Here is a 72089-nt window from a genome sequence, read left to right as displayed (position 1 = left end):
ACCATCACCCCCCCCCCATACTGACACCATCACCCTCCCCCCCATACTGACACCATCACCCCCCCCCATACTGACACCTTCACCCCCCCCCATACTGACACCATAACCCCCCCTATACTGGTTTTATGGCATTTTTATTATAATTGTTTTATTTATTTTTTTACGAGTAATGGCGGCGATCTGCGATTTTACTTTATTTTTAATCGTGACTGCGACTTTATATCGGACACTTTTGACACATTTTTGGGACCATTGTCGTTTTTACAGCGATCAGTACTATAAAAATTTATTACTATGAAAATTACACTGGCAGGGAAGGGGTTAACCACTAGGTGGCACTGCAGGGGTTAAGTGTCCTAGGGAGTGATTCTAACTGTAGGGGAGGATGGGCTCTGTGTGACACGACACTGATCACCGCTTCCGATTACGGGAAGCGGTGATCAGTGTCCTGTCACTAGGAAGACTGAGGAAATGCTTGTTTACATCAGCATCTCCCCGTTCTTCCTCACCGTGATACGATCGCGGGTATCCCCGTGGACATCTAGTCCGCGGGACCTGCGGTCGGAGTCACGGATCTCGCGGCGGGAGCGGGCGTCCACAATGCCGCTTCTTAAAGGGAATGTATATATATGTCCATCTGCCTATCCTTGCCATTCTGACGATGTATATCGCCGTGCGATGGTCGGCAAGAGGGTAAAGGGACACTAAAGGTTCCTGTTAAAAAAAAAAAAATATAACAAACATGTTCTACTTCCCTCCACTGTGCGGTTCGTTTTGCACAGAGTGGCCCCGATCCTCCTCTCCTGAGGTCCCTCGGCATCAGCTAACCCCCTTCATGGGAAGCGCTCTCCCAAGGGGGTAAGCTTGCGGGTGCGGGCTCCTGTGATGCAGCCATAGCCACCGACTATATCACATGGCCCCGCCCCCAGGCGCGCAGCGTCATTGCATGCGATTGACAGAAGTGCGCACCAATGGTCGTGCTGCTATCAATCTAGCCAATCGAAGGCCAGACTCTGAGGAGAAGAGGACACCGGGGGACGTGCACAACAGATTCGGGGCTCAGGCAAGTAAAATGGGATGCATTTAAGGTATAAAAAAAAATTAACCTTTACAACCCCTTTAACCGCTTGCTGCCCGCCGCATGCAGATATACGTCTGCATCATGGCACGGGCAGGCAAAGGGACGTAGCTGTACGTCCCCTTTAAGAATCGGTTGTTGCAGGCGCGAGCTCGCCATGATCTCTGTGAGCGGGTCCCGCTGACCGTCAATCATCCTCCCTCTCCATAGGCACGCCCATTCCCCGCGGGAGCCGAAATCTACGATGTCCGATTACAAGGTGAGTCCGGGGTTAAAAAAATCGGGACAGGCATACTGTAGCTCGCGCTACAATGCCTGTCTCGATGGTAAAATCGTGTCGGGGGGGGTGAACTACCGCTTTAAGTCAACACGCTCCGGGAAGCCTGCATTGCTTTCGGTGGTGGTTTTATCACGTATTGGAGAAGTCACTCATCTCATCCATTCACTTTTTCACTAGATTGATTTTGTTTTGGTTTATGTGAATATTTTCATCGAACTATTGTTGATTTTATCACTTTTTGCGCTTTGGCACCAGCCAACAGGCGCAACAGTTCACACTGCACCACGTGCCCAGCGGCACCATATTTTTTTCCTGCAATATGGGACTTGTATGTTGTTGATGCACATTCTGTTTATAATTGTTATGTGTTTCACATTCTTTGGCAATTGATTTTCATTATTGACAGTCAGTTTGAGCGCTACACATTTATTTTCCTTTTCACTTTTTGCTTTTTATTCAAATGAGCCGTGTTAGCAGCTTCCCTTCACTTATTATTGGCAGCGCAGGGTATCCACCTTTTTTTACGACCGCACAATTGTCAGTTAAAGCGACGCTGTGCCGAATCGCAACAAGTGGCCTAGTCATTTAGCAACAAAATGGCTGAAGTGGTTAAGAAAGGTAAGGGGGGTGAACATCCCAGATTAGGGGACGCTCATTACTAGATACATGAAAAGGTGACGGCCGACCTTTACTGTTCTTTTTTTTATCAATAACAGTTTTTTATTTTTGAAAAAAAGGGCAGTACAAAATATGGCAACATATCTGGTGTAAGAGAAGAGAAGAGGTACACAATTCCAGCTTAATGTGCTTACACAGTGGTTTCATAGTTATTTGTACTATCAGTAGCTTATAAAATAACAGGATTCAAACAAAAGAGAGAAAGGAAAGAGGAGGTGGGGCGGGAAGGGGGGGATGGGTGAGTGGGAGAGGCAAGTGGAGAGGGAGAGAAAAGGAAGAGAGAAAAAGAAAAAGGAGAGGATAGAAAAAGGGAGAGAGGAGAGGGGGAAGCAGGCAAGAGGGGTGGGTGTTGTAGCATACCTCGGTGGTCTGTCGTCGGCTCACGGCGGGTCCTCCCTCACATGCCACCTCTCCCAGACAAGGTCATGATCCTCTAGTCTGTCCCGGATCCTAGCCGTCATTTTTTCCATGAGTTCTACATCCTTGACCCTAACGTAGAGGGCCTCTTGGGTTGGGGGCATCGGTTTCTTCCAGTTTAGTGCTATCAAGCACTTTGCCGCCGTGATAATGTGTCTTAACAGCTTTTTATAAGGTTTGGCTATGCGAGGTTGGGACAGGCCCAAAAGGAATAGCTTCGGGGAGAGGGGTATGGGCACCTCCAGGAGGCGGGTCAGGAGCTCTCGTGTCTGAGTCCAGAACGGGACAATCAAGGGGCAGGCCCAATATATGTGAAACAACGTGCCCCTCGCTTGGTTACATCGCCAGCACCGGTCAGAGGTGGAGGGGTAGATCTTGTGGAGAACGTCCGGGGTCAGGTTGACCTTTACTGTTCTTGATGGCCTCAGTAATGTAAAAATATTCACAATTTTTTTTTACTGTTTCTTGTAAAACGAATAAAAAAGATTGAAACAGAAAGACGGCGTAGTCCATCGTTTTTTATCATATTGTCTAAGTATAGATCGAGGTTTGTCCCTCCCAAGCATGTTTTGTAGCCATTTACTGTTGTCTCTCTCACTCCCTCTGCTGGTAGTTTATTCCAAGTATCAACTACCCTTTCAGTAAAATAATAGTTTCTAGGATTAGTTTTGAACTTTCCTCGGGTTAGTTTGAGGTCATGTCCCCGTGTTCATGATTTTGGTTTTATATTGGAAAAAACTGCCCTTCTGAACCTTGTTCACCCCCTTGATGTATTTAAGGCCGGGTTCACCTATGTGCTGGTTTCCCCACATCCAATTCGCACGACATGCGAGTGTGATTGGCTCTCAGGCTGCATCCACACCCGAGCATTTCGTTTTCCGGCAGAAAGTCGTGCGTTTTTACAGCGATTTTGCACAGGTCAAAAGGTCACCAATGTAAAAGGAGAAAAACGCCTGTAATCTGCCCAGAAAGAAGCTCATGTATTTTTTTTGAGCTTCAAAGCAATCAGCGGTGAGTGAGAGGCGGCAGGGGGTGGCATCTATGTCAGCAGGCAAGCTGCTTTTGGTCCAAACCAGAAAGGATCGCGGTCACTGTGCATGCTCTATGCGGCCCCCTGTATCCTAGCAACGGTAAACGCTGGCTGGCCGGGTCGCCCGCTACGTGGAAATTCGTGACATAAGGACGCCGTCAGCTCCGAGCCGGATACAAACACAGGAGCTGTCACATGGGAGGGGAGACATACAGCAGGCAAGTGGTGACCCTATAAAGATACCAGCCCAGGAGACTCTCATGGGGCCCCTTCTGTAAGATGACCAGATTTTTAAAATGAAATCCGGGGACATTTTTTTTTATTACTAGTAGGGTTGTCCCGATACCACTTTTTTGGGGCCGAGTACAAGTACCGATACTTTTTTTCAAGTACTCGCCGATACCGATTACCAATACTTTTTTTTTAATGTGACAGTGGCAGTATATATATATTTTTTTTTTTTTACAATTTTCATTTTTAAAATTTTTTTAACAGTGATTTCTTCTCTTTTTTTTTATGGGGGGGGGGAGTGGATTGTCAGTGTGTTTTTTTTTTTATTTACATTTTTATTATTTTTAAAAAAAACATTTTTTATTAATTGCAATTTTTTTTTCTTTTTTTAATCAGCCCTGTTGGGGGTCTTTGGTGAGAGATCAGGGGTCTTAACAGACCTCTGACATCTCCCCTTTGAGACAGGGAAAGGGATTAAGGACACAGATTCCCCAGTCCCTTTCTCTGCAGCTTCAGCAAAAATGAATGGAGAGAAGCTCCTCTCCATTCATAAACTGAAGCATCGTAAACACAGGTGATCACCGACTCTATTCATTTGGAAAAGGTAGGAGCCGGGTTTAGCGGTATCGGTACTGATACTAGTATCGGTATCGGGAGATTCCTAATTACTAGTAATGTTGGCAATCGGCGACTCATAGCTGAACTGCGGTATCGCGGCGGACAAATGCAGTGAGCTTTTTATATTCTATGAACATGAGATGCCATGCAGGACTCACGGTGAGTTTGAGATTATTATAGAAATCATTACGGCTTTTTATCATCCCCCGGAGACCCAGCAAAAGAGACCATTAATCCCGCTTAATGCTCATGTCCTTCTCATTATGAAAGCCGTTTGGTAAGTGATATCACAATATTATAAATTAGCGGTAGCTACTGCCTGCATATCGCGAGAGTTGTGTGCGCCTTACAGGGGATCCGCAAATGGCAAGATTAAAGACTTTTCTGCAACTTTACAAATCTGCACCAATTCATTTCTGGCATATGACGGTATTCATCAACTGTAATATTTTTCATGTGTAGGGTCAGGTTTTTTTTTTTTTTTTCTAATTTGTCAGTATTTTTTTTGTTCATTGCACAAAAAATACAAACGCAGTACCACCCAAAGAAAGCTCTATCTGTAGGGAAAAACAAATACAGACATTTTATTTGTGTACACCTTTGCATGACTGCACACTTGTCAGTTAAAGTAGGGCAGTGCTATATCGCAAAAAAAATGGCCTGGTCTTGAAGGGGGGGGAGTAAATCTTCCGAAGTTCAAGTGGTTAAAGCTCTACTACAAGAAGTTTCAGATTTGTCCATTGGGTGGCAGCAGAGCACACAGCAGAGAGGAAGAAATCATTCCCTACTATTACTACAACACTCAATCAGCGCAATCCTCCAAAAAATCCTTATGTGCAAAAAATATATAAAACTATAGCAAAAAATAACCCAGTCACTGCTGGCACTAAACAAGTGTGTTCACTCCACTTGGAATATCAGTCACTCTATACAAATGATACCTTTTTTTTATGTTATATGATTATTATCACTGTAATATTAGGATGATATTCACTAGTAGGGCAGCACTGGTTTTTGCTTTACATTCCCTACTATTGGCTACAGGAATAGGTGCAAATAATTTTCCCATTAGTTCCTGTCCCAGGAACTGTTCCATATATATTCCTCCATGGGGGTCCTGGGTGGCAATGCAGATATCAGCAAGGGGCCTAACTAGGGTTGTCCTGATACCGATACCAGTATCGGTATCGGGACCGATACCAGTATCGGTATCGGGACCGATACCGAGTATTTGCGTGAGTACTCGTAGTCGCGCAAATACTCCCGATACCAAATAGAATACTTTTTTTTTGGTGACATCGAGCGGTTTGGTGAGCGGTGCATAGAGGGGGCGGTGAACGGGAGCTAAGAAGGGGTGAAACGAGCGGCAGCAGTCATACTATGTGACTGTAATGATGTGTTGTGTTTTTTCCTCCCCTCGAGCGGGCTGGTGAGCGGGTGCTTGCTTATTTAGGAGGCATATAGCGGCAGCTGAGAAGGGGTGGAGAGAGCCAGCAGCAACGATCATTGCTGGTATGTGACTGGGTATAATGGCTTTGTTTCCTCCCCTCGGGTGGGCTGGTGGGCGGATGTATATCGACAGCTGAAAAGGGGAGAGAGCGCCAAAGATCATCCAATTGGCATGCCTTTTCCTCACCTCGTGCGTGCTGCTAATTGATGAGGGCACTGGAGAGTGGGCAGTGGGAGGAGAGCAGGCGGAGAGCAGTACGAGCAGGACGGACACTAGCAGCAGGCAGCCCTCGCCGAGCAAGTAAGATTGTAGTGAGTGACTGTGAGACAAAGTCAAGTGATTCAAGCTGAATGAATAAATAGTAATACTGAGTGTCTAGTCTACAGTAGTGCACTTGCAACTAAGCTATGTGTAATTGTCACTTTCCTGACTGACTCCATGGCAGCCTACGTGTGGGTTAATCCCGCCTCCTCTCCAATGCTATAGGACCCCATACCCATAAAAGTCAGCTCACCTATCAGTACTGTGTTCCTTTTTTGTCCTCCTCATGGACCTACATCACGTTTGTTCCTGCTGGCGTCCGTTTGGAATATTTCCCGAATTTTTGGCATATCATCCATGCGGTACAGCTCAGGGCTGAGCTACGAGTTGGCCTGTGCATTAGTTTGGCAGTATACACTCCATAGAGAAGAAGGGATCTGCCGCTCCAGCTGAGTGCACTAAGCAATCAGTGTCCTCTCAGAAGCCTGGGTGCAGGCAATGCATGGAAACAAAGCTTGAAAGGAAAAAGGTGAACAACCGCACTTCCAAAAATATATACCCCAGTGATGGAATGGAGGTTGCCACGGTATGCCTGAAGGTGGACGCATCAACGGCTGGCAAGGTCTGAACCTTTTTCACTTCCTCCATGGCAGTCGCCTCTGTGTCTATTTGTTTGTTTGTTTCCCTTTATTTTCTGGTACTCTCCGGTACCTCTGTGTCCCCTCACGACGCATGGAATGCATTTGCGTTCCAGGGTGCCACGGTACTTCCGGGTCACGGGCGCTGCCGCCGCTCTGCGCATGTGCGGGGCCTCTGTGATAGTGAGGCCTGGCTCTCGTGTTCACGCAGTGGCAGGTGGTCCGGCGACTGCGCAGGCGCCGTTAGGCTGTCTTCACGGCGCAGGCGCGAGGTGGAGGGGGCGGTGACGTCACCAGGCCGGGGATTCGAAGGTCTGCCTCCTGTCAGTGCGGGAATTTTCCTCAGAAAGTGAGCGGTGGGTTCCCCCAAGCTGAGTCTGCACCAGGATGCACTATATGTTAAAAAATAAATAAAGTATATGTATATTTTTGATAATATAAAAACAAAAAATAATAATAAATGGATGTTTTTTCTTCTGGTTGGCTTCCCTGGTCTGGGTAGCATTTATGGGTCATCCGCAGACTGTATGTATTTTTTGCTGACGTCCTGTCCAGAGGTTATGGACAGGTCACTGCCTTTTTGCAGCCAGCCCTTGCGCACTGGGTAGGTGCAGGCAAGGGGAGGGGGCTGAGGTTGCATTCTCAAGGGTTTGAGATTGCGTTTGGTGTCCCCACCCCCCAATCTTTCTTTCGCAGCTCTTTCAAAAGATCGGACCAGCAATTTGTGGTCCAGGATGTCCGAGACTTTGCCAGACCACAACTTTCTCCATTTATTGTCTAGATCTAGACGAGATTCGCCGTCTAGAAGAGGAGAAGTCACATTCCTCCTGCAACTGGAGGTGAAGTCGCATTCCTCCTGCAGCTGGAGAAGTCGCATTCCTCCTGCAGCTGGAGAAGTCGCATTCCTCCTGCAGCTGGAGAAGTCGCATTCCTCCTCCGACGAGAGGAGAAGTCGCATTCCTCCTCCGACGAGAGGAGAAGTCGCATTCCTCCTGCCACTAGGAGAGGTTGCATTCCTCCTGCATCTAGGAGACGCAGCATTCCTCCTACATCTAGGAGACGCAGCATTCCTCCTGCAACTGGAAAGAGACGCAGCATTCCTCCTGCAACTGGAAAGAGACGTAGCATTCCTCCTGCAACTGGAAGGAGACGTAGCATTCCTCCTGCAACTGGAAGGAGACGTAGCATTCCTCCTGCAACTGGAAGGAAACGTGGCATTCCTCCTCCAACTAGAGGAGACGTGGCATTCCTCCTCCAACTAGAGGAGACGTGGCATTCCTCCTCCAACTAGAGGAGACGTTGCATTCCTCCTCCAACTAGAGGAGACGTTGCATTCCTCCTCCAACTAGAGGAGACGTTGCATTCCTCCTCCAACTAGAGGAGACGTTGCATTCCTCCTCCAACTAGAGGAGACGTTGCATTCCTCCTCCAACTAGAGGAGACGTTGCATTCCTCCTCCAACTAGAGGAGACGTTGCATTCCTCCTCCAACTAGAGGAGACGTTGCATTCCTCCTCCAACTAGAGGAGACGTTGCATTCCTCCTCCATTCACCTTACCCACTGCCGTGACAGCCGCTCTGAACGCAGAGCCTGCTGGGGATATGGGACACGAGTCCCGGAGGGCAAGTCCTTATGTGACCAATGTGATGCCCAGGCGGTTGAGGGAAATAGAGACTGGAAACTATGAAGTATGAAAAGTCTCTGGTGAAATATGTGGTAGATCAATCCCTAAAGAAATGGGATACATCCCACACACGGAGCCAGTCCACCATTCTACATGGCTTCTTGGCTGATGCGGCCCAAAGGATTTGGATCCTTACAGCCCTACGCTGCTTCTCCGGATTCTTCGGTCAGCGAGCTGGAAGGTGATGTAAAGTGTCAGCGGCCTTGATGGCTCTTAGGCTCCCCCACTAGTCAGGATGGTTAAGGAGACCCTTAGGTGGGTGGACCCTTCCTCCCCCGGGTAAGCGAAGAGGTTCTTTAAGATTCTTACGGAGTTAAAGGATATCATCGGAGTGGACTATGGTGGACATGAAAACTGCTTCATCAAAAAAAAAAAAAAAAAAAATTCCAGAGTATACCCCTTCATGACAGAAGAAGTGAAGTCTCTGGGAACACTCCCCCCATAGTTGCAGCATTAATACGGTTGGCTAAATGGGTTACCATTCTTTTAGAAGATCCTGCGTCCTTCAGGACGGGCTGGAGAGAAGAATAAGCCAAGACCCAAGAAAATCTATGGGATGGCTGTTGACCTGACCTGGCGCTAACAGCTATGGCTAAGGCTTTGGAAACCTGGACAGAGAACATATGTCTCCATACTCAAGCCTCGGTCACGGCTAGTGGGCCTTATACTTACGTCTTCCCCAAGGTTAGGCGTCTGTTTGATCGGAAGAGTTTCTAGTATGGAAGGTTCTGAACGCTCGGGAGAAGCTCACCCTTAAAGGCCTGGCTGGAACTTCTGGCACATCTGTGTGGACTTAAATCGTTGAAGTCGCAGGGAGCAGCGGTACATGTCCCAAGGGACGGAAATTCCCAGGGGGTATACCCCCCCCTCTCTCATAGCACAAGAGAAAAGGTTTATGGCGACCAGTGACAGTCTTAGCTTACCTAAACAAGTATATGTAGTATGAAGGGTCAAATGTAGACTCCGTCTGGCTATTCTTAATCGACTTAAAATACTTACCTCCATGTTCTGGTGGCGAAGGAGTTTCTCAAATACCTCCGGTTGCAAGTTGGACGATAACATCTACATTTCATCTTCCTTCCTTTTGGGCTGTCAACCCCACCCAAGTCTTCTCTAGAATTCATCTGGCCATAGTGGCTCTCATCAGAACGTACGTCCTTTCACTACTTCAACCTCCTGTTGCTGTCCCAAGACAAAGGGTAGCTGCTGGTTCACAGGGAGAAGGTAGTCTCCACCTTGGCCAGCTGTGGATGGCTCCTAGATCAGTGAAAGAGCCACCTAGAACTAGTCCAGCGCCCGCTGTACTTTGGAGCCCAGCTTTGTTTTTTCTATAGTGGAAGGCACCATCCCACGCCCAGTGGGGAAGATCTCGTTTTTTCCAGAGGAGAATTTAATTTCTCTTCATGGCTGAAGACCTCATGGTATCAAAGATTATCGGCCCAATGGGCTCCACGATCCCTATGGTCAAGTGGTCCCTGCAGACGTACGCCCTTCTTTCCAGCTAGGTTGTCGACAACCAAGGGGCAACAGTCAACCTATTTCACGTATCGAGGATGAGGGGCAACCTCTTCTGGTGGCTTCAGTTCTAAACCGGCGTAATTGCCCCATCTCATGGGTCATGGTCACGACTTATGCCAGCAGTTCCGGTTTGAGAGCCCTCTGCAGAATGGATCCTGCTCCAAGACAAATTCGCTATGCTTCCTCTCATCCCGGGCTAGTTTGTTCTGGAGCCTCTGGCAGCTTAGGGTGCCCTTCAGTCCTTCTCCCGTCTCCATAAGGGGGAGTCAGTTTCATTAAGAATGGTCGACACCACGGCGATCTCCTATATGAAGAGTTTGAGGGAGCACTCGGGGGGAGGTCAAGCCCATTCTGTCTTGGGACCAGAAGAACCTGTCCATCATTTCAGCGGCTTGCATCCCCGGAGCCCAGATTGTCCAAGCGGACTTCCTGACGCGTATTCGGTTAAACACCAACAAGTGGTCTATTCATGTGCAGACATTCAAGTGGATCCTGTTCCTGGGAAGTCAATTCCGAAGTGGATCTATTCTCTTCACTGGCAACTTCAAGCTTAAGAGGGATTTCACTCAGGGCCGTACAGTTAAGGCCTCCGGTATGGATGTCCTGACAAATCGATTGGGTTCCAAGAGGGCATACGCCTTCTGACCACTCGCATTCATCCTCACATTCCTAAAAAGACCTCATGCGGAAGCGATCTAAGTGATGGTAGTAGCTCCTTATTGGCCACACAAGCTTTGATTTTATTTTCCCTCCTGAGCTAGCTCAGCTTTTGGGATCAGGTGCCTCATCCTCTCAGGCTGGATTCTTTTTTCCTCGAGGGTCAGTTCTGCACCACTGTCCGGTTTGGGTGCGCTTTAAGTCTGTTTTTTCATTCTCATGAGCTCTAAGGAAATTTGCATGAATTAGGTATTTAGGGAGGCTGAGCCTCTGTCAAGAATGATTGCGGCCTGAATCGTTCAGTCCATCCAACAAGCTTGTAGAGTCGAGGGCTTGGCTCCTCCGGAGCCAGTGAAGGCACTTTCCACCAGGAGTATGGTGGTTTAATGGGCAGCAGTCCAGTACATTGCTCCAGATGTTATCTGTGAAACGGCCCTATGGCCTCCATTAAGACCTTATGTCACTTTTGTAGTGAGCCTGCTTCGCTATCTTCTGTGATTTTGTATTTGTAAATCCTGTTGGTTGACGGGTCAAATTGAATTTTTTTCTGTTCATCATACCCACCCGTGTGGTTTGGCTAGTTATTTCCCACACGTAGGCTGCCATGGAGTCAGTCAGGAAAAGGGAAAATTTATTATCAATACTTACCGTAATTTTCCTTTCCTGATGGACTCCATGGCAGACGGAGTTCCCACCCTAAAGGTTAATAAGGGGTCCAAGAGTCGGCTAGTTACGGAACACAGTACTGATAGGTGAGCTGACTTTTATGGGTATGGGGTCCTATAGCATTGGAGAGGAGGCGGGATTAACCCACACGTAGGCTGCCATGGAGTCCATCAGGAAAGGAAAATTACGGTAAGTATTGATAATAAATTTTCCCTTGTCACTGCATTGCATGTTCTTTCTGTGTCACTCAGTATGGAGTCACATAAAAAACAAACTAGCTTTATCAATTGTACTTTAGGAAGGAATGTAGTTGTTCTAAATATAAAAGAATTGATCAATTTATGTATTTTAATTTGTAATACTTTAGATCCGTTTTTTTTAAAGCAAAGTTCATTTTTGATCAGCTCAGCAAGCATGGCCCAGGGGGAGGGGGGGCTGCCTTTCTCTCATGACTAAGTAAGAACTGAAGATAATTATTGAGTTAACTCTTAAGGAGGACAGTGCCATGCACTGACAGTTCTTCTGTATTACACCTATAGTACCTAATTGAAGTTTTAAAATGCAATGTTAAAAAAGCAGCATTTTTTATTTTTTTTGCATTGACTCATTTCCAACTTCCAAAGTAACCCCAATGAATGTTTTTGCCATCTGTAAAGGGGCATTCTTCCCACCGACCACCAATGTAAGGGGCATTCTTCCCACCGACCACCAATGTAAGGGGCATTCTTCCCACCGACCACCAATGTAATGGGCATTCTTCCCACCGACCACCAATGTAATGGGCATTCTTCCCACCGAGTTCATAGAGTTCTTCATAATTCTAAAGAAAATATCCTTAGTCTGTATTGTGGTTTGAAAACGGTCACATGACATTTAAAAAAAGTATCAGTATTCGGTATCGGCGACTACTTGAAAAAAAGTATCGGTACTTGTACTCGGTCCTAAAAAAGTGGTATCGGGACAACCCTAGGCCTAACCCTCTCCACCCAACAGATTACTCTGATGCCACATACACACGCTCGGATTTTCCTTTGAAACAAGTCTGATGGACTTGTTTCATCGGAAATTCCGATCGTGTGTGGGCCCCATCAGACTTTTTTTCCATGGGAGTAAAAAAATAGAACATGTTTTAAATTATTCTGATGGGGAAACTCCGATCGTCTGTGTGGAATTCCATTGTAGAAAAATCCATGCATGCTCAGAATCAAGTGGACGCATGCTCGGAAGCATTTTTCTCAGCTCATCGTAGTGTTTTACGTCACCGCGTTTTGGACGTTCGGAATTTAGTCTGACAGTGTGTATGCAAGACAGCTTGAACGGAATTCCGATGAAAAAATCCATCGTATTTTAGACCAATGGATACTCCGATCGTGTGTACGCAGCATTATAGTCTCTCTTTTATTGCTAGATTTTGCAGATGGGTGATCTGTGTTGTTGATATAAAACAGACAACGGAGTAGAAACAGAGGTCACAGTGGTTGCAGCTGCCACTGGGCCCTTGTAACATGTTTCTGCCATAAGTGTTGGACTGGTAGATTATTGTTTCTTAGAAGGTCACAGAACAGTCAATACCCGGAGAGTGTGGACATCACACCAAGTTCTGGTCAAGAACAGGGCCGGACTGGCCTACCGGGATATCGGGAAAATTCCCGGTAGGCCGCCTGCTGTCAGTCAAATTTATCAGCTGTGTGCCACGGCGGCGGCCGCCGGCCGCCATTGCGGCCGCATTTTGCAATTATGCAGGGCTGGGTGGCTGCCCTATGCCTAGCTGCAGTCACTCCAGTGTCATGCATGTCACATTATGTTAGTAAAGCAGCGGCGGGCCGGCCGCCGACGGGTTACGGCCGCCATGCTCGCTGCCGCACTTTCCTTCCCATCTAACCCGCTATGTGGACTCACTGGACTGGAGCGATCATGTGACTGAGGGAGGGGAGGAGCCGAGCAGGAGACCTGAACTTCAGATGAGTTCCATCGTCCCGTGCGGCGCCAGCACCGCCCACTATTTCTCCTGCAGGGTCACGTGGCAGAGGAGATGAAGTTAAGAGCACAAGGTAACAAATTGATTTGAATGAAATCCTGATCATCCAGGTCCTCGGTTGGAGAACAGGGGGGGGGGGTGATCGGGGCTAAGTTTGCCTGATCAATAAGGGGGGGGGGCTTTACACCTGATCGGTAGAAGACCTGCAGTGCCCCCGTGTATAGGCAGGGGCTCCTCTTCTATGAGTGCCTCCTATGTGATCCTGATCCTCCTGACACCATCTGCTGCCTCTGTGGGCGATTGTCATTCTCATACCTCCTCTGTACCCCTTTCCTCCATCCTTCCCTCCCCACCACTCTACAACATGAGCAGTAGCGGAGTCCTCCCTGTGCTGCTGCTGGCTCAGCCTGAGCCTCCTATTCCCTGTGTGTGTAATGTGTGTGTAATGTGTGTGTGTGTAATGTGTGTGTGTAATGTGTAATGTGTGTGTGTAATGTGTGTGCAATGTGTGTAATGTGTGTGTGTGTGTGTCAGTCCTTCCCTCTGCATCCCTCTCCCGATGTCTGTCTGGATGGCTCAGCACTGCTGCCTCTGCCTTTACTCCAGGGACATACAAATACCGATTGTACAGACCAAGAAAGGGGAGCACAGCAGAGGGAGGGGGGCATTGCTTGCTCAGATTGCTGCAAGCACTTCTAATGAATCCATAGTCACAGATCGCAGGAAAATCTGGAAAACTTGCACATGGCGATTGTATTAGAAAATGAGCACCCCCGGTCATTTAAATGCAGCCTGCATCAGATCTAAAGGCATATATATATATATATATATATATATATACATCCAGATCTGTAACACACTGAGCCAGGAACAGGAAGACATTGCACCCATCAGATGATGCCCTGGCAGGCTGGCATATTGCTATAAGGGGGTGTCAGGCAGAGCTAATAAAGCACACACTTCTTTCTCTGCTGTTACCAGATCTGACAGCTGACACGCCCCTTTCTGGTTAGAGTGCTGCAAGTAGGACGTGTTGCTGCGCTCTGTGGGGGGGGGGGGGGGGGGAGAAGCACAATCTGTTTTCCTCCTGAGGATCTAAGGGGTTAATTTATTATTGTGTTGCAGTCATTTAGTGTTAGCCCAGCTTTTTGTTTTAAATTCCTGGCTGTCTATGGTTTTGATGTGTTTGAATCACTGGTCTAGAACAAGCAGGTCAGAATGTTGTAAGTCGAAATTGTTAAAGCTGGACTCCAGGAATCATCTTTTACAGCACACACTTTTATAATATCATAATAATTGTAATACCCATGCAAACTTTCATGTTGTGAGTTCTGTCTGCTGGACATCTCTTTTATCTATTTTATTTATTACATGTCCCTTTGTAGCACTGCCAATTTATGCAGCACTTTACACACATATATATATTGTACATTCACATCAGTCCCTACCACCAATCTAAAGTCCCTAACAGGCCTGCCGCACAGGCACCTTTGTTTGACGGACTCCACTTGTCATATGATAGGTCAGTCTCTACTTCAGTGGATACAGGGCACAGGGGTGCCGCCCCCTCATCCATGCATCCAGCCCACACTAATCTACATGCACCAGATGCATGGATTCCAATGGGGTTTCTTTTTTTTTAAGCACGTGGTTAGAGCCAGAGGCTCTAATAGGCTTCAAAAAAGGGTGGGCTCAGGGTGCAAAGCACGAAGCCCTGAGCCCACCCAGTTGTGTGACAATAGCAAATTAATATTCGCTATTGTCTTCTTGATTCTCCTCCCGGCCAACAGGGCCGGACTGGCCTGCCCTGAGGCTGCTTTGGGCTAAGCTGTGGCTGCAGCGCTCCGCTCCCTCCTCTTCCTCCACTACACTGTGTACATCACACTCACAGTCAGCGGGTATCTCCCTCTGTGTGTCTGCAAGCTGCGAGTGTGAAAACTTTAGCCGCGCTGCTGATTGATTCATCTTTGGTAAGGGAAATACACCCCCCCCCCCTCTCATCTCGCCAACCTCTGAGCACACTTATGTAAGGGAGAGCTCTGTGGGCTGTGATGTAAAGGGGGACTCTGATGTATGTGGGGGCTTTGCTGATCAGAGACCCCCTTACATCAGGATTCCAAGAGTACCTCTTTGGGCCAGTTCACTCCAGACACAGTTCCGTGTGCTTTTTTTCTGCACAAAATGCACGCACAGTGTTTTCCATGTATTCCAATAGCTCTAGTACACCATGCAGTCAGTTTTCAGTCAGTTTCTGCACCGGAAACTGACTGCATGGTGTGAACTAGAGCCATTGGAATACATGGAAAACACTGTGCATGCATTTTTAGCGCAGTAAAAATGCGCACAAAACTGTACGGAACTGCGTCTGGTGTGAACTGGCCCTTACATCGGTTTCCCTTTACATTACAGTCCACAGAGCTCTCTCTTAGAGCCCTTTCACATGGGCAGACTCTGCCAAGCAAATCCACCTGCTCAGTGGGGGAACTCTCCGCTGATCCCTGCTGAGCAGGCGGATGACAGGTCCATGTCTGCTTCACTTGTGCAGAGTGGACACGGTCACAGACTGCTGTTCTCTATGGACTATGGTTCTCTGACTGTCATCCAATCTGCTAGACGGATGGGGAATCTACATCCATCTTTTTTCATTGGAGCGGATGCAGGCAGGTGTAAATGGACACGTCTGTTTACATCCACCTCCCCATACAAAACAATGGGTAGTCCAATCAGTTCAATTGTGTAAAAGGGGTCCTTCTGCAGGACCAAAATCAAGGGCCCCGTGATGGGAGAAAAGGACACCAGGATCACTAGAAAGGGCCCTGGGACCAGAGGTCCCAGGGGCCCTGAAGGTTCTAGTTACGCCTCTGGGCACAGACACTGACTGCAGTGAGACTGCATTATGGGCAGGGTGAGACTGCATTATGGGCAGGGTGAGACTGCATTATGGGCAGGGTCAGGCTGCAATGATGGGCACGGTCAGGCTGCAATGATGGGCGCGGTCAGGCTGCAATGATGGGCACGGTAAGGCTGCAATGATGGGTACAGTGAGGCTGCATTTGATGGGCACTGTTGAGGCTGCATTGATCTCTTGTACCATGCCCGCAGCTCCTGAAATCTCCTGTACCATGCCTGCAGCCCCTGACATCTCCTGTACCATACCCGCAGCCCCTGATATCTTGACATCTTCTGTGCTATGCCCACAGCCTCTGACATCTCCTGTACCAGGCCCACATCCTCTGCCATCTTGACATCTTCTGTACCATTCCCATAGCCTCTGACATCTCCTGTACCATGCCCACAGCCTCTGACATCTCCTGTACCATGCCCACAGCCTCTGCCATCTCCTGTACCATGCCCACAGCCTCTGCCATCTCCTGTACCGTGCCCACAGCCTCTGCCATCTCCTGTACCATGCCCACAGCCTCTGCCATCTTAACATTTTGTGTACCATGCCCACAGCCTCTGACATCTCCTGTACCATGCCCACAGCCTCTGCCATCTTGACATCTTCTGTACCATGCCCACAGCCTCTGACATCTCCTGTACCATGCCCACAGCCTCTGACATCTCCTGTACCATGCCCACAGCCTCTGACATCTCCTGTATCATGTCTGCAACCTCTGACCATCTGTTGTTTTATATCATGTCTGCAGTCTGGAGAGGAGTCAACGGTGGGGGTCACGGGAGAAGTCAGACGTGTGTGGACTGTGGAGAGGAGACAATAGGAAAACCAGAGCCACCAAGCTAGAGCCGACTGACTGATCCCTGCACAGTGCACCTGAGAGGTGGTCAGTGACAGCGCCGCCAGGCCAGTCATTGATGTAAGGGGGAGTTGATGTAAGGTGTCCCCCTTGATGATTGCTCCACTTTTACCACTTTTAACTGTAATTTGCTGTTATATATCCCTAGGACTATGTGCTTTCATATCGGTCTTATCTATATATAATACACTCTTCAACTGTGCTTTACAATGCATAATTTTCCCTTTTATGAACAAGAAAATAATGACGTTATGTTGTTGGGCTGGTATAATAATGCTATGGGGCTGGTATGACATTTTTTCCAGGGCTGGTTTTTACTCCCAGTCCGGCCCTGGTCAAGAATGATCAGGGGCTTAGTGAAGGATGGTCTGTTTGTGTGGTGGTGGCAGGGCCATGAATAAGGGGGTACCACTGGTCCTCTTGTATGGGGCCTGGGCCAGCAGGGGGGCCAAGGCAGCTGGGTGAATTTGAATCAAAAAGGGCTGGCAACTCGGATGCTCTTGAATTCAGCCAACACCAGGATGCCATTGGCTGAATGAACCATAAAATGCTGCTCTGTCTCGCAGAAGACTCTTAGGCCGCATACACACGGTCGGACAAAACCGATGAGAATGGACCGAGATTCAGTTTCATCGGTCCAAACCGACGGTGTGTATAGCGTATCGGTCTGTTGTCCTTCGGTCCAAAATTTTAAAACATGCTTCAAAATCAAACCGATGGCCCGCTGCCCGATCGGTCCAAACCGATGGTTAGTACAGAAAGCATCGGTTCAAAACCCGCGTATGCTCAGAATCAAGTCGACGCATGCTTGGAAGCATTGAACTTTGTTTTATTCAGCACGTTGTGTGTTTGACTTCACCGCGTTCTGACCCGATCGGTTTTTGGAACGATAGTGTGTACGCACATCAGACCATCAAGCCACTTCAGCGGTGAACCGATGGAAATGGCCCGTCGGACCATTCTCATCGGTTTGGAACGACCGTGTGTACGCTGCCTTACGCTGGGTTTACATCTTTCCCCTTCCACTGTCATCTATTTTTTCCTTGTGTTTTGTTTATGCTCTTGAACGCACGTTGTTAGTGTGTAGTAGTGTAGCACCTTCCTAGTGTAGTGTAGGCTGGTCGGCTCCTCTGTAGTTAGTATATCAGTAGTTGATTATTCAGGTCTGCTCAGTTTCTCACAGGCTGCTGCTCTGATTGCTTCCCCCTGCCTTCTAGAGGATTCTAGAACAACAGTGGGAGGAAGAATAGAGTGGCCAGCCTGAATATTTATGAAATATTTATAAGTATATATATATATTTATGAAACTCCAGCCAATCCTGGGGAGGTGTGCCCATTAGGTGGTTGGAGAGCCTTTATATAGTCTGAGGACTGAGGCAGCAGCATGCAGAGTTTCTAGGTCCAGTCCTGCTGGAGGAGACCCTTGTGCTGGGGCCCGGCCACGGGGCAGAAGTTTAAAAGGGGCCATAAGGAAGAGACAGAGGTCCCAGCTAGGCTTAGCTGGGGGGCCTATTTGTAAGCTTAAAGAGGAGCTCCAGTCGTTTTTGCATTTATTAAAATTCAGCAGCTGACTTTAAAATGAACACGCAATCACCTGTCCCAGAGTCCAGCGATGTGCTCACCCGAACCGTCCCTTCCCACGGGCTTCTCTCCCCGGCACTGTTATTTTAATTGTGGGCACATGACTGCAGTGGTGGCTGGTGTTATTTTCTTTTGGGGGTGCGGCAAACAACCAGCACCCACCCTGGTCGGTCAGTAGCAAAACACCAACCCAACCCCCCCCCCCTCCCGTCCGGCTGGTGGGCGGCAGATTTCTTCCTTCCTCCTAGGCGTCCAATAGGATCGCCTGTCGTTTCAGCCAATGGGGAAACAGGTATCAGACCCGCTCTTCCTGATTGGCGGAGAGGCGATTCAGGATTAGAATATTCATTTGCTATTCTAACACACCTGGCTCCGAACACAATGCTCTGTGTCCTGAGCCTCTGGCTCTAATTTGGTGCTTAAAAAAAAAAAAAAAAAACCTGCAGCTGTCATTCATGCGTCCAGCATCCTCAAAGGGGCCAGGCGATTGGATAGGGGGTGGGGGTGGGGAGGCGGCACCCATATGCCCTTAATGGACCGGGCCACCCCTGCCTGACTATGACAGCTTGCAAAAACGCTGCGCCTCCTGATTGGTCCAGAAGTCTTCAGGGACCTGTGATGTATCCCAGAAGACTGCAGGAGAGGGAACTTCTGCTTGGACCGCCTAGGCCGTTTGAGTGGGTACCTGTCATAACTAGGTGTGCACAGAGGAATGCACCATATGTGGCCCTTTTCATGCTCTCCATTTAGCATGGAAATCAAACTGTTTTGCAGACAATTTTTCACAGACAGAGGTGATGAAACTCAATGAAAATGTGAAAGTCGGCAAGAAGCTTCTTTTGCAACATAGGAAGAGGAGAGAGGAGACAAGGAAACATCTCTCCCTCCTTCCCCAATGAGCGCTCCATGTAGTCGTAGATAAGTTCCTGATTCATCCATTAAAATCTATTACTTCCCCTGAACACCACCGACACGTACAAGTCCGCATCTCCACTCCAGCCTGGGATGCAGAAGGGAAGAAAACACTTCCTTCCTGGTGAGGAAATGAATGGGGAGACGGATAGGAACACACATATCCCCCAATACCTTCAGCTGGGTTAACCCTTACTGTCCTGAAAGAGTGATACACCCCCACTACTGGCTGAACCATTTCAAGATTTTTGTCAAATCAGGTTAAAAAAAAAAAAAAAAAAACGCTAGTCTAATAGACTTGGGCCCAGATTCTCAAAGGGCTTACGACGGCGCAAGGCCATGTACGCCGTCGTAAGACCTAATTTGGGCCGTCGTATCTATGCGACTGATTCTTAGAATCAGTTACGCATAGATATCCATTAGATCCGACAGGCGCTAGGTGTCGCCTCCGTCGTTTTCCCCGTCGAGTATGCAAATTACAAAAATACGCGAATTCCCGAACGTACGCGCGGTCGACGCAGTGAAGTTACGACGTCTACGTTAGATTTGCGACGCGTAAAGTTGCCCCTGCTATATGAGGGGTCACCAATGTTAAGTATGACCGTCGTTCCCGCGTCGAAGTTTAAAAATTTACGTAGTTTGCCTAAGTCGTCCGTGAATGGGGCTGGACGCCATTTACGTTCACGTCGAAACCAATGACGTCCTTGCGACGTCATTTAGCGCAATGCACGTCGGGAAATTTTGGGGACGACGCATGCGGGAACACGCCTAATTTAAATGCTCTACGCCCCCTACCCGGCTCATTTGAATTAGGCAGGCTTGCGCCGGGGGATTTACGCTACGCCGCGGCAACTTTACAGGCAAGTTCTTTTTTGAATAAAGCACTTGCCTGTAAAACTTGCGGCGGCGTATCGTAAATGACATACGTTACGCCGCCGCAGTTTTACGCCCATCTACGAAAATCTGGGCCTTAGTTTATTTATAGAAAGAAATATAGTTGTACGAGTGTCACAGCCTTCGCACAGCCATTGCAAATGGCTGTGCGAAGTAGATTGTAAATGTAAATGTATGATTGTTAGCTTCATCTAGTGGCCATAATGCAGTATTTTTCGAATTTAAAGGGTTTGTAAAGGAATTTTTTTTTTTTATCTTAGGCCTCATTTCCACTGGCGTTTTTACAGCCACGTTTCTGAGCGTTTTTTACAGCTTAAAAACGCCTGTCCATGTTATTCTATGGCTTCATTCTCACATAGGCGTTTTTGAGCTGCAAGTGGCATAGACGTTTTTGAGCTGTAAAAAAACGCGGGACCAGGGCGTTCTGAAGCTCCAGAGTAGAGCTGTAAAAACGCCAGACGTTTAAAAACGCGCGAAAACGCTCAAAAAAGCTCAAAAACGCGACCGCTGCATTTTTAAAGCTGCAGCTCACAAAAAAAAAGTTTTTTTTTTTTTACAAAATAAACATGGACAGGCGTTTTTAAGCTGTAAAAAAGGCTAACCGTGGCTGTAAAAACGCCAGTGGAAATGAAGCCTAATAGCTTTCTTTACCTTAATGCAGTGCTGTTTTCATGTCCTCATTGTTCGTTTTTGCTCTCAAGTTGCTGTAATTCTTCTCTGATCTCCACACTTCCTAGTTGTCTGTTTCCTGATAACCACAGTACTGGGAGCTTTCTCTCTGTGGTCACTAATCAAGGGGGTGTGATTACTGTGTGTCTAAAACCTCACAGCACAATCAGTTTCGTTTTCCAAACCATCACTGCCCTGTATTGGCTCTGTGGCTCTGTACATCACAGAAGCAGATAACAAGATGCAAAAACGAAACTAGAAACTACAGGTACCTATTATGTCTCTATACCCTGTAAACAGTAATTTCAGCAAAAAAAAAAAAAATTCTGTTACAACTCCTTTAAAGCGGTGGTTCACCCTCAATAACAACATTCTAGCATTAAATTAAGCATAGTAGCGCGAGCTACAGTATGCCTTTATTTATTTTTGCCCCGTACTCACTGTTTAATCCTATAGTGAAGATTCAGACTCCCCGCGGGGAATGGGCGTTCCTATCAAGAGGGACGATGATTGACGGCCGGCTATGGCACGTCACGCTCCCCGAAGATAGCCGGAGTAGGTCTCGGCTCTTCACGGCGCTATACGGCGCCTGCGCACAGACTAGGCGCAGGCGCCGTGAAGAGCCAAGTCCTATTTCGGCTATTTCCAGAGAAGCGTGACGTGCCAGAGCCGGCCGTCAATCACATTCCCTCTGGATAGGAACGCCCATTCCCCGCGGGGAGTCTGAATCTTCACTATAGGATTAAACAGTGAGTACGGGGCAAAAAATAAAAATAAAGGCATACTGTAGCTCGCGCTACTATGCTTAATTTGATGCTAGAAAAAAAAAAATGTTATAGGGTGAACCCCCTCTTTAAGTAATTAACCACTTACCCCCCGGACCATATTGCTGCCCAAAGACCAGAGTACTTTTTGCGATTCGGGACTCTGTCGCTTTAACAGACAATTGCGCGGTCGTGCTAAGTGGCTCCCAAACAAAATTGGCGTCCTTTTTTTCCCACAAATAGAGCTTTCTTTTGGTGGTATTTGATCACCTCTGCGGTTTTTAGTTTTTGCGCTATAAACAAAAATAGAGCGACAATTTTGAAAAAAATGAATATTTTTTACATTTTGCTATAATAAATATCCCCCAAAAATATATAAAAAAACATTTTTTTTCCTCAGTTTAGGCCGATAAGTTTTCTTCTACATATTTTTCGTAAAAAAAAATCGCAATAAGCGTTTAATGATTGGTTTGCGCAAAAGTTATAGCGTTTACAAAATAGGGGGTAGTTTTATGTCATTTTTATTATATTTTTTTTACTAGTAATGGCGGCGATCAGCGATTTTTTTTTTTCGGTACTGCGACATTATGGCGGACACTTCGGACACTTTTGACACATTTTTGGGACCATTGGCATTTTTATAGCGATCAGTGCTATAAAAATGCATTGGATTACTATAAAAATGCCACTGGCAGTGAAGGGGTTAACACTAGGGGGCGGGGAAGGGGTTAAGTATGCCTGGGTGTGTTCTTACTGTGGGGGGGGGGGGTGGCCTCACTAGGGGAAACACTGATCCTCGGTGGCGGCTGGGAGAGAGGACGTCATATTACGTGCTCTCGCCCAGCAGAGCCACCTTGTGGACGTATTTCGACGGTGCGCGGTCGGCAAGTGGTTAAAGAACATCCGCATTATGGCCACTAGATGGAGCTGACGATCGTAGAAAATGAACATATTAGGCAAATTACAGGGATTATTCATGATTGCTGTGACCCATTCACACTGATTTTTTTTTTTTTTTTTTTTTTTTTTTTTTTTTAAATAGACCCCTATCCACCAGGATAGGAAATAATGGAAAATCTCTTCAATTGAAAATATTTTTAGTTGAGTGGGTCAGAACTTATTGTTTTTATTCTTGCCTGTGACGAAAATAAACCTATTAGACACAATAGGGTTGAGTTACTAAAACCAGAGGGTGAAAAATCTGGTGCAGCTCTGCATGGGAGCCAATCAGATCCTAACTTCAGTTTGTTCAATTAAGCTTTGACAATAAAACCCAAAAGCTGATTGGTTTCTATGCAGAGCTGCACCAGATTTTGCACTCTCCGGTTTTAGTAAATTAACCCCATTATTATTCATGTACCATTCATACAGCAAATTGTTTATAAATAGACCCCTAAAAAACCTTTAGGCTAGGTTCACACCTATGCGAATTGAGTGCGGTTTAAACCGCATCTAATTCGCAGGACATTTCAAAATACATTGTTTTCAATGAGGCTGGTTCACATATGTGCGATGCATTCGCACTGCGTATTGCCTCCAAACCGCATGCGGTTTTTATGTCTTGCGGTGCGGCTCAGGTGCGAATTCAGTCCCATTATCTTCTATGGGTACGCATCTAATTCGCACATGTGTTCAGTTCTCTGCAGGAGTTTCTCTCATTCAGCTCAATACAATTCTCCCCCACTCTCCTCTCACCCGGAAGTTCTCCCAGGTCTCGAAATTCGCACCTGATCTGCAGCTAAACCGCAGTTGATCTGCAGAACACCCTCTAGAGAAATCTGCAACGACAACGCAGCTCAAAAAAGCAACGCACTAGTGTGATTCCGGCCTTATAATATCAGTTTATGTGGATAAATCCTTTAGGCACCTTTCACACTTGTGCGATGTTTCCTGCGACTTGGCACTGCAAAGTCGCATTACAAGTCGTACCCCATGATTTCCAATGATAACCATTCATATATGTGCTAATTCAAGTCATGCCGACTTCAAAGTAGTCCCTGTATTGCTGTGGTCGACTTTCATGCAAGTTGAGGTCCATAGACCTCAAGTTTTTACATTTATTCCCTGAAGCTGTGACAAAATCGCGGCCACGAAATCGCTGCAAAATTGCGCAACTTTGAAGTCGCGGTAGTGTGAAAGGGGCCCCTGACTGTAAGTTACAGCAGCACATATACCAATAGTTGCAAATCATTTCCCAGCAGCTAAAGTGCAGGATTTTACGTTTTTTTCCCCCAGGAGGGCCAGTTAAGTTTACAATAGAGTCAGAATTCTGACTTTAAGGCCCCTTTCATACTGGGGCATTTTTCGAGCGAAGCCTTATCTGCAATCTCAATGTGAAAGCCCGAGTGCTTTCAGAGCCCTTTCACACTGCCAGCGCTCGAAACGTTTTAGGGCGTTTTTGCAGTGCCTCAGTGTGAAAGGGCAAGGCGTTTTTACAGCGCTTTTTCAATTCATTTCAATGGAGAGGGGCATTTTTTTCAGCACCCAAAAGCTGCTCCAAAGATGCTGCTTGCAGGACTTTTCTCAACGCTCCGCCAGTGCAACCCCCTTAGTGTGAAAGGGTAAGGCGTTTTTACAGCGCTTTTCAATTCATTTCAATGGAGAGGGGCGTTTTTGGAGCGTTTTTTTCAGCGCCCAAAAGCTGCTCCAAAGATGCTTTTTGCAGGACTCAGTGTGAAAGGGTCCATTGAGATGCATGAAGAGCGTTTTAATAGCACTATTTTTAACGCTAAAACGCTGTAAAAACGCTTCAGTGTGAAAGGGGTCTTAATCTCAAAATGTTGGCTTTGAGCCTAGGTTCACATTGCATCGATTTGACACGTCACATCACATGCCAAATCGGCAGCTATTGCCAGCAATGGCACCGTCTGAATCGGTGCAACGCCGACTTTGCGGCACCGCACCAATTCCCAAAAGTTTTTTTCTGTACTACTTTTGGCGATTTTGGGGTGCGATTTGTATCGACATCTGTGCTGCAACCCCCACAGATGTGTCAGAAATCGCCCCCCTGAAGTCGGACTTACATGCGGGTATGAAATCGTGCCAGTTCAGCTGAACTTGCGCAATTTTAATCCCGCTGTCAGTCTGAACCAGGGCTTAAACTCAGAATTCAGATTTTTAATCTCAGAATTCTGACTGTTAGGCTGGGATCACACTCCGGTGCATCCCTGGTCACCATTTCAGGTCCAAATTACTGTAGGTCTGAATTTTTGCCTGAATTTGGACCTGAAACCGAGCCAAAGATGCACAGGACCCTTCTGCAGTGATGTGTGAACTGACTCTATAGAGAGCCGGTCACAGTCTCCTGTCATGGGAATTGGATGCAAAGAAAACCGCAATTCACATTAGTGTGAACCCTGCCTGAATCTCAGAATTTTGACTTTCTAACACAAAATGTTGTATACCGTACATACAACATGGCATTGTAGTTCTCAGCTTCCCCTCTAAGGGGCACTGCTGTCTATGGAGAAAGACAATGCTTTCAGAAAAAGCTCAATTGGCCTGGCCACTTCTTGAACTTACAAAGATTTATGAGTTCAACCAATTTTCTTTCCAGATACACAATAATATGAAATTTTCAGATAGTGGGGAAAATACTTTATATACTAAACACAGGCGGTAGTGTCTTGGAAATGATTTCTTATTGTAAAGATGAGGATCCATTGAATATCTTCAGGCCTGGATTTGTAAAAGACAGAGCCAAGGGCAGTGCCGTGGCAGCTGGTATTTTTTTGTTTTTTGGGGGGGGGGGGGGGCGGTCAGGGGCAGCACTTACCCAATCTTACAGGCAGTGGCGACGACTTCTCTCCAGGCTGTGGGCGGGTCTTGTTTCCCCAGTCTCTCCTCCCTCCTGGCGGCCAATCCGATCCCCTTTCGTCCAATCGGGTGACGAGTCTCATGACCCACTTCCTGATTGGCCGGAGGAGGATCAGTGTGTCAATTAGGGTTGCTACTTGTCCGGGATTCACCCCATACAGTCCGGGTTTAAAATCATGTGTCCGGGTTTAAGGCAGACTGAAACCGGGACACATTACTCAGACCTAGCTGTGGTTGCACAAGTAACCAAGATAGTCGCACATAAATCTGTTGTTGTCCGGGAGTTGTGGCGGCTGTCTGGGGGCAGAGTCTGCATTAATGGGGGGGCAGGGCGATGATGTCAGCAAGATTAATTGTTTGCTGCGGCACGCTATGCGCACCACATAACTACTCTCCTTGAGGGCACCCAAAGGTGTCCCAGGCCGCTAAAATGTTTGGGTTTGACTTGAAGAAAATGTGGCAACCCTAGTGACAATAGCAAATATTCGTCCACTCTATACAAAACAAAAATAAAGTTTTGCCTTTAGTTTTAATTTAACTATAACACTTTGCAAAACTAAAAAAAAAAAAAATTGGCTAGAGATAGGCTTTAATGGGAAGTCAGGCAATAAAAGAGTAAAACTTTGATCATTCCTTCCTTAGAACTGTCAACACAAAAAAATTGCAGGGATGGCCCATAATAAAAGTCTCTGATATAACAAGTCATTATTTATTTGAAAAAAAAAAAAATACTGTGCAAATGTCTCAAACGTCTAATGTTTATTTCTTATGATCAGGAGCTCCATCTAGTGGCCATAATGCAGTATTCTGCCAATTGATTTTTTTTTTAGGAAAATACCACATTATGAGCACTAGATGGAGCTGACCATTATTGGAAATAAGCATGTTGGACACATTAGCAAAAAAACAAAAGAACAAAAGCTGGACAGCCGCACTCCAAAATTTTCTTTAAAAGAGATGTCTTTATTTTCAACTGTGCATACAGTCACTGCAAGCCCACAAAAATCAGTATGGCCAACGTTTCGCACTGGCGTCAGTGCTTAGTCATGGCTCATGACTAAGCACTGACGCCAGTGCGAAACGTTGGCCATACTGATTTTTGTGGGCTTGCAGTGACTGTATGCACAGTTGAAAATAAAGACATCTCTTTTAAAGAAAAAATTTTGGAGTGCGGCTGTCCAGCTTTTGTTCTTTTGTTTTTTTGCTATTACCGCATTGCCAGCACCCTGGTGGTTCAACAACCCCTGATCATCACGAGGCTCACCTGGAGCGGTGAGAATTCTGTCTATGTTGGACACATTAAAGGGATTATGTGCATCAGCTGTGTTATGCTGAGACTTTTGCGCGGTATATATATATATATATATATATTTTTTTTATTATTTTTTTAAATATACCCCTAAGTGGTTTTTATCTACTGTTTCCCACCCATAACTGATATCAGTTTTGGATGGAGCCATCTATGAAGTCATAGCACTGGGTCCTGTGTGAGGCTGGAGGATTATGAGCCGTCTCCTTGCACCTAATAAGATAAGAAGCTGGGATGGTGTCACACACTTCTCAGGTCTTCTATATGTAACTTTGGCTTCCTTACTAGATGACGGCTTTATTAATCCTTCCAAGCGGCTTTTCCAGGTACCTGCAGTCGCTGAGGTTAGTGCCCCGGAAGATTGCGGAATCTCAGTTTGGTTCCAATATTGTTGGCATTGAGTGAGTACATTCATAGCACCCGACTGCACCCCATCTCATAGCTCCCCTCTCCCTGATTTCAAGGGACTGTCCCTGATTTGGAGCAATGCCCCTCTGTCCCTCATTCCTCCTCATTTGTCCCTCATTTTGGTCTGATCTCTATAGTTGTATATAAAATTTACTTTCTATCTATCAAAAAGTGTTTCCCAGTGCTAAACCTTTCATCTCATTTCTAAATCTCTGCATTTGTAAATCTAAAAGCCAATATAAAGGAATAGTAGTGGTAAAAAAAGCACTCGTGGGTTTACCCAATCTTGTTTTTTTTGTACAATTCTCCTTTAAGGGGGTGTGGCAAGGGGTGTGTCCTATGCCTGCATACTTTTGCTGATAGGTGTCCCTCATTCCCATCTTAGAAAGTTGGGAGGTATGCATTTACTATGTTAAAAAAGTTGCATATAAAAACAAAGCCAGCCGGAAAACAACAGAAGCCCGTCCTCCGAGTACACAGCGTGGTGATGCCAGCACGTGCCCTCGTATGATTTCATCACACGGGACGTTGTCAATGGGGAACGGGTAGTGTAATGACTATAGGAAACCAAACCTTGTTCTGAGTCACAACTGTTAAGCCATAAGCACCATATTGGATATGGGCAAACCTTACCTATCTCCAGGGAAAAAAACTCTACACATTAACCGATTGCCGACCGCCGCCAGTAGATATACTTCGGCAGAATGCCACAGCTGCGCAAAGCAACATACATGAATTTGTCGCCGCGAGCTCCGTGACCGTGCCCGCGGGACCCGCAGACTCAGTGTCCGCCGGTGTCCCGCGATCATGTCACCAAGTTGCAAAACAGGGAGATGCCTGCGCTAACAAGGCATTTCCCTGTTCTGCCTTGTGACAGGACACTGATCTACTGCTCCCTGTGATCGGGAGCAGTGATCAATGTTGTGTCAATGGTAGCCCAGCCCCCTCACAGTTAGAATCACTCCCTAGGACACACTTAACCCCTTCCCTGCCATTTACACAGCAATCAGTGCATTTTTATAGCACTGATCGCTGTAAAAATGGACAATGGTCCCAAAACAGTGTCAAAAGTGTCCGATGTGTCTGACATAGTGTCACAGTTACAACAAAAATCGCAGATCGCCGCCATTACTAATAAAAATGCCATAAAACGATCCCCTATTTTGTAGACGCTATAACTTTTGCGCAAACCAATTAATAAACGCTTATTGCGATTTTTTTTACCAAAAATATGTAGAAGAATACATATCGGCCTAAACTGAGAAAAAAAAATGCTTTTTTATACCTTTTTGGGGGATTTTTATTATAGCAAAAAAAAATTTTTTTTTTCAAAATTGACACTCTTTTTGTTTATAGTGCAAAATAAAAAATAAAAAAACGCAGAGGTGATCAAATACCACCAAAAGAAAGCTCAATTTTGGCAATTTTGTTTGGGAGCCAAGTCGCACGACCACACAATTGTCAGTTAAAGCAACACTGTGCTGAATCATAGACTTTGAATATGGTTATATAGCGCTCAATAAACGCCAATATCATATCATATTAATCCATAGCAGACCATATGTTTATATTAACAGAGAACCCATATTTATAAATAATTAAATCATCCATTCCCCAGCTGTAATATATTATGAAAATATACAGTAAATAAAAACAAATATACCTTAAATTAAATTATATGACCTCCTATGGGATGGGGACTACCTGGAATTGCAGGAATTAATTTCATCCCTGAATGTTAATCATAGGGGGGATACACTTGAACTAGGAGATGAGCCAATCAGAGATTAATTTCCTAGATCTGATGATCTCTGTCAAGGGTGAGAGAGATTGGTTACTTGAATTTTTTTCAAATCTACTGACAGCAATTCTTATATTCCTGTTGATAGTTGCCACAATGGCCCCTGGCTCAAGTCGGTTCCCAAGAGCCAGTATATGAGGCTTAAAAGGAACTGTTCTGATCAAGGTGAATTTCTGGCACAAGCGGAGATCCTGACGTGTAGATTTATGGAGAAAGGGTGCATTAGGGAGTTCTGGAATCTATAAAGGTTATGAATAGGGATGACCTACTTGATAGACCACCACGTACAGATAGGCCTTGTTCTTCAGGGGTTCCTTTTGTGACTACCTATTCTTTACAACACAAGAGTATTAAACAACTAATTTCCAGACACTGGCACATTGTGAATAATGATAGAGTTTTGAGGGCAGTGCTACCTGCAGGTGGTGTTTAGAGGTAGAGGGGCGACTTCCATAAGAAATAGGGTAGCACCTAATATCTACCGGGCACTTTTACCCCCTTCTTGCCCAGGACAATTTTCAGCTTTCAGCACTGTCGTACTTTTAGGCCTGGTTCACACTAGTGCGTTGCTTTTTTGAGCTGCGTTGTCGTTGCAAATTTCTCTAGAGGGTGTTCTGCAGATCAACTGCGGTTTAGCTGCAGATCAGGTGTGAATTTGGAGACCTGGGAGAAGTTCCGGGTGAGAGGAGAGTGGGGGAGAATTGTATTGAGCTGAATGAGAGAAATTCCTGCAGAGAACTGAACACATGTGCGAATTAGATGCGTACCCATAGAAGATAATGGGACTGAATTCGCACCTGAGCCGCACCGCAAGACATAAAAACCGCATGCTGTTTGGAGGCAATACGCAGTGCGGATGCATCGCACATATGTGAACCAGCCTCATTGAAAACAATGTATTTTGAAATGTCCTGCGAATTAGATGCGGTTTACACCGCACTCAATTCGCATAGGTGTGAACCTGGCCTAAATGACAATTGCACAAACACGCAACACTGTACCCAAACTAAACTTTTATCATTTTGTTCACACAACTAGTGCTTTCTTTTGGTGGTATTTAGTCACCACTGGGTTTTTTATTTTTTACTAAACTTAAAGAGACTGACAATTTTGCAAAAACGCATTATTTGTTTGTTATAAAATTTAGCAAATAATTTTTTTTTATAAATTTAGCCCAAAATGTATTCTACTACATTTCTTTGGTGAAAATAACCCAAATGAGTGTATATTATTTAGTCTGTAGGAAAGTTATCACAAACTCTGGTATATATCTGAAAATAGATCAGTCCTGATGTACTGACAGCCTATCTAATTTCTTGAGGCCCTAAAATGCCAGTATACTGCCTATTTGGAAAGTAGACAATCCAAGGTATTTAGTAAGAGGCTTGGCGTGTTTTTTGAAGTTATAATTGTTTTGTCACACTTTTTTGTAAAATAAATAAAAAAAAATTGTTCACAAATTTTTTTTCTACATACTGTCACCAGAGCAGTACAGCATCATAAAATAACTGGTGTGGTGGAGATCAAAGACACTGATTGGTGACAGTACGTAAAAAAAAGTTTTATCATTTAAAAAAAAAAAGTTTTTGGAGGAAGTAGTTGTACCAGGGTGAAGCTGGCAGCTAGAGGCATCACCCTGGTACTGTTTTTTTTTCTTTTAGAGCTGGCGGTCGGCTTTCATGTGATAACAACTGATGCGGCTGAGCAGCCTCTTGGCTAATATCAGCCTCTCTTCCTGGGTCTCCCATCCCACCGGGAGAACCGAGCGATCTGTTGGCACATTCACCCATCCAGGCTTCATTGCCGGTTTCCCTTACTTACAATGCCAGCTCAGATAAGGACATCGCAGGATCCATCCTTCCCCATTGTTAGAAACCATAAATCAGACCGAGACAGTATAGTTAAATCACACTTGTTTAATAATAATAAAAAGATAAACAGAATACTGTAAATGTAGTCAAAACATAGCCAGAGTTCAGGAACCAGATCGGATACTCAGACAAGCCAAATGTCAGGGAGCCAGAGATAAACGTAGTAGAACAGCAAGCAGGATCAGGAGCCAGAAGGGATGTCAGCCAAGCAAAGTCTTCAACAGGAACGCAGGAGATAGTTTCTGTGATGTTTGACCAAGGCGAAGGCAGAGAGCAACTGAGCTGGATGGCTTAAGGGCCCTTTCACACGTGGCAGATCAGTAATGATCCGCCTCCGTGTGTCCGTAAAGCTCAGCGGGGATCCTCTGTAAAATCCCTGCTGACCTGTCGGCTGACAGGGTGGTCCCCGCACACTGTGCAGGGACCGCCCTGTCTTTCCTCCGCTCTCCCCTATGGGGGGGGGGGGGATCGGATGAACACGGACCGTGTGTCCGTGTTCATCCGATCCGCAGACGGAAGAAAAATAGGATTTTCTTCCGTCCGCAAAATCGACACCCGCAATCACATAGGGACCAATGTATGTCCCGTTTTCATCCGCAAACGGATGGATGAAAATGCAGATAAATGGTCCGCACATGTGAAAGGGCCCTAAGTAGGCAGGACTGAGGAGCAGGATCATCAACAGGTGAGTCACTGTGGAGAGATAGGAGCTGGCAATTAGCCCACAGCTGAGTGGCCAGCTCAGAGAAGGAAGGGCTGAGCCCAACCCCGACACCCATACACTGTCCTATACTCCATAGCGCACTCTGTGTGTCCCCTACCCTTTTAATCTGTTTAATCATCTAACACTTTGTGTGGAGGAGTGACCGCAGCTGAGGTGAGATAATATAGGTGTGGCACAGACTTTCTTTACTTTACTAGCTTAAAAGGGGTTGTAAAGGCAGTGCTCACAATCACTGCCAGCCCATCTGCTAGGATAACATGTACTGTACTTTATTTATAATTCTAAATACAGTACTTTATTTCTCCTCGCAGATCAGCGATGACATGACTGCCCGGCGCTCTATTCCTCCAATGTATGTACTACAGAAGGGGGCCAAGATCTACCTCTGATGTCTGCCGGGCAGCCACGTGACTGCTGATCGTTGAGGAAAAATAAGGCATTTATTAGATTTTTTTTAAATGACATACACTGTATAGTACATGTTATCCTATCAGAGAGGCTAGCAGTAATTGTGAGCAGGTTCTAGAGGGGGAGGGGGAGGGGCGGCTCGAAAACAGGAGCCGACAGGCCGGGAGGGGGGGTGGCAGAGGAGAGCAGCGGGATGACAGAGGCATGTAACCTGTGTCAGGGCTCAGTAGCCATGACCGTGGTCAGTCTACAAGGGGGAGGGCAGAACCAGGTAGGATCAGCCAGGTATTTCAAGTGCTAGAAGGGGCCAAATTACACAGCACAAGCACTGTGCTGTTATTCATGCTTTAAAAGGAAGAGGATCCTTTTATTTTATTTAGGGTAACAAGCTTTAAAGTAATCAGTAAATCAATTGTGGATGCAGATGTTTGCAAGCAAGCTTCTTTGTGTCACCTATACCAGCCCTCAAAATTTAACTCGCCTGCTCGCATTTTGCAAGTAAATTATGAGGGCTGGCGAGGAGCAGGGGGGGGCGAGCAAGGAGATCAGCCGCCGCGGCGTTCAAACTGCGGAAAACATTACAGCTTTCAATTCAATAGCTGTGTTCCCCGCAGCGTGCGTCTTATACAGCCCCTCCCCCTTGTCGGGCACTTTGATAGACATATCCACCCATCCCAGGATTGGGTGGGTTATCTGTCTATCAAAGTTTCCCAGACAAGAGGGGAGGGGCTGTATATGACGCGCGCAGCGGGGAACACAGCTTTTGAAATGAAAGCTGTAATGTTCCCCGGTGTTTGAACCATTCGGCGGCGGCTCCTCTCCTACCCAGCACAGGTAGGATGGGGGGACTCTGGCTACAATTGTGGTGGTGGTGGGGGGGACTCTGGCTGCGATGGTGGGGGGACTCTGGCTGCAATGGTGGTGGTGGGGGGACTCTGGCTGCAATGGTGGTGGTGGTGAGGGTGGGGGGACTCTGGCTGCAATGGTGGTGGTGGTGATGGTGGGGGGACTCTGGCTGCAATGGTGGTGGTGGTGATGGTGGGGGGACTCTGGCTGCAATGGTGGTGGTGGTGATGGTGGGGGGACTCTGGCTGCAATGGTGGTGGTGATGGTGGGGGGACTCTGGCTGCAATGGTGGTGGTGATGGTGGGGGGGACTATGGCTGCAATGGTGGTGGTGATGGTGGGGGGGACTCTGGCTGCAATGGTGGTGGTGATGGTGGTGGTGGGGGGACTCTGGCTGCAATGGTGGTGGTGGGGGGACTCTGGCTGCAATGGTGGTGGTGGGGGGGACTCTGGCTGCAATGGTGGTGGTGGGGGGGACTCTGGCTGCAATGGTGGTGGTGGGGGGGACTCTGGCTGCAATGGTGGTGGTGGGGGGACTCTGGCTGCAATGGTGGTGGTGGGGGGACTCTGGCTGCAATGGTGGTGGTGGGGGGACTCTGGCTGCAATGGTGGTGGTGGGGGGACTCTGGCTGCAATGGTGGTGGTGACGGTGGGGGGACTCTGGCTGCAATGGTGGTGGTGACGGTGGGGGGGGACTCTGGCTGCAATGGTGGTGGTGACGGTGGGGGGGACTCTGGCTGCAATGGTGGTGGTGACGGTGGGGGGGACTCTGGCTGCAATGGTGGTGGTGACGGTGGGGGGACTCTGGCTGCAATGGTGGGGGGACTTTGGCTGCAATGGTGGTGGTGGGGGGGGGACTCTGGCTGCAATGGTGGTGGTGGGGGGGTGGACTCTGGCTGCAATGGTGGTGGTGGGGGGGGGACTCTGGCTGCAATGGTTATGGTGGGGGGGGGGGACTCTGGCTGCAATGGTTGTGGTGGGGGGGGGACTCTGGCTGCAATGGTGGGGGGGACTCTGGCTACAATGGTGGGGGGGACTCTGGCTGGAAAATGGGGATATTTTGCTGCATTGGTAGACATGGGCAGGCTTCATTTTTGGGCAAGGATAAAGTTGTTAATATTTATTTTTATAACTTAATTCTACATAAAACATTTAAGTGTAATTTCACGAGATTTAGGAGGGCGTGTCTAGGGGTGGGACATGGTAGGGGTTGGGCGGGGCAACTGGTGGCGAGTATGCCTTGAGGCCTGGCTAGTAGCTCAGGACTTGACATTTTGAGCCCTGTCCTATACTATGTATTAAGCTTGTGGGCCAGTGTGCATTTTAAAAGGCATATTTTCACTTGCTCCCCAAAAGATAACGATAGCATTTGACATAAAAGCATTAACCACTTCCAACGGCCGTACGACTTTATACGGCCGCAGGGTGGCTCTAAATCTCTGGGAGGCTCCTCCGCATCACTAGGATGCCGTGCGCGTGCCTGGCGGCCGCGATGTCCGCCAGGCTCCCGCGATCGACGGTTACAGAGAGAAGGACATGGATCTGTGTGTGTAAACACACAGATCCATGTCCTGTCAGGGAGAGAGGAGACCGATCTGTGTCTCTTGTACATAGGGACACAGATCGGTCACCTCCCCCAGTCAGTCCCCTTCCCCCACAGTTAGTAACACTATATAGGGTACACATTTAACCCCTTCCTCACCCCCTAGTGTTAACCCCTTTAATGCCAGTCACATTTATACAGTAATTAGTGCATTTTTATAGCACTGATCGCAGTATAAATGTGAATGGTGCCAAAAATGTGTCAAAAGTGTCCGATGTGTCCGCCATCATGTCGCAGTACCGATAAAAATCGCAGATCGCCGCCATTACTAGTATAAAAAAAAAATAATTCTATCCCCTATTTTGTAGGCGCTATAACTTTTGCGCAAACCAGTCGCTTATTGCGATTTTTTTTTATATTTTACCAAAAATATGCAGAATACGTATTGGCCTAGACTGAGAAAAAAAAAGAAATTAAATTTTTGTTTTAGCTATTTATTACAGCAACAAGTAAAACATTTTTTTTTTTTCAAAATTGTCGCTCTATTTTTGTTTATAGCGCAAAAAATAAAAACCGCAGAGGTGATCAAATACCACCAAAAGAAAGCTCTATTTGTGGGAAAAAAAGGACGCCAATTTTGTTTGGGAGCCACGTCGCACGACCGCGCAATTGTCAGTTAAAGCGACGCAGTGCCGAATCGCAAAAAGTCCTCTGGTCAGGAAGAAAGTATATGTGCCCAGTAATCAAGTGGTTAAAGAGTGATAGCAGAAAGCGTTCCCCTCACTGGAGACTATAAGCAGCCGTTCCCACCCCTTTCACTGTTGACCCGATCAAGAAACCAACACAGAGAAATAACATGCAGCCATTGCTGCACATTTCACTTTCAAAGTGCCCTGCTCCAGCGATGTGACATCCATGACCCCCTTCACCCCTCCACCACTGTCACTTCCATCTGCTTTCGGATCCACAGTTTTTCGCCATCTTCATTGGCCAGGCTGGGATGACATAACTCCCACACATGTGCATACAAAAACATCACTGAACCCGACACTTCCAGGATTTTAATAAAGCCACCATTGTACACTGAGCTGCACATGCACAGTTGTCAGCGTGAAATTCACAAAAAAACAAAATGTATTCACACTATAATAATTAAATACATAAAATACTGTTCTTTTGCTGCACAGTGATTTAGTTAACTACATGTGAATCAGATATGGCTTACATCTTGTTTGTTCTGTAGGAGTACAACATCAATTTCCAAGGAAAGCCCATCCGCCATAATATTTGAAGGAGTGGATGGAATTTGTCAGGCTAATGTTAGCAGGTACGTGAGCCAGTAGAGAGGAGTGCAAATCAGTTTGTGTGCAAAAGTGATGAAATACACTGGTGAGGTGTGGACAAGGGTTGCGGAGTAGTATGGTATAAGGCCAAGAAGCCACCTGGGCCTGAGGTCTTATTCAGGTTAAGGCCCCTTTCACACATGCGGACCAATCGTTTCATCAGTTCAGCCATATTTTTTCAAAAAGCTTTTCATCCGTTTTTTACATCCTCCAGCTAGAGTCCTTAATCACTAGAGTCCCAGAGCCATTGTTTTCAAAACAAAAATGGACCGTTTGTCCATTTACATCCGTTTTTCGCCCGATCCTCTTTCCAGAAGAAAATCAGGGCATCGATCTGTTCAAAAAAAAACAAATGTTGATGGAAGTGGATGTAAATGCATGATAATCCATTTGCATCCGTTTTTCCAAAGAGATCACTTAGCCCCCATTCACACCTAGGCGTTTTGTCGCCTGTAGTGTGACGCCGCAGCAGCCCCGAGACGCTGGAGGGATGAAAACACATTGCCCTCTATGGAGATGGTTCACATCTCCACGCCGAACGCCGTACACCTGCCGCCTGAAAAAAAAGTCCCGGACCCTTTTTTCAGGCGGCTTTCGGCGTTCGGCATAGGAGATGTGAACCATCTTCATAGAGGGGGTGAGGCTGCATTCACAATCGCGGTGTTTTGTCGCCGCAAATCGCAGTACAAAACGCTGCAATTTGTCGCCGCAATTCGCGGGACAAAACGCCGCGATTTTGTACGCCTAGGTGTGAATGCAGCCTAAATTGATGAAAAACTGACAAACGGTCCGCATGTGTGAAAGGGGTCTTAGGGTTTTATTAGACAAAAAAACCTCAGCAGTTTTTTAAACTGATTTTTTAAACTGCTGACAGGGTTTTTATGACAGAAGAGACCCTAATGATACGGTTCTGATCAATTTAAAAAAAAAAAAAAAAAAAATGGGCACATCCTTTCCCAAATCATAGCCTGATCTCAAACCTAACCTCAGCTTGGGGCCATCTCCATGCAGTGGCCAAAGATATTATGGGGCACAAAGCTCCTCTCCACATGGGGAATAGAGGAAAGATACTGTGGCCGTGCTTTGTGAATGGCTAAGAAGAGGGAGGAGGTGGAGGCACAACACTGGAATCATTTTCTGTAATATGCGGCTGGGATCTGATAATGGTAAACAAGAGAAATAGAGAGAGGGTTAATCTTCCTAATGGGGACACAGACACCAATAAAAACTGACAGGTGTTCTAATCCACCTCCACTCTATCCAAAACTAAAAATACGTTTTTCCTCAAGTCATATTTTAAAGCAGAGTTCCGCCCAAAAGTGGAGCTTCTGCTTATCTGCCACCCCCCCCCCCCCCCCCAGGGTACCTCCTTCTTCCCCTACTGTCGGCCCAGTGGGAGAGCGTAGCCGCGCTTCAAGCATTCGCAGTAGAGACCCAGCCTTGAATTCGAAAGTCTTCACTGCCGGGTTCCCTTACTGGCAATGGTGGTGGCAGCAGCACCTGACAGCTGATGGAATCACCGGCTGCAGTGCCGACATCGCTGGACTCCAGGACAGGCAAGCATTCCAATATACAAAATCAGCAGCTACAGTGTATGTAATATGTATCTAAACCCTAAATAAAATTTATGTTTGACTATTTAAATATAAACATACATTTAAAAGTGCATAGTGCTGTCCCATTCAGAAACCATTCTGAACTGCCTCTCCAAAGAAAGCAATATGAAAATGTCTGCAAGTGTCCCGAAGTCCAGTGGAACAAAATGAATAGTGCACATTGGCTGAGAGAGCCATTGGCTCGAGGGGTGGGGCCCAAGCCCCGTTTTGCGTGACTTATGGACGCTTGCTACTGAGGCCAGGGGCAGACTGACAACTCATGGGGCCCCTGGGCAGTAGGAGATTATGGGGCCCTCGGGCAATAGGAGATTATGGGGCCTCCGGGCAATAAGAGATTATGGGGCCCCACAGTACTGTATACACACACACAATATACACACACAGTATACATACACACACTGAGATGGTACTGGAGAGGTGGGGCAGCTATAATCTTGGGATTTTTAGACCAAAAGAATGACGGTAAGGGACATTTCAGGGCCAGATGTAAAAAAAAAAAAAAAGTTTTTTACATACTGTCCCTGGTTTTACTGAGGCTGGCAACTCTGATGGGGCCCCCTAGTGGCATGGGGCCCAAGTGGTCAGTCAGCCCCTGATTGGGGCACTCATAGAAAAGGAGGAGCCCAGAGCGCCAGTGGGGGAACCGAGAAAAGGAAGATTGGCACTGTTTATGCAAAACCACTGCACAGAGCAGGTAAGTACAGTAGAATGTTTTTTTTTGTAGTTAAATACCTTTAATATCACCTTAATAATTCAACAAGATTTAGTCAGAAACCCATTGGTTTCTATGCACAGCTGCACCAAATTCTTTGTGCTCCAGTTTAAGTACCCCCCCCCCCCCCAACCACCAGGGACTATTTACATCACTGCAGGCATTCTGAACTAAACTAAATAAATTCAATTGGGCATCAGGGACTGAATTTTATATTTTTCGGTGAAGTGCTGGTGTTATTCTTGCTTTGTTTATTTTAAATCTTTGGGATCAGTAAGTGAAAGCATTATTTGGTATAGTGTGGGAATGTCAAGATTACAAAATGATTTGTGCAAAAAAAAAAAAACCACAGAAATATTTTTTTTATACCTGGTGATTTGGGCACCAAATTCATATGCCCTGACACGTGACTTCTGACAAGAAGTAGAAGAAGGTCACGTGTCTTTGAGGTTTCCTCCATAAAAGTGAAACAGACAACACAAGATTCAACAAAAAAGATTTAATTTATTATCTTCAGTCTTTAATATATTAATAAAATCTATAACTTACATATATACTTTGTGTAAATTAGACAATGAAGCAATACAATTAAGTTAAAAACATTGGATGAGAGCAATTCAATAAAATTTACCTTAAAACCACTTTTTTGCCATGAAAAAAATCTTCTGTATCCAACACACTGGATATGGTGGACACCTGGTCCCCCCTGTTGCACTCTGTGGATCAATATAGGTCACAGTAGAGACTTAAGGGCTGGTGGATGGAACCACACTCACTGTACAGCAGGGGACCAGACAAACCCAGAAATGTGAGTTCAACAGGACAGAAGGGGGGAGTATTAATGCTTTGCTTTGCAGAGAAGATTTTTTTTTACAATGTTTTAATAAATAGCGACAAGGTTGCCTTAAAGAATACGTTCACAGGCAGAAAACTCAAGGGCTTGTCTGCAGGAGCCTGACATTGCACCTGCGATCCACTGATCACGGTTGCAATGCTTTATAGGCTCTTTAAAAATAAATAATAAATGCACTTTTTTTTGCAAACTTAGCCTTTAATATTAATTCCTTTAAGAAAAAATAAGTATTATTAGTAAATAGTTTTTACACATACTATGGAGTTGAATTACTAAAGCCAAGAACTATACTGTGCATTTTTCTTGCACCAGAGCTTAGTGAAGAAGACTTAATCACATGCATTTAAAATAAAAAAAATAAAAAAATGTATGTGATTGAAAGATATATATCAGCAGCGCTTCCCCTCAGATATAGATGAAATGCACAGTATATTTGCCTTTCGTAACTCAACCTCTATGGCTTTTCTTAAGACTTGCTGTTTGGTAAACTGCTTAAAAAACTTTCCTACTTAAAAACTGAACCTGTGCCCATTTTCGAAACAAGCACTCATTCATCTCTGTATCTAGAAGCATTGTGTAAAAATTATATTTCAAAAGGTCAAAACACAAGGGGCTAGATTCAGGTAGGGGGACGTACAATTGTGCGGGCGTATGTTATTTACGCTACGCCGCAACTTACAGGAGCAAGTGCAGTATTCACAAAGCACTTGCTCCGTAAGTTGCGGCGGCGTAGCGTAAATGGGGCCGGCGTAAGCCCGCCTAATTCAAATGTGGAAGGAGGGGGGGGGGGTTTATGTTAATGTGTGATGACCTGACGTGATTGACGTTTTTTTTACGAAGGGCACATGCGCCGTCCGTGTACATATCCCAGTGTGCATTGCTCCCAAGTACGCCGCAACAACGTATTGGTTTCGACGTGAACGTAAATTACGTCCAGCCCTATTCGCGAACAACTTACGCAAACGACGTAAAAAAAAAAAATCTATTAAAATTAGAATATAGGGGTGTTGTCGCTCATTTTCCTTACTATAAAATAGTCCACTATTAGTTATTTGGTTAAAAAATTATTTCTTTTTTTAAAGAAGAAGCGATTCCGATTGCCTCAGTAAATGATTGAATGAACTAAAGTTGAGCTAAAATGAACTGCCGGCAGGTATACAGAAAACACTGCTCACAATCAAACTACGTTTCTCTCTGCCGAGTTGGGTTTATTAACTAGAAGCCCTTGGGTCAATGAAGATATGAGCAGCACCAAGGTTTCTTGTGGGATATATGCTCAAAAGATACATGTAGCATGCCTACATGCCTATTGGACTGTGAAAATATACACCCTAAGGCCCCGTACACACGAGAGGATCTATCCGCTGGAATTGATCTGCGGATCAGTTCCAGCGGATAGATCCGCTGGTGTGTACATCCCAGCGGATCTTTTTCCGCGGATTTTTTTCGGGCCGACCGATTTCCAGCAGATAAAAATTTCTTAGCATGCCAAGAAATCTATCCGCTGGAATCGGCTTCAGCGGATCGATCCGGTGGTCTGTACAGACTCACCGGATCGATCCGTCCGATTCCCTCCCTCGCATGCGTCGTAATGATTCGACGCATGCGTGGGTATCCTTATATGACAGCGTCGCGCACGTCGCCGCGTCATCATTGCGGCGACGGCGCGACACGTCATCGCGATGGGATTTCGGCGCGGATTTCGATCCGATGGTGAGTACACTCCATCGGATCCAAATCCGCGGAAATCCTCGAGAGGATTTATCCGCGGATATGGTCCGGCGGACCGTATCCGCGGATCAATCCTCTCGTCTGTACCCGGCATAAGAGTTCAGTAAATGTGCTGCACTGTGTGCAACAATCCTATTGTGTATAAATACACTAAAATCCGTGCTCAATAACCAATGATAGATACTGGAAAGTAATATATGCAAGTATATGTAAATAATAAAAAGTATCAAATATAATACAATGGGTAGTGCTAAAGTCCATGAAAATACAAATAAAGTGTCTCACACGTGACCTGGCTCTTTATGTGAATCACATTCGATGGAAAAATTCTGCGATCCAATATAAGCTGCTCCAGCAACCGCTGTACCACCTCATACGTGCTCCTCCCCTATTAGGTGTATCCAGGGGCGGACTGACATTTAATGGGGCCCCTGGGCAATAGAAGATTATGGGGCCCCTGGACTTACAGATGGCCACCACGCCAGGAGGCGGGGCAGCTAAAATCTCGGGATTTTCACATCAAAATCATGTCGGTTCCGGACATATCAGGGACAGATGTAAAAAAAACACAGGTCTTTACATACTGTCCCTGGTTTTGCTGAGCCTGGCATACCTGATGGGGCCCCCTAGTGGCATGGGGCCCTCGGGCAGTGCCCGAGTGACTCAATGGTCAGTCCGCCCCTGGGTGTATCCTCACCTCAAAGCGTGTGACCCCTCACTTAAGTTGGGTCAAAAAACACTTGTGAGCCTCTCCAGGACTCAGTATGGATGGAAATAGATCTGCTGACTCCTTCGCTCTTCCTTATGACAATCTCCCCATCAATGGACAGCATACAAGTGCATGTGGGTGTAAGAAAACTAAAAAAAAACATCAGCTTCAAAAACATTTGCATAGCTTTTGACAAGTTTTGGGCTTCTAGCTTCAGCTACAATCCACATGTTTTGAAAACACATCTGACAGCACACCTGCCAGGAAAGAAATGTGTAGGCTTCCCTTGCTGACTATTTTTGGGAAAATGTTAGTTGCTTGACTGTCATTGGGATCCTCTGATTGTAACTTTTAGTTGCAAGTATGCAGATCAGGAATTATTCAAGTGGAACTTTAGTCAGAATGTTAAAGTGGTTGTAAACCTCAGACATGAAATGTAAACAAAGCATAGCCCTCTATAGTGTGTTCTTGTCTTACTTAAAGTGGTAGTAAGGCCCCAATCACACCTGAGAGTTTTGTAGCTTGTAGCTCACCAAGCAATAGCCCTTGCTCACATTTGAGCATCCTATCGCTTCAAATAGTACTTTTTGTTTTTGGCCCTATAGACTTCAACAGGAATGGATGAACGCTTGATTTGAGCATTTTTTAGCCTATATAAATAGATCTCCAGCCCCTAAGGATTTCCGCTTAAACAAAATACCCGAAGCTTGAATACACATGTAAAACATGCCTGTAATACTCTTCTAAAAAACGCCTGTATACACTTGTATACAAATTGCTCAGGTGTGAATTCAGCCTAAAGCCCAGTGCTTTAGCGCCGTTTTAGCTGGGCTTTAGTGTGAAAGGGGTATTAAGGTTCACTCTCTGCAAGCCAATTTTAAACTATCTGCATAAAGCTTCTTTAGTGCATTGCAAATGCTTGTTGGAAAGGCTATTCTTTACATGTTTTATTTACACACTAGAATTATATAAGAAAATAAAGCAATCACACATGTATATAAAAAAAAGTCCATATAGTAAGACAGGTGAACCACAAGTCTCAGATGAGGTGAAGACATAGTATCCATGTGCTTGGAAAGGAATCGGGGAGCACAAAGCTAAAGTGAATATCCCTCCACCATCAAAATAATCGCTTTGCTCACCTCATGTAATGGATCCCTGAACTAACAGGCTGTCACAAGCACAGGTCTCTCTCTAGGGCAAAGTAAATTGCTGGTAATCCAAATCTCCAATGCGATACACCAGGACCCCACAAATAAAGAAGAGATCCAAGTGCTCTCCATTAAGGTGCTAAATGCTTTATCAACCACTTAAGCCCCCGGACCATTTCGCTGGCCAAAGACCAGAGCACGATTTGCGATTTGGCACTGCGTTGCTTTAACTTAAAATTGCGCGGTCGTGCGACGTGGTTCCCAAACAAAATTCATGTCCTTTTTTCCCCACAAATAGCGCTTTCTTTTGGTGGTATTTGATCACCTCTGAGGTTTTTATTTTTTGCGCTATAAACAAAAATAGAGCGACAATTTTGAATTTTTTTTTTATTTTTTGTTATTATAAATATCCTCAAAAAAATCTTTAAAAAAAAAAAAAATGTTTCCACAGTTTAGGCCGATACGGATTCTTCTACATTATTTTATTTTTTTACCAAAAATAATCTCAAGCAGCGTATATTTATTGGTTTGCGCAAAATTTATAGCATCTACAAAATAGGGATAGTTTTATGTCATTTTTAGTATTAATTTTTGTCTACTAGTTATGGCGGCGATCAGCGATTTTTATCGTCACTGCGACTTTATGGCGGACACAATGGGACCATTGTAATTTTTACAGCGATCAGTGCTATAAAAATGCACCAATTACTGTGAAAATTACACTGGCAGTGAAGGGGTTAACCAGTAGGTGGCGCTGAAGGGGTTAAGTGGGTCCTAGTGAGTGATTCTAACTGTTCGGGGGTGTGGCTACGAGTGATACATCACTGATCACTGCTCCTGGTGAGAGGGAGCAGACCGGCAACCTACATTTGCCCTTAGTCCTTACACATACTTATATAAGCTTATAAATACTTAGAAACATTTATAGTCAAACTGACTACTCTGGCTTAACCACCGGGCCTATTTTGGCACTTCTCTCCTTCGTGTAAAAATCACAATTTTTTTGCTAGAAAATTAATCGGAACCCCCAAACATTATATATATATATATATATATATATATTTTTAGCAGACATGGAATAAAATGGCAGTCATTGCAACTTTTTTTTTGGCACGGTATTTGCGCAATAATTTTTCAAACACCTTTTTTTGGGGAAAAAGACGGTTTCATGAATTAAAAAATAACAAAACAGTAAAGTTAGCCCAATTTTTTTGTATAATGTGAAAGATGATGTTACGCCGAGTAAATAGATACCTAGCATGTCACGCTTTAAATTTGCGCACACTCATGGAATGGCGCCAAACTTCGGTACTTCAAAATCTCCATAGGCGACGCTTACATTTTTTTTACAGGTTACTATTTGAGTTACAGAGGAGGTCTAGTGCTAGAATTGTTGCACACGCTCTAACGCACGCGACGATACCTCACATGTGGGGTTTGAACGGCGTTTACATATGTGGGCAGGACTTGCATGCGTGTTCGCTTCTGCGCGCGAGCTACCGGGGATAGGGGCATTTAAAAAAAAAAAAAAAATGTTTTCATTTTATTTTACTGAATTTTTTTTTACACTTTTTTTTTTTTTGATTTGATCACTTTTATTCCTATTACAAGGAATGTAAACATCTCTTGTAATAGGAATCAGTGTGACAGGTCCTCTTTATGGAGAGATGTGGGGTCAATAAGACCCCACATCTCTCCTCCAGGCTTACAAGCATGAAATCGGTGAAAAAACATTCCCCGATCTCACACCGACAGCCGCGATTGCGGCTTTGTTTACTTCCGAGTACCGGGTGTGACGTCATAACCTTGCGCCCGGGCCTCCGACGGTCATAGAGATGACTGGTGACCATCTGGTCACCAGTCACCTCTATGCTTCCCCAGCCAGCGCCGGCCGATTCGCTCTCTGGGCCCCCGATGGCACAGGAGAGCCCGGAGAAGCACCGGATGGAGGCGGGAGGGGGGCGTCCCCTCCCGCTGCCTATAAGAACGAACACGCTTTGATCGTTCTTATTGTGCACAGAATCGCCGGCTGAAGACGGTGATATCTGAATGATGCCTGTAGCTGCAGGCATCATTCAGATATCACCGCACAAACAGAGGACGTATTTTCTCGTACTGCGGTGGGCAAGTGGTTAATATGCCATAAGTTTTCACTTTTAATCTTTTTTAATAATCTATGGTCATCATTGGGTGACTGTTGCAGGTTCCGGGTTCTCCTTTCCTCAGCTGGCTTTCCTGGTGTGGCTCTCTGCAAGCCCCATGGGGCAGCCCATTTCCCTTCGGTGGTTTTTGGGGGGACCATCTGGCCCCCTGGATTCTTCAACAGCACTATTATTTCTGGTCACATGAATTCTACTTTTGAGCGGTAAATATACCACCATGATTTATTCAATACGATGTATGACATGTTTTTTCAAACTTTGAACTTATGTAATGTACTGTATTTTTTAGAACCAATTGTCCCCCTGAGGAGATCGCACAGAGGTCGAAACGCGTCGGGGCTTGCACACCACCTAGCACCTGCCATGCAATGATTTGCACAATTGTGTTCTTACTGCATTGAACTGTATTTGCAATATATATATAAATATTGTATCATTGGTTCAGATCAAATTTTATTGTAAATGTATCATGTTATTGGACTATTCTTCTATTAAACTACTCTTTATTATCATTTGAATCCTTAACCTTGTTACCATGCTGTCCAAAGCCCCACTGGGGAAACTTTCCATTTCATTTGTTTTTGGGGTGTGCAGATTTTTCATCTCTATCACATGTGTCTTTTTCATATTTTTATGCTTGTTTACATTTGCCTCTCCCCGTTCTGCAGCTCTGTGACCCGATCGCAGGACTCCGGCGGACATCGAGTCTGTGGGTCCCGCAGGCACAGAGCTTGCCGCAGGGGCGTGCCGGGAATTTCAAAGTGACGTATATATACATGTTACTTCGCCCAGCCGTGCCACTCTGTCGACGTAAATGTACACGAGCCGGTCCTTAGCCGGTTTAAACAAAAAGGTATTTCTACTCACATGTTGAAGCTTAAAAAATGGGCATTTAACACAGGACAGCACACTGTGTAAAATCTTAGGATGGCAGCGGGTGACGCCAACCGAACGTAGCTCCTCGCACCGTACGCGTTACGTTCTCCAGAACTTCCTCAGCGAGGCAGAGCTACTACGTTACCTGCCTAATTAATCCGGAGCTGCAATTTACTTTGCCCTAGTGAGAGACCTGTGCTTATGACCACCTGTTAGTTCAGGAATCCATTACATGAGGTGAGCAAAGCGATTATTTTGAAGGTGGAGGGATATTCACTTTAGCTTTGTGCTCCCGGATTCCTTTCCAAACACGTGGATACTATCTGTTCACCTCATCTGAGACTTGAGGTTCACCTGTCTTACTATACGAACTTTTTGACATAAATGTGCGATTTTATTTATTGTGCTGCACTTTTTTTCATATATCTATTTATGTGAAGATCTTTAAGTGTTCAACTGGCATATTCATATTGTTTTGTATTTTCTCCGATTGTATTTCTTAATAGTTTTACATGCTAGAATTAAACAGTACCCATGTGTTTACAGCCTGAGCCTTGGAACAGGGAAATGTTGCTTTATGTAATTGAGGACTATGTAAGATCGAAAGAAGCATGAATTCATGAATCTTTTATAGATTAGTAAAACATTTTTTTTTGTAAAAAAGGCACACATTTTCAAAAAGAACTTGATAATAGTGTCGTCAGTACCCTTTAAAAGATCAGTGCTATCAATAACTTTCCCCTTCAAAAATCTGATTACAAACTCCTAATCATCCTGTGCCACAAGAAGAGTGGCATCAATCTTGAAAATGTACTTCTCAGTTGTTCTTAATACTGTACATAGAATAAAGATGTTGGTATTCTATACAACTGGAGATAGGCAGCTGGATTCTAAATGTTTGCAGTGGGCAACACATCAGTTTTCTTTTTCTCCAGTTTTATAGAATGTGACTTATTTTTCTACATAATAAATGTTGGTTATGCTTTTGTATTCTTCACGTGCATTATAAACAGAGGTGCATCAAAATATATTAAAGTTATTTAGACATTATTACAATGTAATTGAGATAAAGTAGAAGTAAACTAGCTGTCCAAGTATAATCATATTTATAGGAAATAAAATCGAATTGTCTTGTCATATGCTGCCAGAATGCTTTCACAGATCAGCTCTGTTGATGAGATTAGAGGTCCAGTGTATGCAGTTTGCTCCTAATATATGATAAGCATACAGTACATATTGATATCATTATTCATCATACTAAGGACAGCGGTATAAAACTGTACTTCATATCCACAGAACAATCATCAGGTATGTGTGTTGCTATTAAACGTTTCATTTTTCACATAAGTAAAGCAACATTTTTTAAATTAATACTGAGTAGTTTCACTTGTGTTACCTGAGAATGACCAGAGCATTGCATTACCTTAATATTAACAATTGAAAAGATTCTACTTTACAATAATAAAGTGAATTTTCCCAGATAAAGTTTATATACAAAACAGCAATTCCGTGTCAAATGTCTACTTGCAACTGATTAGATTTTACTCTCTTGGAAAAAGAAAAAAAAACGCAAAAATATAGGGGCTCAAAAGCTGAAAAATATGTTATTGCTAATTACTACCTTATTGCACAATCTTTCTTTTTCTATATTATATTTGTATATATTAGTTTATATGACTATAACCAAAACGGGATTATACAGGCCAATGAATTGGGCTTTGGTGTTGCTCCACGGCCAACTACAACCTAAACACTACTACATCTTACCAGCTGTAACATGCAATTTCAAGACCAGAACAAGCCAAACTATTATGTCCCCAAAAACATGCTCTAATTTAGCATCACTTGGGTTCTTTACAACATACTATTTGTAAACAATTGAACCATGCAAATACTATGCAAGGACCCACACTTGCATTTGCAAATAACTATGAGCTTTGTGTATGACAGTACTGCATTCCAAGAAACATTGACTCACGCAGGTGTAATGGCTGTGCAAGGGACAGAAGCTATTAATGAGTGATGGTGGGAGGGTAGTGTAGGAAAAAAAATCGAGCTACAGGTCATTACAGAAGAAGCACATTGATTCATAGCCATCTACATTATGAGAACAGACTTTAAATTAGTACTGTGGTAAGTGTAGGGTCCTAAGCAGTCACAGTAGCATTGCAAAGTCACTAACACAGTATGGGCGCAGTGATGTTCAGACTACAAGAGGACGCAGACACAAAGCAAATTAAAATTATACAATGTCAGATTAGCAAACACTAGACTGACTTATGTAGTTAAAACTATGTGGTAAATGACAACCAGCCTACCTGCATACATACCCTAAATGAAAGTGAAATAAGCACACAGAATATAAAGAGCATGTCAGATATTGGAATGCCAGTCAAACAGGATGATTCCCTTTAGAACACCTACCTATGAGAGGCAAAAGGAATGGAAGTCAATGTGAAGGCACAAATACAAAATATGCTGACAATTTAAATTATTTAAGTTACAAGATAGACATGTTGAATTTGAACATGGAATAACTGTTCTGCATTTTTAGGCCTACTTATTTCACTCTTTTTTCTCTAATGTCTTGTTCACCTCTCGGAAGTTGATGTTAAACTCTTTAAACATCTGGATTAATATAACCCCAGTGGATACAGTGATAAAGCCACATAGTATGGCTAAAAAGTCCACTGCACCTACTTTAGTCCACTCCTGAAAGAGGATGGCTGTTGCCAGCAGGACTAATGTTGTGAAAGTCACATAATAGATGGCGCTAAATATGCAAGAGTCAAAGTCTTCCAGTGCTTTGTTTATGTAGCGAAACTGAATGAGGATGCTACATCCCAATACTGCTATGAGGCACAGGAAAAGGTGTCTTGCCCCTGGGCTGCTTGGATCGCTGGTAAAGGCATCTTGTGCAACCAGGCCAATGCCCTTAGTGCATGGAACAGTGAACGTGCCAAGCAGTGAACATATCCCAATGTAAACCATGATATTTTTCTTCCCATAAACTGGTGCAAGCCAAAATATCAGCAAAGACAGCATCAGGAGAACAACACAGAGGTAGCTCAGAAATACTGAAATAGAAGGAGAAAAAAAAAAAAAAAAAAAAAAAAAAAAAAGATTATTATGGTTTTGTACACCGTTATTTCACATGTCATGTTCAAGCTGTGTCAAAATACTGTTTTTTTTTAGACTTTGCTTACATTTTGCCTAGATGTTCTCCACAGGTATATTCAGAAGAACCATAAAAAACAGTGCTCTGGTGAGTCACTTCACTTCATTATGGACATTGCATTTTTCATTACCATATGTTATTTACAAATTGTAAAGCCCAAAAATGTATAGTTCAAACAGACAGACAGACAGAGAGACATAGAGAGAGATTGACTTTATTGCATGCAGGGTAATTGTCATTTTTTTGTGTGAACTAATTAATGTACACCAAATAGTTTTTGCCTATTGAACATCTGTTGAGAAGAGCAGAAATGGAAGCGTTTAAAGCATGTTTCCACTTTTACAGCACAATTGGGATAACACCTACTTTATATTTGTTACATTTTTCCATTAACATACAGTAGCATAAATTAAAAAAAAAATGTTTAACATAGTTAACGCTCTCTATATTGTATTCTCAGTTCTTATTATCAGCTAAATTTGAACACTGTCCCGTCCCAACAATGAATATAACACTTTGAAACCACCCTTCTGCATTGTATATAATGATATGTGGAGAGTAAAACCCTAGGCCAGCCAAAGACGGAGCAATTTTCTTTCCTGCAACCTAGAAAATTGCTCAATTCCCCCATCAACAGTCAGTGTTGATGGGGGAATCCCTGCTGCAGAGCCATTGGGTTCTCCTGGCAGGGGAAGTCGTCTCCTACGGGTGAACACATCGATTATTGCTAGCAGCTATAAATAAATCGCATGTCAAAGCTGGCAGACTGGCTGCACCCAAGTTTATTGATCAACATGGGTACTTTAAGCCTGCCCATACATTAGCCTATGCATAAAACCCTAATTTAAACCTAAAACCTTTCTTTCTGTTACGATGTAGCCATGATGACAGCTGCATGACCCCCCAAATGCACTGGAAATTTATTCATAAAAGTTATTAATACAACCCCACTTTTTTGGACTCTACAATATTAGTGGAACTTCCCCTCAACCTTTGTCCTGGACACAACTATTATCAGGACAGGAACGTGTACAAAGCATAGACAGAGATAACAACTAGACAAAAAATGTTTTACCACTTCCCTACTTTATTCAAAATTTACAATACATTGTGTATGAGGTTATTTAGCATACCTGTACTAAAGCTATATATGGTATGCTAGAAAACTATAACTAGAAACCTAAAAATGTAAGATTAGGAAAAAAAGATTCCATGGAAGTAAGGTATGCAAGTGCTAGGAGAGGCAATCTGTGTGTCACCATTGCATTCTCTTAAGTATTGATTTTCCTGTCCCAGGTTTACTACATTAGGTTACATAGTACGATTATACAATATAGTCTGATCAATGCCCCCAGCAAAATAACAGGTTCTTTCCTGGACATTGGACTTTTGACACTGTTACGTGAACGCATGAACGCATGAAGCTTTTTCAATCTATTTGTGGCTCCTTTGCTTTGACTCATCCACATACATAAGAATCTGGTATGTCAGTTTGCCTTACATCTCCTAAATAGACTTGAATGGAAATGCCTGGAAACACATGAATCAAGCATTTCCACTTGTTTTTTTTAGGCCTTTTCCATGCATTTTAAAGTCTGTAACAGCTGGCCTCCCCTCCAAGTGCTTTCCATTGGCTAAAATAGACATGACTGAAGCCTGAACACACAAGTAAAATGCTTGAAATGCACTTCAAGAACGCTCATAGAAATAGGCATTAAAATACCTAAAAGTTGCTCAGGTGTGAATGCAGCCCCGATGTCAGCTGATGGTGTAGTTTAGTTATAACCCACTTGTGATCTGGCCCTATTGTACTCCATTTTCAGCCTTAAACCAGTACAATTTATCTATCAGATGTGATGGTCATAGAAAATTATTATACCTGGGTTGGAGAGCTTCTCTTCAAACTCAGCTCGAGATGTAATATTTTCAGACTTAGGAGAGTGAATAATTAGAATGACAGAGCCCACACAGCTGAGCAGACATCCCAGTTTACCCAAGAAGTTGAGCCTTTCTTTTAGTACATATGAAGCCAAGAGAGACCTATGATATAGAAAACAAAGTCAAACAGTACATCAGAGATATCATAAAGAAAATGAAATCTAAACAGGAATATGCCGTCTTGTTCTTGACACTCTTTTAGGCTGGGTTCACACTGATGCGAATTTGAATGTGGGTTTCCCTGCATTCAATTCGCATGAAAAGAGCGTGTACCTGGCTCTCAATGGAGCCGGTTTTTAAAGCTCTGGGGCGTCCACGGTCTATACTGGTAAAGGGCCCCCGGTGTCGTCTGGTCTGTCTCAGGTGTGAATTCAGCCAAAAATTCAGACCCGATTCACACCTGACGGAGAACAGGAACACACCGGACCCCCTGCTATGAGCCTCGGACAAAAGGAACAGAAGAATATTGCTGAAGTCTTGGCCTCACCTGATGGAATAGATTAAGCCTTTGATGAGGATTATAGAAACGAAAAAAAACAAAAAATTGTGTACACCCAAAAGGCTACCTCCTCACATTTATTACTCATATGCAAAAATAGTGCAGTAATAGTGCCTCACTGGGATCTCCCCAAGGAGCTGAAAATGTGCGGCCATGCCGCTAACCCCTCACAGAGATGAAACAAACCCCTAGTGACTACACCTGCAAAGATTGTTTAATTCATACATCCACCCAAGCAGCTGAGAGGAAAGCACTGCACCTTAAAGCCACTATGGGAGAATGTAGTGCAATCTGACAGACGGCTGCACCTGGGGGGTGGATAGGTCTAGGGGGTGAGGGAATTGGTGGGGTTTGTAGGGTTTTCTGGGAGGGATAGGGAAGTGTTCATTAGAAGGTCTGTGTTGTTTGTATATGTACTATTTTTGCATACAGTTAATACATGTAAGGAGGTAGCCTTTTGGGTGTACACAGTTTCTATGGTTATTTGCTGTGTTACACACCATGCCCGCATGTTGGGCGGCACCATCCATCTATCCCTCATGTTTCCAGCTTTTTCTTTTTTTTAATTTGAGGATTACCCTAAGGCCCCGTACTCACGACCAAACATGTCTGCTGAAACTGGTCCGCGGACCAGTTTCAGCAGACATGTTTGGCCGTGTGTAGGCCCAAGCGGACCATTTTCGGGCGGATCGGACAGGTTTCCAGCGGACAACTGTTTCCTGGACTTGCTTTAAAACAGTCCGCTTGGAAACCTGTCCGCCCGGACATGTACGGTCGTCTGTACAGACCTACCGTACATGTCCTGCCGCCCGCCATCCCTCGCATGCGTCGAATGACTTTGACGCATGCGTGGAAGCATTTTAAAGGCAGGCCGCCCACGTCGCCGCGTCATTGTTTACGCACGGACCTCTGTTCGATGGTGTGTACAGCCATCGAACAGAAGTCCCCGGGCAGTCCCCGCGGACCGGTTTCATCGGACATGTCTGCTCGTGAGTACTCCAGATTCTATATGATAGATTTGAAAGGCTCCCAACACTACAACAGTATGGTAGCTTCCAGTGCTTAAGCTCAACTGGCCCCTTTTTACTGAGTCTTAAGTCACAGGTTCACACTTGAGGCTGTGCCATGGCACTGGACACAGAATGAGCTCTGCATCTAAAGGTACACAGTACACAAAGATCTGGAAAGTACCGCAATGCCCGAAGGTCATGTTTCGGGGCAGCCCAGCAATCTTCCAGTCCAGTCACAGTCTCCAAGGCTGTTGCTGAGTACACCAACCCTGACAGATGCTATATGGAGACTAGAGATGGGCTCTGGCGTGTTCGAAATCTCACGTGCCGATTCCACCAGGAAGCGGACACTGCACATGGCTAATCGCAGGCAGTGAGACATTTCCCAATCTGTGCAGCTGTGAACCGGGAAATGTCTCACTGCTTGTGATTAGCCGTGTGCAGTCTCAGCTTTCTGGTGGGAAAGGCACGTAGGATTTTGAACATGTCCGAGGCCATCTCTAATGGAGGAGACCAGCTCAAACAGCAAAGTGAAAATCTTGATTTAAGTGACAGAGTAAAAAATATCAGTGGTGTACTGAGGTTAAACAAAAGTAAATAGGAATGAAGGAAGAAGGCAAGGAAAATTTTAGCTAGAAAAAGCATACAACCTCCTGGGACATTGAGGAATGCTAGGTATAGGAGATATATGGGGGCTGGCGTAAAACTTTTTTTCTTTTTGTCAGTGTCCCAACCTCCTGTAAGCAGCAGTATTACCGACTGTTACAGAATGGCTTAATTTCTGTATTCCTCAATGGACGATAAAGGAACTAGCACCATCATAAAATAAAGTCAGTAAGGACATGGTACATTTTTGCCACAGTTCAGTTAAAGCTCAGTGTGTAATACCAGAACCAGTCCATTCCAAAGGCCCGTATGGACAGAAAAAATTATAAAATTCAAATGAATCGTCCGATAATCTGTTCGTTAATATACAGCTTTCAAAAGCCCATTATGACAGTTCATGCAAAAATATCCAAAAGGGACAAGCACAAAAATATTTCTCATATGGTAACAGAATGAACAATTTTTGTGCGATTAGTATAGTATTGGCACAAAAAAAAAAAAAAGAAGTGTGTGACCAAGACCACGCATGCTCAGTAACGAAAGAATGCATTATAATACAAATACATTACACATCACTTCCAAAATAATTGTATTCTGCCTTATGAGAATTTTCATAACTTTAGTAACATACAGTGGGGCAAAAAAGTATTTAGTCAGCCACCAATTGTGCAAGTTTTCATACTTAAAAAGATGAGAGGCCTGTAATTGTCATCATAGGTATACCTCAACTATGAGAGACAACATGTGGAAACAAACCCAGACATTGTCATGATTTGAGAAGAATTTATTTGCAAATTATGGTGGAAAATAAGTATTTGGTCACCTACAAACAAGATTTCTGGCTCTCACAGACCTGTATCTTCTTCTTTAAAGAGGAAGTAAACCCTGATGGGCATCTCATACTAGCCCATTATGTGCCACTTACCTGCAAAATAATCCAGCGATGTCCCCAGAGTAGGCAGCGTCCATCTTCCGTCTTCTGTTCCGGGACACGGACTCCGGTACTGTGATTCGCCGGAGCCGCGTGACCTCACTCTCGTGCATGCGCACGGGAGTCGCAATTCACAACACAGGCAATTCACAACAGCCACAATTCACGGCACGGCACTTAGTTTCGTTTCTTCCCCGCACATGTGTTGTGAAGAATTTTGGCGGACTACAAGTGAAATCCCTCCTAAAAGGCGCACGTTTAGGAGATATTTCCACTACCTATAAGTAAGCCTAGAATAAGGCTTACCTATAGGTAGAAGTAGTCCACCAGGGTTTACAACCACTTTAAGAGGCTCCTCTGTCCTCCACTCATTACCTGTATTATTGGCACCTGTTTGAACTTGTTATCAGTATAAAAAAAGACACCTGTCCACAACCTCAAACAGTCACACTCCAAGCTCCACTATGGTGAAGACCAAAGAGCTGTTGAAGGACACCAGAAACAAAATTGTAGACCTGCACCAGGCTGGGAAGACAATCTACAATAGGCAAGCAGCTTGGTGTGACAAAATCAACTGTGGGAGCAATAATTAGAAAATGGAAGACATACAAGACCACGGATAATCTGCCTCGATCTGGGGCTCCACGCAAGATCTCACCCCGTGGAGTCAAAATGATCACAAGAACGGTGAGCAAAAATCCCAGAACCACACGGGGGGACCTAGTGAATGACCTGCAGAGAGCTGGGACCAACCCAACAAAGGCTACCATCAGTAACACACTACGCCGTCAGGGACTCCGATCCTGCAGTGCCAGACGTTTCCCCCTGCTTAAGCCAGTACATGTCTGGGCCCATCTGAGGTTTGCTAGAGAGCATTTGGATGATCCAGAAGAGGATTGGGAGAATGTCTGTTTGGTAGAAACACAACACGTCGTGTTTGGAGGAGAGAGAATGCTGAGTTGCAACCAAAGAACACCATACCTACTGTAAAAACATGGGGATGGCAACAAATTAAAAAATGCTTTGGGGCTGTGGGTCTGTTTCTCTGCAAAGGGAATGAATGGGGCCATGTATCGTGAGATTTTGAGTCCAAACCACCTCCTATCAGACTGGCCTAGCCAGTCTCCAGATCTCAACCCCATAGAAAACCTTTGGGAGGGAGTTGAAAGTCTGTGTTGCCCAGCAGCAGCCCTAAAACATCACTGCTCTAGAGGAGATCTGAATGGAGGAATGGGCCAACATACCAGCAACAGTGTGTGACAACCTTGTGAAGACTTACAGAAAACGTTTGACCTCTGTCATTGCCAAAAAAAGGATATATAACAAAGTATTAAGATGAACTTAAGATATTGACCAAATACTTATTTTCCACCATAATTTGCAAATAAATTCTTCCCAAATCAGACAATGTGATTGTCGGTCTGGATTTGTTTCCACATTTTGTCTCTCATAGTTGAGGTATACCTATGATGACAATTACAGGCCTCTCTAATATTTTTAAGTGGGAAAACTTGCACAATTGGTGGCTGACTAAATACTTTTTTGCCCCACTGTATTTTCAACATAAGATCAGCACATTGTCTTTTTATATATATATATATATATATAAAAAGACAATCTATTGTCCAATATGCTTATCATGTGTATGAGGCTTAAAAGCCAGCAGACAGTCAGTAGGAAAAGACACCAGCTGATAGTCTTTAGTTATTACCTATATGGTTCTTGTCTTTGTCCATCCCTGGTCTACATACTACATTAGTAGTATTCAGTAAGTTTACATTTCACAAGCTGGAAACCTTTGACCATTATTCTATAATGCTACACAAAAATCACTAAATCATATTTTATACATAATTAAAATAAATTATCTAACAATTCAGTTTTGAAAATGACGACATTTAAGCTGTGTAGGGAAAATTCCTTGCCGTGCCTCGGGGTAGGACATAGGGAAAGAAGGACAATGTCCATATTGAAGAGGAAAGCAGAGACCACCTTGGGTAAAAAATAAGATTTTGGTCTCAAGACCACCTTGTCTCTGTGCAAAACATGAAGACTCCTTAGAAGAAAGGGCTGCTAGCTCAGAAACATGCCTAACAGATGTAATGGCCATCAGAAAGAACACCTCATAGTTGAGGCTTCCCAGAGGTGTCTCTCTAATCAGCTTAAGAGGGGGGGGGGGTCTCTTGGGTACAGACAGCATCAGGTTTAGATCCCGAGGTGACACCACAGGTCGAATTGAAAAATGCGTATGAGGACTGGGAAGCTAGAAAGTACAAAAAAAAAAGCTTAAAAAAAAAAAAGCAGAAACCTGTTCCTCCAAACACAGCTAAAAGGCAAAACTTATTTTTAGCTTTGGATACAGTGGAGACGGATTAGAACACTTGTCAGGTCGTTATTGCTGTCGGTGCCCTCGTTAGGGAGATTCATCCATTTGCCAGGTTTATGGTTATTACCAAAAGAAAGAATTAAAGATAAGAATAAAATGGGTTGTCCCCAGAACAGTAATAGGGGGGAAGACACTAGTACTGGTGACCTTGGTGACAACCCAGGATTCTTTCACTTTGGAGGGATTTTCTGTTGTGGCTATGGGAAATAAAGCGAATGGAGATCACCCCAGTGGGACATTCGATGACAAAAAACCTGACAGGGTTATACCCTATCCAAAATGAAAAAAAAAGTTTTGCCTTTAGCTCTACTTTAAGAATACTTAGTTCCAGACACTGGACAACCAGAGTGAAGTAATGCCAAAATACGAACAATCACTGCCCTTCCATGTACAATAGTAGATCCTATGAGAGATAGATTTTCTCACTCTGAGTAAGGTTGGGATAATTGGGTCAGAGATACCCCTATCTTTCAGGACCTGGGTTTTAACAATTATGCCATGAGTGTTAAACCCAGCAACTAAGAAGCAGAATAGAGAACAGGTCCTTGTGGATTTCAAGTCAAGAAAGGTCTGTGGACTGTGAAAGGCTTGATTAAAAACCTCTGAGCCCTTTCTTTGAAGAAACTGGTACCACCACCCCGAGAATGAAGTTTGTGTAAAGTGGCCAAAAAATCTGCCCACTTTTTGGCTATTGCTTCCAGATTGGATAGGAAGCAAGGAGGGAGCAGAGAAATAAATTCTATTTTGTACCCACATAAAATTACAGACTGGACCCAGGAGGTCTGGAACAACTCGGGTCCAGATTAGCACAAATGCCCACAGACCCCCCCCCCCCCAATCTCCCTAAGGAGGGCTTCTTATTAGACTTGGAGGTCCAAGACTTCAAAGGAAAGGAAGTACCAAGCCTTGGTTGTTAGTTTAATGTCTGGAGAGTGAAAGGGCACCTTTTGCCGAGTAGAGGTAATTGACATTGGAGACAGAAACTTAACCTTTTTCTTATGGAGCACCTTTTCCCCAGTGACTTGATAAACTTCTTCAGGCATCAGCTGTAATTGTCCTAAGAGAACTAGGTCCTCAAATACACATTCAGGTTCTCCATTAATTTGTTTTGTCCAGTTAGCAATAGTCTAGCAAATAGAATACATGAGCTTCTATAACATAGGCACCCACCATGTTCCTTGACTGTCTCAGCATATTATCAGCATATATGACAGATGGAAGGGTGTTAGCCAGGAAGCATGATGAAACTACATCACTATTCTCAGACTAGTCAAGTTGAGAAAAGACTGCCAAACTTAAAATAAAGTACCGTAGTAATACTTATGGCACCAACAAAGTACAAATAGAGTAACATAATAAAGCACATAGCTCCCTGTTCCTGTGCAAATGTACCCAATCTGTGTGTTAAGCACTGCTGGTTGTTTATAGCCAGAAACCGTCCAAATTACAGGGTAACCCTGTTTCCCCCTATTCATGTAGCGCCTGTTACAGGTCCAGACTTTGCCTGTCACAGTGGGAGAACGGGAAGAAATCTTCTACAAACCAGAAAAAAGGGCCAAAGGTATTGGACTTATTTTAGAGTATTTTAGCTGGGGAGTGCCACTTATACATGACCCAAGATTACTAGCACTGGCAAGTTGTTAAATCATATCTAGACAAATATTGCAAATGACTAGGAACTGTTGGAGGACACTGAACAGTCAGGTCCTTGTTATGGAAGCCGACATATGCCCCTGTTAAGTCTACTTATTCAATAAAACCTATTCTTTTTTTTTCTATACCACGTGGAACCCTTCTTTTTTCTCTTTACATCTTCCTGAATGAGAGTTTTTCTTTGGCCCTTCCATCCGGATGTTTCAACTTTGTTTCTCAACCTTACGGTCACCTACAAGACCCCTGGAAGATGCTCCTGGAAACGCTTTAGTTCCCATGATCGTTGTGGAAGACTGCCCATCTTGGCTCTCTCTGCTTGATTGACTCGTTGTCATTGACATTCAAGTCCACCATCTCTGGGTTAGCGCAGTATTATTCACTTTTTACACGATCAAAGTGAAAGTGGAAATGGGTAAAAGTTAAAATCGGGTACCAGCTCCCCCCTTAGGCCTTAAAGTGTAACTTCCCCTTTTGGGTGGAGCTCCGCTTTAATAAAAATTATCAAACAAAAAAATAACATTGTAAAGGGCAGGTCCAAAGAGAAGCTTTCCCTTAAAGGGCAAGTAAATCAGATGTCCCTTGAGCATATACTCTACATTCCAAGCAATTAGTCCAAACTCCCTAAGTCCACGAACAGACATCACCCCTGTGTGAGACACAAGCTTAGATGCTTGCAAAAATCCTTTTATTCCAAAATCTCCAGGACATGCAGGTTCATCTTTGCGATGAAGTGGTCTGCATTAAGGGATTCGATCCATAGTGAAATGGTTTTACAAATTCAAGTCACCACCAACATAGGATAGAGAGTCGCTTGAGTTAACTCAAGCTGAAACCTAAAACTTAAGCAGTGGATTTTTTTTTGGGGTGAAATCCCAAGTTAACCTTGTTCGGGTATATGACTGGAGTGCCTAGCGAAGGCAGAGACAAAATATTTACTTACCAGAGTGTATTGGGAAGGTCTTTGCAGTCGTGACAGCTATAAAAGACCGGAAAACCTAGAAGGCTGATCATTCAAATGCAGGGAAGAAAGTACTGCATCAATCAGGTTAGAACACCTCCTTGTAACTGAGGTATATGGAATTTGCTCCAATACAGTTCTTCATCTTCAGGAGTAGGATAATGTAAATTATAACTGCTTCAAAAGGAGATGCTTTATTCAAATTGCTTTTAAATTTCATTTATATATACAGCCATTTTAGCATGATAAAAAAATTCATAATGTATTTGTTATTTGCCATAAATGTATACAATATAGTGCGTTACCTACCCACATGGAATGCCCAGGGCACCCAGAGGAGTCACAAGCACAGCTGGTGCAGCAGTATATGCTAGGAAATTTCCAATCTGCCCCAAAGCCACTACCAAAAAAGTAAGAATATCAGAAATCTATAGAATGAAACTAAAATTAACACATTTACTCCAATTAACATGTCTGGGATTCAGATTAAATTAAATCTATGGTCACAGCATACACCTATTTCATAATATCAACATTTTAATAGCAATACAAACAATAGTAATTTTTGACAATCCAATATAAGCCTCCTTAGAAATATTATTTAATATTGTGAGTACTGCCTGTCTAGTGACCATCTCATTCTATAACTTCCTGGATTTGCTGCATGCTTTTCAGATTCTCCTCTGCGGTTTACTATTAATTTCTAATCACTACATATACAACAGTACTTTGCTACCTGCAATCAATGATTTCTGTACTGACTCTGCCTCCTGAAACTCTTTCTTTCAGCACCTCTGCCATTCAGAAAGCAGGCTCTGTGAATTCTGTGACACGGCAGGGCATAGTGAATATGTCACAGAATTAAAGGAAGTACATGTGTCAGGGAGCTTCACAAATCAAGTTTACAAATGTCCAGATTGTTTAGATTAATAAAATTAGAATAAAAATAATTCAATTTCAACATGGAAATTAATATATTATTTTACGTTTTGACCATAGATACACTTAAGTGATAATATTTAAATACCTACAATATGAAAGTATAACAACCTATATAAAATGTGCCAAATATAGAGTTTTCTCACCTGCAAATATGTAACTGGTATACTGACTATTCAGTTAAATATGAATATCAACCTTTACCCTCTCTACATGGGCAGAGTGTAGGTAAGGGCTTAGAGAAGTCTAAAGTGGCGGAACACAATAAAACACAGTAAAGCCACTATCTGTCATGTAAAAGATATGCAGGCTGCTATTGTTAGCCTTCTGAAAATGCTAGTTGCCTGGCTGTCTCTGACTTCAGAACTTTCTGGGTCAGAGTCCTGGAACAAGCCAGGTCAGCATCGCTGCCAGGCAACTAACATTTTTTAGGTGGAGGTCAACAGCAACCAATTTATCTCTCTATTTAAAGTTTAAACCCTTCCTGCCAAGTGTAGGCTTATACAGTATGCAGCCTAATGGAAGTGGGTCTTTATCTGAGGCTACATATATGCGCTTTTGTGTTTGTACTGAGAGCACTTGCATAGCACGCTCCCGGCACAAAAACTGTGCTGTCGCAGACAGCTACGCATCTCATGCTAACGATCAGAACAGGCAAGGTTCTCGATTACCTGATCGACTGGCTATCACAATGATCAGCCACTGTACAGCGCACCCCTATGATGTTTTTCTCTCCTCTTGAATACAGAAGGGTTAAGGGTAACTAAAGGTTTGAATTTAAAAAAATAAAAAACAACAAACATGTCATACTTACCTCCACTGTGCAGCTCGTTTTGCACAGAGTGGCCCCGAACCTGGTCTTCTGGGGTCCCTCTGCGGCTGTCTCGGCTTACACCCGCATCAGCTAACCCCCCTGGGAAGCACCTTCCCAAGGGGGTTACCTTGCGGGCGCGCTCCCGAGTCCTGTATTCAGCGTCCATAGCCACCAACTACAGGACTCGGCCCCGGCCCTGTCGTCATTGGAGTTGATTGACAGCAGCACAAGCCAATGGCTGCACTGTTATCAATCTATCCAATGAAGAACCAAGAAGCCAGCACATCCCCGACACAGGACTTTCGAGGGCTCAGGTAAGTAAATGGGGGGGGGGGGGGGGGCTATAGGGCCTGTAAGCATCGGATGTTTTTTCACCTTAATGCATAGGATGCATTAAGGTGAAACAGGAAGCTTTACAACCCCTTTAAAGAAGGAGATTTTGACATTTAGACATCAGTCCACCATTAACCCAAAGAACTTGGCTCAAAACTGTATAATTTATACAGTCCCTTTTACCGGGTATAAGTGTAGGTTAGACATATGAAGGTTTGAAATGTGTTCAAATGCCTCAGCAAGAGAAGAAGTTTAACGTGTGTATATTAGGGTTGCCACATCATCCCTTTAGGCTGGGTTTACACTGATAATACAAGACAGTCATACGTCTTTCATCCTACTTTGCTCTGCGACATCAGTCCTACATCCATCTGACTTGAATGAACAGGATACTACTTTGATCTGACTTTGTGATAGTCTGACTTGTTCTTTGACCAATCAAAACAATCCCAGTATGAGATTTAATTCCCTTTACTGCTGCTGTAATCACAATGTCGGATGTCACAAGTCAGATGGTTAGGACAAGGATCCTACTTTGATTTAACTGCAATGATATTCAATGGGCTGAAGTAGGATCAAAGTCGGACAAAAGTAGTGCAGGGAGCATTTTCAAAGTCGGACCGACTTGTGTCAGACCAGTTAAGACGGCTCCCATAGGGAAACATTGATTTTCACACGTCATGCGACATGAGCTCCCAATGTCGGAGCGTTTGTTGTACCAGTGTGAACCCAGCTTTACACCCTGGTTCTGAGGCTGATTAATTGCAGATAAGGCACCAAGTGAGTTTAAATTACCACCTTAATCAGCCGCAGAACCTGTGTAATTAATGTGTGTCCTGAATTAAAAGGGATGATGTGGCAACCCTAGTGTTTGTGTATATATATATATATATATATATCTTTTTATTTTTGAATAGAAAGTAGAAGGTGAGATTCACTAAACCTGCAGGTAAGACTTATTTTAGGCTTACCAGTAGGTACCAGTTTAAAATTACAGTTTACTACAGCTCCAATCTTTCTTTTATAATGAATTGCTCCACACTGTCCACAGCTAAAGAGGTCAGCGAGGACTTGTTTTAAAGCTTAATTTACCGCTTAGCTTGTTAAAATATGTAAATAGTTGAATATCTATAGCCTGGCTGCAGTTCTTCGCTAAAGTCTAAGTGCAGACAAAATTAAAAACACTAAAATCAGCACAAAGGACACAGCTTACCTTGCTGTCTGTGTCCCCGCTGGGGTGATACGCCCTCACCATTTGTCCTAGTAAACATTGTTTTTACTTTTTGAGCTTAGAAGTCAGGATATCAGAAGGTTTCAAATAGATCAGATGCTTACTAACATATGGTGGTGCCCTGCTGATTTTCTATATAAATAATGTCCTGGATGTAACATTTGGCAACAAACTCCCTCCTGCTAGATGGCTACTAAAACAATTTGTTCCATGTATTCACTCAGTTCCTCCCTAAAAAATCTGAGAACTCTGACAACTTTACAGCTACTATCACAAACCGTATTTTCCCCCCAAATAGAATAAAACAATTTGGTTAAATCAGGATTTAACTTCCTATACTCACCTTCCCTCCAGCACTGTGAGCTCCCTTGTCAACATTTTAATCCTCTCCGTCTGCTTTTGGGTTTGGCATCTTTAGCCATACTGAATGGCCAGCCCGCAATGATTTAACTCCTGTACAAGCATATGGGAGTTATAAATCCTAGCACCAAGGCATGGTGTGAATGTACACTGAGCTGCACATGAGTTGCTCAGTGTACAATTAGTAGAAGCTGGCAGGGAAATGAGGAATGTTTATAGCAGAAAAGACATACACACGCTACCAGCAAATCTTTACACGCACATGCAGTTCTGCTTTAACTATTCATCCATATTCCACTTGCACACAAAATCTACTGTATACTCAGAGTACTCATATCATTTATTTAGATATATAAACATCTTATTTCTTCCTCATGACCCCTACATTCGGTTCAGGCATGTTTTAAGTTAAGGTCTCATCTAAATTGGGAACGTTTATCCATGCCCCATGCAGGGCCATATAAATAAAAAGGGGGGGGGGGGGTTCGGGAACTTGTTGGTACATTATATGAAACGTATGTAAATACTTCTCTATCCCTGATTCAGTAGAAACAAAAAAGAACTGGAGTAGGACTTTATATGAGGTATGTGGTGCAACAAAAACGCAGTCAATTTAAGACACATTGGGGGTTATTTACGAAAGTCAAATGCAAAGTGCTCTTGAAAGAACAGTCGCTGTAAATCTGAGGGGTAGATCTGAAATGAGGGAAAGCTCTGCTGATTTTATCATCCAATCATGTACAAGCTAAAATGCTGTTTTTTATTCTCCTTGCATGTCCCCCTCGGATCTACAGCGACTGCACTTCCAAATGCAATTTCATGTGCACTTTGCACTTGTAGTTTACACTCCTAGTGCAAAGTGGATTTGCCTTTAGTAAATAACCCCCAGTGTTTATTGCTAAATAATATTTGCATAATACATTCTGTAGGAAAATTCATTTATAGGTTTGTGTCCATAATGACAACATGTAACAAACATAGTATGTAAATAACTGGCAACAACAATAAGGCTTCATTTCCATTGACGTTTTTACAGCCACTTTTTTTAGCCTTTTTTTACAGCTTAAAAACGCCTGTCCATTTATTTATATTTTTTTTGAGCTGGAGCTCAAAAATGCAGCTTTAGCGTTTTTGCGCGTTTTTGAGCGTCTGGCGTTTTTACAGCTCTAACGCTGGAGCTTCAAAACGCACTGGTCCTGGTTATTTTTGCAGCTTAAAAATGGCTCAGCCATCTACAGCTCAAAAACGTCATGGTGAGCATGAGGCCATAGACTAACATGGAGAGCCGTTTTTAAGCTGCAAAAAACGCTCAGAAAAGTGGCTGTAAAAACGTCCATGGAAATGAAGCCTAAATGATACATTGTATAATAAACATATGACCGCTGCATCAAGATAATACATTATAGGGTAAATATATAAACAGCCATCCTAGCTGACACGGATCACCTTTAGAAACAGGATAAAGAAAAAAATCTGTATATATAAAACTGGTCTAAACCATCCATGAAGATGAGATGCACCCAATAAGCCCCTTTCACATGGGGCGGATCCCCACTTGCTCAGCGGGGATTGCTCCGTTGATCCCTGCTGAGCCGGCGGATTACAGGGCAGTCCCCGCACACTGTGCAGGGACCGCCCTGTCTTTTCTCCGCTCTCCCCTATGGGGGGGATCGGATGAACATGGACCGTCTGTCCGTGTTCACCCAATCTGATCCGCCAGACGGATAGAAAAGTAGGTTTTTCCTCCGTCACACTTTGGCGGATCAGAGCGGGTCGGATGTCAGCGGGGCATGTCACCGCTGACATCCGTGGCTCCATAGAGGAGCACGGAGCGCCCGTTCAGGTCCGCAAAAAAAATCTGTCAGGCGGACCTGAACGGGCCGCCCGTGTGAAAGAGCCCTTATGCGTTTTGTGGATCTGTTCCACTCTTCAGGGGCAAATGCATTAAATATCTGTTAAAAAAACAAGTATATAAAGTAAAAAATAATATTGTATGAAGTAATCTAGCCAGGGTGCCTGACAAAAATGAAAACTAGCTTAGTAGTAGTAGTAGTAGAATACTAGACTAGTATTAAATTTTTGTCTGTCATCCTGACTAGATTGCTTTATATTTTACTTTATACATTTTGTGGGCAGAATTGGATCAGATCGGATAGCGGCGGATATCAGCGGACTGGAGACTGCAAGGTCCGATCAGATCAGATCAGATCCCCCTGAAAAACTGAGTTTCCAACGTGATCTCATCAGACAGCACTTGAGAAAAGGGGCAAACTGTATAACTCTCTAAATATTAAATATAAAAAAACAAACATGATTTTCACTTACTTGTAATAGTGCCAATCCACCATATAAAGTCTGTAAGGTAAGATGCACCTATAATAAATGTGGAAACACATGACAGTTTTTTATGCCGCGCTTTAATAAATGCCATTCAATGAGGATTTAAAGGGGAGTTCCAGCCTTTTTTTACGTTTATTAAAAGTCAGCAGCTACAAAAAGTGTAGCTGCTGGCTTTTAATAAACAGACACTTACCTGCTCCACGGCTCCAGCGACGCGCCGGCCGGGGCTCAGCTCCTCGCCCCCCCCTCGCGGGCCGGCGTCTTCATTCCTAGTGTGGGCACCCGGCAGTGACAGCTTTCGGCTTCACGGCCGTGCACCCACTGCGCATGCCAAATGTGGCATGTAAGGGGGCGAGGAGTGGGTTAAGTGGAAGTTCCATTTTTAGGTGGAACTCCGCTTTAAATGTATTTTCAAAACAAGCTTTAACATGCAAATGTTCAGGCACTTCCTGTTATAGAGTGACAACGCTCTGATACAAAAGGGCTTTAGCAAACTAAATATCATTAATTTATGGGTTTACATATACTTTAAACACATTAAACAATCCAAAATAAACAATTGTACACATTGACAATATAAAAAAAAACTGCTGTACAAGATTTTCTAATTGGATTGGAATAAATCACTAGAACATATCCTAGATATCTCAATAAAGAAGTGGTGCTGCGCTGTTCAAACAATATAAATACGTTGCTGTGCAAATACAAACTGTGCAAATCGAAAAATTATGTAAACTCAACTGACTTACATAAATACCAATGAACGTACATCAAACTGTGTGCAAAATAGTGCAAATTAGATGGGTAACAAATAAATGTACATCACTTTAAAAATGGAAAAACTGCAAAAAAATCCATAAAGTGCAGAAAAAGTCCAGAATTTGCAGAACATGTTCCATGTTCTGCAATTTCTGGACTTTTTCTGCATCTTATGGATTTTTTTGCACTTTGGCATTATAAGATATTGCACTTTTTCCATTTTTAAAGTGATATACATTTATTTGTTACCCATCTAATTTGCACGCAGTTTGTTGCACGTTCATTGGTATTGCACGTTCATTGGTATTTATGTAAGTCAGTTGAGTTTACATCATTTTGCAATTTGCACAGTCTATTTGCACAGCAACATATTTATATTGTTTAAACAGTGCGGCACCACTTCTTTATCAATTTATCCCCCCTTTAGGTATGGTCTGACCCTTTAGGTGCTTGCAGCAGTTTACCACCAGCCAGTTAGTTCCCTAGTAGAGCGGGAATACACCTATATTTCATATCCTAGATATCGTTTTTTAGAGATGCACTGAAATCTCAGCCGCCGAAAATGGTGTTATCGGCAATTTGCCAATAAGAGAAAAAGGTGGCGATAATGGTGCCGAAAACGCACGCATAAAAGTTTGCCGCGCAGCCGCATCGATTTTACTGCAAATTCATAGCGATTTTACCACGGTCATGTGACTCAAAAACTGCATCAAAAATGTAACAATGCATTTCAACGGAGAGGTGTGTTTTTGGTGTTTTTTTTTTTAACTGACCAAAAATGTAGCAAGCAAGATTTTGAACACAACAGAAGCGCAACAGACCAGTGTGAAGACATAAAAATGCTTTGTGTTCAGAAGGTGTTTGGCAGGGGGTGAGGAAGCACTATGTGACCTCTCCATAGTGTGTTTTAACCCCATAAATGGTCTATGGAATGGAATGCAGTGAACAGCCATTGGGGTTTATTTACCAAAGGCAAATCCACTTTGCACTACAAGTACACTTGGAAGTGCAGTCACTGTAGGGGGACATGCAAGGAAAATAAAAAACAGCACTTTTGCTTGCACATGATTGGAATCAGCAGAGCTTCCCCTCATTATAGATCTTCCCCCTTAGATCTAAAGCGACTTTACTTCCAAGTGCACTTGTAGTGCAAAGTGGATTTGCCTTTAGTAAATCAACCCCATTATGTCACACATGGCCTGCAAACGTCAGAGTGAGCGCAATATAATTCTATCATTTACAGGTTAACGTTAAACTGATGAGCTTTTGATGTGTCACCTAAGGACAATTTTGGTTACCATTGCTTTTTGCCATTTTTTTACCAAAAATAAGCAGTGGATAAGCATTTATGCAAATATTGTGCAACACAAAGAGATCGCCGCTACCACAATTTTATTCTACAGGGCCTCTGCTTTCAGAAAGTATATAATTGTTTTAGGGTTTTAAGTAATTTCCTAGCAAAAAAATTGTGATTTTACTATAAATTGATTTAGAAAAGTTTACAGTCACTCACAAGCTTTTATTACTGTCCCAATTGGGTCTATTTCCCCTCCATTCCGTGCACTTATCATCAAGTGGTAGTAAAGTTTTTTTTATTTATATATACAGGTAAGGCTTACCTATAGGTACAGTAAATATCTACTAAATCTGCACCATTTAGGAGATTTTTAGTTTAGCAGCCTGGTGATGTCACCTCAATGGTCTGAATGGCGTCCATAGAGAGGGCCGTAACTCCCGTGTGCATGAACTGTAGTGATGCTATCGTGGCTCGGCCAGTCAAATGACAGCTGCCCGCAAATCCAGAAGGAAGAATGGGTGAAGATGGGATCCCTGTCAGCGCGCCATTGGAGGGCCCCATTTTCGGAAAGTCTTTCATAATGTGCTAGTATGCGATGCATACTAGCACAATATGACATTCATTTGCAGGGAGGATATTTTTATATATAATTGTATGATATTCGCCTTTTTAATTAATATTATGGATTTAAATTAATGTAATTTTATTGTCGACCATTATTGGCACCTTTAGCACAATAAAAGCTCCAGAAAATGTATCCCTTTAAATGATATTTCAGAGGCGCGGCAACCTTGCAGCACATCTAAACATAACCATACTGTGTTGACCAGAGTTTTTCTGCACTGGATCAATGCCAGTCAACACAAGGTCACATAGTAAACAATTCCTTTCTCAGTGCACCATTAACACAAAAACTCGGCTGTGATGTGCGGTGCAGTACATAATGGAAAATACATGCTGCGTTTTTTTTACAGCGCACTGGATGGCATCATAGGGCACTGTGCTGTTATGGCAGAGACCTGAAAAGGATGCACACTTCCAATAAAAAAAAAAAAAACAGACAAATATATAAACAGTGCCTTGCATTACAAAATGCAATTATATTGAACAACAAGGGGCACAGAAAACAATTGTTCAAAAAAAACACAATTCACAATGCTGAAATGGGAAATGATCGCTTCTGAGGCTTTGCACCCAGGACTTAAATGCACTGTAAATGCCATAGGCACATTTACAGTGCATTACCATAGCAGTTAATGGAGGTGATTGCAAAGCATCAACTCCTTCCAAACTCTGCAGGCAGGGTCTTTTCTTGCCTTTCAGCAAAGCAAGGCAACGCCAACGCTGCCATGCCATGTGTACACCTCCTTCCACTCCCTGATTTAAAAATTGTAAGTAGCATTGATAGGTAGTCAGGAGATGTTAAAAATGCAACCCACCTGTCTATTTTTGTCTATGTCTTGTCTATGTGAATGAGGTCTTAGACCTCTCATACTGGGGCCGCCCGTGTGTTAGCGCTAAAGTGACGCTCATTTAAGTAGTGCTTTAGCGCTGTTTAAAAACGCCCCGCTAGCGGCCAAAAAAGGGGTTAAAACCGCTATTGTTGCGGCACTACCGAATCTCTTTTCAGATGCTTCAGACGCGCTGCCCATCCATTTCAAAGAGGAGGGGCGTTTTGGGAGCGCTGTATAGAGCGCTCCCAAACCGCCCCAAAGACGCTGCTTGCAGGATTTTTTCTAGTGTCCCACAAGTGCACATCCCCAGTGAGAAAGCACTTGGACTTTCACATTTGGGCAGCTTGGGAGGCAATTTTCAGGCGCCATTTCTATAATACACTGATCAGCAGTTGCAGCCCCCCAAATGACAAAGGTTTTTCAGAATGTCCTTAAACAGAAGTTGAGCCACACATATAGACATATTGAAATTCAGGCTAGTTCAGCATAGACTAACCAAATGTTGATCCCCCTATGAACAGCTTGAAGCAAAACTAAAGTCCCACAATAAAAAAACTAGGGGGAACACACCACATATATCAAACACATCCCTTGGTAAACTAGTAAAGGCTTTAGCTACCGTCCCCACATTTTGGCCATGCACCTCTAATGTGTTTCACCCCGATTGGGCTTAATCGTTGAGGACCTCTATGACTAAGCCCAATCGGGGTGAAACGCTTCAGAGGGGGGATAGCCGTGATGTAGGGACTGTAGCAGAAGTCTTTACTGGTTTACCAGTGGATGTGGGTGACCTTTATGGTGTGCACCCCCTAATTTTGCTATTGAGTGAGACGTGCTCTTAGAAGGTCCGGCACCCGCTGTCTAAGGTATAAGTTCACCTGTACTGTAGTCCCGTGATCCTGCTCTGTCAGGGATCTAAACGCTGCTTCACCAGTCTTGGATTTTAAATCCCAGGGGCTTAATCTCCTTTCCGAACCTCTCAGCGTGTACGGACAAAAGGCATTCCAATTGGTCAGCAGCGCAGCTGTCCAATCAGAATCCATGTAGGCTGTCCCGTTAGCGCAGTGAGGAGAGAAAGCCAGGAGGATTTCAAATCCCGGGACCAGTGAAGCAGCGTTCTGGTCTCTGACAGTGCAGAATCGTGGGACTACAGTACAGCAATAATGGGGAGGGGGTCGAGTGTAAGGTCCCTTTACAGATGTCTGTAAAGCTGAACTTTCACTTTAATGGAAAGGTTAACCTTTTCTTCAGGGTATAGCATGTTGCGAATGGACTGGCCCCTGCACCTCCCCGATCCCCGCTGTGACAATTTAAAAGAAATGTGGCTAAGCAGGGCTCCGCCCCTGCCCAGTCATGTCACTGATTGACAGGGCTATGTGCATTGAAAACTACAAGGTCCTGCAGCCTTTGCGGGTGTCGGCTTGTAGTTTTCAATGAACTACCACGGCGCTGTTGTCGTTCATTCACGCTTCCTATCAGGTTGTATCTGTTTGCCGGGATGTACAGGGACGCAGATACACAGGCAGATCTGCTGATCGCTGGTGCAATGCTTTACAGGCTTAAAAAAAAGCACTTTTTTACCTGCAACAAATATGTATTATTTTTTTCCAAAAAGTGACCTTATCCTTTGAGAACTGGTGGAAGGATGCGTTTGAGCGGCGTTATTGTTTTCACTAAGGATGAGCTCTGGCGTGTTCGCATGCTACACGTGCAGAGCCCGCCAGGAAGTGTGCACGGCGCTGCGCTAATCACAGCCAGGGAGACATTTCCCAATCTCTGCAGCCGAGCATCGGGACATTGTCTCCCTGGCTGTGATTAGCGCAGTGCCGTGCACACTTCCTGGCGGGCTCTGCACATGGACTGTGCGAACACGCCAGAGCTCATCCTTAGTGGTCACAGTGAGAACTAAAGTCACAAATTAAAATACGACGAGCAGGCAAGTTCTTTATTGCAGAAGTGTCATGCTATGTCTCTTCTGCAATAAAAGAAACCTACCTGCTTGCTTGCAGTCTTCTTTAGAATGGGCGCAGAGCTGCACAACCGCAGCTCGGTGTATTTTCCGGCATGGATACCGGGATTCGGCATGAATACATTCTTCACAGAAGCGACATCCCACGCCAGTCAATGAAGACAGCTGCAACCTGACACCCAGAAGAAGCCAGGTAGAAGACGCTGCTCCCAGCTCCCGTTGAAGAAAACTAAGTATCGCAGAATTTAGTTGCACTTTGGAGGACCGTTAGTTTAGAATGGCTGCACTAGACTGATCAGAGTGTTACAAAAATGGGTGGCTTGTTGTACATGCCAGAAAAAATAATAATAATAATAATAAAATACAAATCGATATTTAGGGTTCATTCCCGCGTTGGTGTCCATTGTGTAGGGGGGATGCATCATTACAACGCATTGCACGGTTTACTTCTTACCTTGAGGAGTCACAAAATGACCTTCCATTGGAGTGTGTGCAATAAAAACAACAGGCATGATCATGGCACAGAGATAACAATGGTTGGGCACATGACATGAGCCCCCTTCTTCTGACATGAATAGAAATGACATGTTCTGTCCACAATGACTTTAGCAATAAAGCTTCTTCTAAGGCAGCATTGTCCCCTGTCCTGTCAATGACATCAGTAGTTGTGATGCTGCAGGGAACAGGCATGACTGCACCAAGTCTATTGTTGCCAGTAGCACTGCCAGGGTGCAGTAGTCACATGTGTCCTGTAGCTGGCACCCTGCCCTCCCTCTCTCTCTCCCTTACCTCTGGTGCGGGCTCTCAGGATGCCTTTCTTCTGCAGCACAAACGTGGAGCCATTGAGCAGGCTGGAGAAGAGCGCCACACTTAGCCCTAGCAGGGGCAACTCAGGCTCGGTGTCCATCATCCCTGGTGTGGTGTCAGTCCCCGGCAGGCAGCCTTCTCATGCTCTCCGTACCAATCTCCTTCCGGGATGACGAGCCGTCCGTCCCTCAGCCAAGCTCCACAAACTCCAGCACAACTGTGCGGCGCGGTGCAGGAGGGGGGTGAACTGCTCTTTTTTTCCCTTCTGTATAAACTTTATTGTTCAGAAAACAAAGTGCTGCAAAGAATACTCTGGATTTACATGCCCCGAATTAAAAATACACCACTTCAGCCCTTAGCCTTTTTTTTTTTAGATTTGGTATTTACAAGTTAACCACCTCAATACAGGGCACCTACACCCCCTTCCTGCCCAGCTATCCTGGTCCAGAGCTATCATAGAATGCATTAAGATAAAAAAAAAATCACTTTACAATCACGTTAACCACTTCTATACGGGGCACTTATACACCTTCCCGCCCAGACCAATTTTTAGCTTTCAGCGCTGTTGCACTTTGAATGACAATTGCGCGGTCATACAACACTGTACCCAAATTAAATTTTTATCATTTTGTACCCACAAGTAGAGCTTTCTTTTGGTGGTATTTGATCACCTCTGGGATATTTATTTTCTGCAAAAAAAATTGACCGGAAATTTAGAAAAAAAATGTTTTTTTTGTTTCTGTTATAAAACATTGTAAACAAGTATGATTTCTCCTTCACTGATGGTACTGCACTGACGGGCACTGATAAGGCGGCACTGATGGGCACCGATGAGGTGGCACTGATGTGGTGGCATTGATGGGCACTAATATGCGGCACTGATGGGTGGCACGGATGGGCACTGATAGGCAGCACGGATAGGCGGCATGGATGGGCTTGGATAGGCGGCACGGATGGGCACGTATAGTTGGCACAGATAGGCGGCAC

At 44.2% G+C, this 72089-nt stretch overlaps 1 protein-coding gene across 1 annotated transcript; it reads right to left on the bottom strand.

Moving 5' to 3' along the window:
• Positions 1-46247: 46247 nt before the first annotated feature.
• NIPA1 (NIPA magnesium transporter 1) lies at positions 46248-71362 on the bottom strand. Its single transcript, XM_040336305.1, has 5 exons — positions 71085-71362; positions 64802-64849; positions 59109-59199; positions 50698-50858; positions 46248-48717 (listed from the first exon to the last, which is right to left on the bottom strand). Exons 1-5 carry the CDS (start codon positions 71203-71205, stop codon positions 48206-48208), a joined length of 933 nt encoding a protein of 310 aa, XP_040192239.1. The 5' UTR covers positions 71206-71362; the 3' UTR covers positions 46248-48205.
• Between the last annotated feature and the right edge of the window lie 727 nt (positions 71363-72089).

Source organism: Rana temporaria, chromosome 2 (genome assembly GCF_905171775.1).
Source record: "Rana temporaria chromosome 2, aRanTem1.1, whole genome shotgun sequence".
Lineage (NCBI taxonomy): Eukaryota > Metazoa > Chordata > Amphibia > Anura > Ranidae > Rana > Rana temporaria.
The sequence above is the reverse complement of the archived record's forward strand: the minus strand, read 5'-3'. Positions and strand labels throughout refer to the sequence as shown.

Bases quoted from the DNA above. Each gene is read 5' to 3' on its own strand.
- NIPA1 (XM_040336305.1), bottom strand. From the start codon at position 71,205: ATGATGGACACCGAGCCTGAGTTGCCCCTGCTAGGGCTAAGTGTGGCG. The intron at 59,200-64,801 runs GTAAGTGAAAAT...CTTTTTTGGTAG, and splicing joins GTGGATTGGCACTATTACAA to TGGCTTTGGGGCAGATTGGA. The intron at 50,859-59,108 runs GTAGGTAACGCA...TCTATATCATAG, and splicing joins GCCCTGGGCATTCCATGTGG to GTCTCTCTTGGCTTCATATG.